The following is a 72,089-nucleotide window of genomic DNA, read 5'->3' as shown; positions in this document are numbered from 1 at the left end:
TTAGAGCCTCCTGGATATCTGGTTATCAGTTTTGGGATCAAGTAATAGAGTACAACTTGGTCTGGGTATCAAGGATTGTGCAATTGTTGGTTAGTGGATCGGGGGTAAGCCTGGGTCCCGTCTGTGGATAGTAGTGTAGAGGCTGTTAGAGCCGAGTAGGAGCCCGGACTAGTTTAGTATGTGATCACTGGGTTCCTGGCGTCAATATATTTGTGTACGGGATTAGCGACAACTTTTGGCCGAGAAGGTCTTGGGACCATCAATCTACGAAGTTTTTGGTCGGTTTAGTTGAGGCAAGGGTTGCGACAGGTTCCGAGTAGGGAAGAGGTTCTTTTCGTTATGATTTTAAGGAGTTAGTGTGGAGTCATTTATTTAGCCTGCATGGTGTCGCCATAATTTTGGGGGTAGCAGAATTGTCGGGGGATGATTGACTGCTAAAGATACTACATCGAAGATGAATCAGATCTTGGAGTCAGGTTCAAAAGACCCTCTAGGGGTTACATCAGGAAGTAGAAGCGAGAACTGATTTCTAGGAAAGAATCTATTTTAAGTTGGGGAGAACTGTAGCATCTTATTTCCTGCCATTTCTTATTTCAAGGTTGTGGGCCGAAGGGTATAAAGGGAAAAGTCATTGGTCGGGTTCTTGCATGAAATATGGAATCTTGTTCGAGAAGTTTTTTTAGTCCAATATATTTAGTAAATATTGTGGGGCTCTTAAATACCTTTCCATTGATATAAAGTTCATGGGAATCGGAGTTAGAACGAAGGCTGGGCTTAGCCTAGTACGTTGGGCGTACTAGGCATGGCTGATCGCAGGATGCAATCTGGTATGATAGCCGTACCAAGAGTACACTAGCGTTCATGATCAGGACCCAAACTCTAATTGAGGGTTTTGAGCCCTATTTAGGCTCCTTATCTTCCCCAAACCCTTTCCATTCTCATCCTCCATCCCTTCAACACCCTCACTTGAAACCATAACGCTAGTTTGAGCCTTGTGAGCTAAAGAAGGAGTTTTTGAGGGCTTTGGAGTGTTGTTGGTGCATATTGGAGAAGAAGGAGCTCATTGGAGAATTGTTAGTTGCATTAGATCTTATAAATCCAGACCTTGTTCACCTTGATCTTTCTTCTGGAGGTATAAAGCTTGAATGTTGATGATGAATTTGTTAGATCTAGCTAGTTTTGGATGTTGTGAACTTTTGGTCACTTTAGTCTTGAAAGTTTGTGACCTTGTTATGGTTAAAGTTGGAAAGTTTATCAATCTAAACATCATTTTGATTCAGATCTAAAGGTTGGAGACTCGGACTTAATGGATTAAGTTGAGAAAGATGCAATTTTGTTCCCCTAAGGACTTAAAGACTAGATCTTGGTTGTTTGGACCATTCTAATGGATAAAGTTGGAAACTTGATCCATTATGGAGCTATTAGGAACCATAAAAATGTGATGATGTCTTAATGGATAAATTAGTTAGGGTTTTAGCTTTTGAACCTTTTCTAGCCATGGAAAGTCATAAAGGTGGAAACTTTGTGATTGAAGTCGATGTTTTCAGTCTAGATCTGACCTCTGGACAAAAGACCTTAATGGAGGAGCAAGAACAAGCCGCTTACGCTGGGCATACGTTGAGTAGGCTGGGTATACTCAACAAACTTGGACTTTGACTTACATTGACTTCCGTTGACTGTTGACTTTTTGACAAAGTTTGACTTTGGGTCAAACTTTAGGATTTTAGGCTATTGATTAAGATTATATCTGGTTCTGGTGTTAGTGGATTTGCTAGTGCAAGCAGTGCTAAAAAGGGATCGTATCAATGTGTTTCAAAGTTCTTCGATTCCGGTGAGTTTTCCTCACTGTATATGTGGGTCGAAGGCACCAATGCGGGCCCACTAGGTTATGTTTCCTGGTATATAGGATGTTATTATGTTGTAGTGAACTGCTAGATCTATATCCTGGTATATAGGATGTGGCTATGTGGTAGTGATTTGTAGAACTTCCTACTTGCTTGCTGGCTGGTTATATGTTTATCCGATGCATATGTTGACATAGTGTTGTTGGGTTGAGACTGCACTGCTTTGTGCTGCCAGTCAACAAACCTAGGGCAATCCGACCTGGAGGGTGTGGGCCAGTGCAATCCAACCAGGAGGTTATGGGTCAAGGGTAATCCAACCGGGAGTTTGGAGACCCAGTATGTAGTATGTATGGCAATCCAATCGGGAGGTTATGGGTCAGGGCAGTCCAACCGAAAGGTTCTGGGCTAGGGTTAATCCAACCGGGAGGTTGTGGGCTCAAGGGTATCCCATTCTGATGAATGATTGGACCCAACATGCGTGATTGTATATGTTATATGTTTGTGTGGTGGTATTTTGAGGGAACTCACTAAGCTTCGTGCTTACAACTTGGTTTCATGTTTTCAGGTACTTCAGATGATCAGGGCAAGGCGACGGCTTAATCGCGTACACCCTTTAGTTTTTTTGAGATTTGATTTTGGGATGCTTTGATTTGTGACTATTGACACTTTGGAAACTATGTTTGTAAACATTTATGGTTTTGAGTTGTTTTAAAAAAATGAAAATTTTACCAGTGACTTTTTAGGATGTTTTAGCTTTGTACTTGTTCTCTTTATGAGAATGTTTTATTAGTGAAAACCATTTTGTTATTTTTTGTGTTATTTTTTATATTCTTATTTTTAATTAATATCGATCAAGGAACCTACAACTGGTACTAGAGCTGGTTGCTTGTATCAATTAACTATGTCTTCCTCTTCTTCTTCAAATCTCATAAAATCCACTTCCGGTAACAAAAATCCACAATTCTATGAAAAGAACTTTACCATGTGGAAGTGGAAGACAATGATGGTCCTTGAAAATATGGACTACAATGATTTATAAAGGGTCTTCACATTTCTATGTACCAGCCCATGAAAGATAATGTTCAAGAAGGTGAGTTAGTCTAAGAACTTGTTCATGAGTTCAATGATGAAGAGAAAAATCTTGCTGTTCTTGATGCAGAGTCCGTGTTGTTATAGGAAACTCTCTTCCAGATAACTTCTATCACTTCTTTCAGAACTATCGACCTGCGAAGGAGATGATTGATATGTTGAATGTTTCTTATGGATGTATTGATGAAGTAAATGTTGTTAACAAGAATAGTCTTAAACGTCGATGTTAGCATTTGTTTTAGCAAATGAATGAGACTCTTTCTCAGGTCTTCGATCCTTTTAATTTCTTGGTGAATGATATGTGTCGACTTAATATTAACAAGACTAGAAATTATTTGATTCTCAAGTTTCTTGATTCACTGAATGATAGCTACGAGGATCACGTAGATGTTTTGAAGAACGCTGAGAAAATTCCAACCATCGATTTAGCTTCTTTGTTTGGTAATCTTTGTAACCATGAATAAATGAATTTTTTTTAGAAAGTATATCATGCGTGACACTCACAAGGAAAGATGTGTGACACTCTATTCGAATAAGTCTCCTCATAATATTGACAATGACTTCTTTGATGAATCTGAAGGTTAAGCCCTGATAGTCAAGTGCTATATTATTTGGGATGATAAGAAACCTTCCAGACTTAAAAGATTCCAATCATAGACTGACTCAACAACATCTAAGGGTTATGACACTGGAAGAAAAACGTTTGCTGAAAAGAAAAAGGGCCCTAAGTGTTTCAATTGTGGAGGAGCTGATCATCTAGTACCTTTGAAGTTGATATGGCTAAAGCCGCTAAGGATTCAAAGACTCGGGACTGGGATTCCTTATCATGATTTGCTATTTGACTAGGCTTGAAAACCATCAGTGTAATCCTGGTAACTCATCATATATTTTTTGTGGGTTGCATGTAGACTGAATAAGATAACGTAAGAACTCTTGGTCTGACTTTATGGTATGTTTCTCTTCTGATTTATTGCTTTTTAGTAGGAACAAGTTTTCAACTATCTGTGTCATTTCATGATACGTAAAACCATATATTTGTCTAGTGTTGCGTCGGTAGTAGCTTAGAATGCGGAAGCTTTGCATTTGTGTCAAGAGTTGTGTTTAGCAGGTGTGGGATGGGATGTTGATTGGTTTCCTACAGGTCGATGAGATGATGGTCAATAATTTTGAAAACAACATGATTATACCGTGAGTTTATCATTCCAATGGTTGATGGTTTTATGACATATCGTGAACCAATATGTATACAACTTATGTGAGTTGGACCCGACAATTGTGGAGTCGAGATTCATATGTATTTTTCGTTATACTATTTGACACATTTAGGTGTTTTAGATTCTCTTGGTAAGGCTATTGACGACTTAGGGTTAGGTAGGTTTTAGGCTATATATTGGGTAGAATGTTGACTTGTTGGAAAGTCATGATTACACATCTATAGATGCTTGTTGTGCTTTTGTATTTGTGAAATCCTTGTTTTTTAGAGGTGGTTATTATGAGTTGGGTTACCAGTGATGGAGTATTGGTTTTGGAGATGCCGAGCCGTGGAATACGAAATAGTTCCCCGGGATAATCTACTAGGTGATTATGCACCTTATCTTGAATGAAAATTTGGATACAATAAAAGGTTATGTTTTGTTTTATTAATATGCTCGTAGGAGCGGCATGACACTGATGACTCATATACGGGATTAGTTACGTGATTAGGATCAATATGTTTAGGATACTCTTTTCTTCATGAATGACACTGTTCCGAGTCGAAGGGACTAGAGAATATATATCATAAAGATGATCATAATTCTTTGAGCATGATTTCTAAGGATGCAGATCGAAGGATTCCTAGTCTTGTACGATTAACATTGGCTCTAGTTCGCGACTGTGGTATTCGATTTTCCGGTTTCTGTGGTCTCGCTAAGAATTTTAATGGATCATTGGTGGTGAGAGAGGAAATTGTTCTTGTATGTGTTAGTATAATCGGTTTGGGATTATAAATGTGGCTTTGCCTCGATTCCATATAGTCTAAGAGAATCCTTATGTGAATACATAAGTTAGTGAGTAGTTTGGTGAAGACACAAATGATGTGCGTAAGGTTTGTTCTTACATTTCTAGACAGGACAAATTTCAAGGATGGAATTTATTTCAAGTGGGGGAGAATTGTAACATGCGAGTTGTAATTATGTTTTTCCATTCTTTATTTGAGGGTTTATAGTACATAAGAAAGTAGAAGTATGAGGCAAAGCAAGAAGCCATTAATTGCATTTGCTGAACAAATCTGAAAATATAAAAGTTATCCGAGAAGAGGCAGTGTACCCTTTAAAAGGCGTAGCGCACCCAGTCTATTGTGCTAAACTTTTTCATTAGGGTTTTGGTACTATTTAAAGGCCGTTAACCCCTAGGTTTTGTCATTCTCAGCATCCAACACTCTTAGAGCATTCCTTGAAAAATCCTAGCCTCCTCCCTCTTCTTCTTGAGCTTTTGGACCATTTGTGAAGCTTATTTCTTCATTTTTTTTTATTGATGCTTGAAAATAAAGAAGTTTCTCTTGTTACATAGAAGGAAGATTCAAGTTTAGATCCGACAGAGTTGCATCATTTCTGGAGTTGAGAGAATTCCAACACCTTTTGAGCACTTTGGAATGTCCCTTGGGCCTTTTCGACTAGGATGTGAGAACAAGGATTTGTGTGGACAAGGTTTGAAAACTCAAACCTTCGGTTAACTAAAGTCACTGGTTGCTAATAATAAACGATCCAGTCAAGTATGGATAAACCAGTCAAGCCTTAAAGAATATTAATCAACAAAGTGCTTAAATAAAGTAAAGTAAAGTATGGATAATGAATAGTATTAAGAACAATAAGAATGTTAGAGAGAAATGATTGACTGAGTAAATTCTTGATTTGATTAAAGTGAAGTTGTTACTGTTTACAAGGTTGATGCTCCTTTCATAGCCAAGGAGTTATAAAAGACAAATTCAAGTAAAGTGTGCATGGACTGAAGATCAACAGCCTGACACAACTGTTGTTGTTGATCTTGTCAATTGTACAAAACTAGATAAAAAAAGTAAATAACAAAAAGTATGTTTACTCCTGACATATCGCTTTTAACTAATTTTTGTAAACAACTTAACCTCTTAACTCTATTGTTATTGAAAACCTTCGTAGCTCGGATTGACTAAGGGTCACTTTTGATGCACTCAATATCTCCCTTAAGCGGCCTTAGCAATCCATAGGGTTTTACACTTTACCTCCAAACACAAATAGGTAGGCGGTTGGCAACATATTTCTTACTTCGATCCACCATTGGAGTTATTTGATCAAATGCTTCTTTAGTTACTCGCAACCTTCGGACTTGGCTATCTTGGCAATGACCTTATCAAGCACACTAGTATGAACCAAGTGCCTTTGCCCAGCTCTAAAGAATTCTTTCTTTTCTGAATTCTTCTTCCTGTAGATGTATCCAAGTTCTGATGCAGAGACTGGACCTTCATTTAAGAAGTTGATTTCTTCCAGCGAGGTGTCAACTGGAGCAAGGAGTTTGTTGGTTTTTAATAGAGGAACAAATTCGACGTTTGATCGTTCAAACTTAGTGGTTTAGTCATTCAAAAAATTCAATGATGCATTAAAGGCTCCAATGCTTGTTTCACTGTCTTGTTTGTCTTTAAGATGAGCTGCAACCACGAGTACATTGTTCATATTGATGGTTGGGAAATCAACATCCAAGATCGTAAGCTTTTTCTGAGAGTTCTAAAAGATGTAATAGTTGTGGAGGAGGCAATCTAGTCCGAATTTGCTTAAAACCTTCATTCTATGGCCACTGATTTGAGTGGTCCTTCATTTTGACCACACTTGTTTTTATGGAAGTGCATTGGTGGCTTAGAAAGTGTTCAACCTTTCTCTTTCTGTTCTGATGATTGTTTCAGCATCATCGTTCGGATGCAGTAGATAGAACTTGATGTAGATCCGTACATATGGCGATATCGGTAAATAAAGTTAATCAACATCCAATATTTGAAGATCATAGGTCATACAAGGCACCATATGATGCTTATGTAGGATCCAGTTAGGATAGAGTTTCTATGTCACAGTTTCTATGTCATGATTGTATGCTTAGATAGACTAGTAGGATCTTGCTTGTTAGTTGTATATTTACATGCTTTTTTGGGTCAATACGGACTCAGGGTAGATAACGACCCATTCGGTTGAATCATACCGGTTGGGTTGATACGAACTAGGGATTGATATGGACCCATTATGTTGAAACACATCGGTTGGGTTGATATGGACTCGGGGCTGATACAAAGTCATTGGGTTGAAATAGACCCATTGTTGCTATGTATAATTATTTATGTTGTATGTGATATTTTGGGGAAACTCACTAAGGTTTGTCTTACATTTTTGGAGTAAATATTATTTATGTACTTCATCAAATTATGGGAAGGTGAATGCAAGACTATACACACATGGTCACTTTTATGATTTGAGAACCCACAAAGTTTTTCTTTATAACTCCGATTTTGGATAACTGTTTATGAAAAATGGTATTTCCTTCAATATATCTTTAGGAAAATGGGTGCTTATTCTACTTTTTAAATGAAAATTTTATCGTGAAAATTGGACATGTAGGATTTGGAAAAAATGCCATAAAGGATCTTGGTTAACATCTAGTTAACATCTTGGTTAAGATCATAAAGGCTATTGAGTAATCTATTTTCTACATATTTTCCTTTTACTATGACTCAGGTGTTGAAAATGTCAATAGAAAGATTGTCAAATTGAAATTTTAAGGAGAAATTCAAAAGAAAAGACCTAGGGCATGTTTGATAACTTGTTGACTGGGTTCGGGCAACACTTTTTGGCTGACTCGGTCCGGTCAGCTTGTTTGATACAAGGAAATTTTGTCTGACCAGGTAAGAAGCTACTGACCCACCTCCTGACTCGGTCCACTATTAAAAAGAAGCTGACTCGGTACTTTTTCTTGATTTCCCTCATTTGCCCTTATCCCAAAACATGTCTAGTCTTCACACCTTTCTTCCTTGTTGGCAAATACGTGGATGAGCGCAAGCTAGAACTCCATTGATTCTTCCTAAACATCGCCCATCCCTTCTCATGCTCCAAAAATGACTTTTTTTTCCTACAACCCTCCCGCTGACCATATGTCTGCTTCAATCGATTGCTTGTTGTTTTCTTCTGATTCTATCAATTTTGAAATTGCGATTGGTATACTTTTTCACACAAAAAAGATTTCTTTTTAGTTGTGGGATTGCTGACTACAATTGATGCTTGTGTTGGATTGGAAGTGCTTGATTGTTGTCTTTTGGAAAAGTACCTCCACTTGGCCATAAAGCAATGGTTTAGTCGAAGAATCGGTTGGAGGTGTAATGTAAACTGGAGAATACTCATTGGCAGCTTCATCTTCAACCAACCATGTATTAGGAACAGGTGAGTTTCTTGATCTTTTTGTTTTCAGCAATTCATAAAGCTTGTCTACCTGTATATTGGCATTGGTTGAACCAAATAGGGCCAATTTTGATCTTTTTTATGTTTGAAATACATGCCTATTTTTATTTTTTTTTGTCCCAGATGTTTGTTCATCTCAACATCATCAGGTTCTATTTTAATGGGTCACAGCATGTTGGAATCCGATCTTTTATCTTTATGATCATTGTTGTTTATAGACTTTGTAAATTGTAATTAAACATAATAATTACAATTTACAAAGTCTATAAACATAATACAATCTAGTTCATCTCAACATGTTGGAATCCGATTTTTTTATGTTAGAACCTGATGAAGTTTAATTTAGATTTTATATGTTGTGACCCATTAAATTGTAATTATTATGTTTAATTTAGATTTTATATGTTGTGACCCTATAATTTTTAAATTGGATCAAAGTCTTCAAAGGTTGTCATCTAAGCATCTAATGGTTGTTTATAATCTTCCTATATCATGTAACTGGATCCTTGGTGGTTTTATTTTAAACTGGTCTTAAAATAGTTATTTTTAAAACTGTTTCCATTTTCTGTTTATAAGAGTTTTATTAAAAAAAATACATTGTTTTAAGGTTATCAAACTCTTCGTTGGAATTAGATCCTCTTTTACATGTTATAAAGATTTAGTATTATGTTTGACAACCTTTCATTTTCGAAAATATGCTTTGTATTTCTTGTTCCTAAGAAATAACCAAATATTTTTTCTGTGGCAACTTGTTTTTTTTTTATAAATTTTCATATTTTATACAACCAAAGTTTTCATACATTTTAGTAAAGTTTCCTTAGAAAACAAAATGTTGGTTTATTTATTTATTTCATTTAATGGTGTTGTGTACAAACAAGTCATTAGGATATATGCATTGTGTTGTTTGTTATTTATTTATTCATTAGATGTGATAGATAAATATTTATTTTTCATTTGTTTATTTGTTTATAGTAAATTAGTTTAGACTAGTTTTATTCTTTTTCCAAATGTAAGAAAATGAAGATCTTGCCGAGTTTGAAAGATTTTTCCTTATCTTACGCGCTTAAGACTATAATCCCAACCATGAGTTTGTACTCATGGTTTTGGGCATAATTATGGTCTTAATAGTTGAAGTGTCATTCCATCACATTAAATGGAGTATTGAATTGCTTTTGCAAGCTAAGAGTTTTTTTGGCAGTTGGAACAGAAGACCTTTTAAAGTTCCTCTTAACTCCTTTAGGAAAGACTTTATAATTATTGTGGTGGCTCATGAAAAATATTATTATGTTTTTGCTTGGTTTATACATTTTTTGATGTATGCTTGTGTTATTTATTTTATGTCAGTATTTATAATGTTGTGTGTATGAAAATGAGTTGTTCATGCCAAATAACATTTTACCATAAATTAACATCGAGTTTGAAAATTAAATATTTAAATTATAACGTAAGAGGTTTACAATGAGTTTTTATTAAAAGTACTTTAATATGTTTATGTTGATGCATTAAAGTGACCCTCGACCGCTATGAAGTAGTGAATCCATGTTTGTGGAGTTGCGAAGAGTTCATAAAGAGAAGTGATAGCGAAGAACTAATTATCTAAGACTTGACTACAGAGTTGCACACCGGAGTTAAGAAATATGCGATGGGTTCAAGCTTTTGTCTTTTGTGGATACCGCAGTGTCAGTAAAGTAATGATCATCTTTTTGACGGCTTAATGTACTAGCATTAAGAAATAACTGTTGTTTTCACCAAAGCACTTGATTCCTTAAAACTTTTAATGGATTTTTAGATATGTTAGGAATGATGAATCGTGGCCCTCATTTCTTCTTCGCATATAACAAATAGATATGCTTCACTCATCTTGTTACCGAAATATCTTTGAAGCACATTTATTTTTCTATGTTTTAAGTTTTATCCTTTTAGTTTAACTATTGATCACAGATTTCATAAATGATTGCTCATTGAATAGTGTTCACCGAATACTATTTATGATCTATGTACTCTCTGGGTTATTTTATTATTTTCATGTCTAACCTTGTGATCAAGTTACTCTACAGTGTCTAAATGTACCCCAATCTTAATCATCAACCATACCATAGTTATTCCTTCAAGAACACAAAGTCATTTTCTCTGTTGGCAATAAATAAAGTTTTAGGGGTATGTTTTTAATTAAATGAATCAATCAAAGTTTTTAAAGAATATTTTTATTCTCATTTATTAAATATGTTTTCGACCCTGCAGTAACTTTTTAAAAACTGTCATTTTTTTAAAACTTAAATAAATAAAGGATATTTTTATTATATTCAAATGCACTTTTAAATACAAATTGATATGACAATGCACATATAACATGTCATATGATTTTCACGCCATCACCAATAAAGTTGATAGTTTATCTTTCCCATTAACCCACGTTTTCCACTATATCATCACTTTCATTAAATGCCCCCATTATCCCACTTAATGAATGTCTTTTTCCCCAAAATATTTTTGTTTGAAGTAAAATCAAACAGAAAATCCAAGACTTCTAGCAGTTGTAAAAGTTATTTTTCCCGTTTGAATTTCGGTTTCAAATCCGGAGGTATAAAAACCACCTTTTATTCCTAAGAAAGTTTTATGCTTTCTGAAGCCTAATTGATGATATTATTCTTCTCTCATCTTGCTCAAACTCTTTCTGCAAGTTCTTCAAAATCTTTTTCTCAACAATGGTGAAATCTGGTGCTTCAAAGAAACAATCCATGCCCAAACACCCACTGTTGAATGCCTTCGACTTCGTTGCAGACGATGTTTATTTCTCTGTTCTTTACAAAGGTGTGTTTTATGCATTCAGACCAAAAGAAGATACAAAGCATGGTCATCTCAAGCTCATCGATGATTCGACTGTTATTGTCACAAAGACGAAATTTATTGAACCCGTCAATATTAGAATCCCTACCTCAACTGTGTTCAAAAACCCCTCTAATGAAGATGTATTCAAAGCTCTGTACAAAATGGGATATCAGGCCAAGTTAAAGAGTGTTGCAGATTTGAAGAACAACAAGCTCCCAACTGCGTGGCAATTTCTTTTCCATTATATCATTTGATGCCTTTTAGCTCAAACTGGTGGAACTGATGTCAAGGGAAAACAACTCATGGATATCTTATAGAGAATTTTCACCGACGAGCCAGTCGACTATGGTACCTCTCTCTGGGATGATTTCAGCACTTATGTTGGAAGAGACGCTCCAAGACAAGGTCTTACTAAAGTTACATCTGCAAGGTTCTGGTCTTTCTGCATCAAGGATCTTCACTCTCAAGCACAAATAAGTATGGGTGTAGACATCAATTACTTCTTCTGCAGATAACTCAAAAGGTATTCTCTTTCCAAAGATCAATCTCTTTTCGGTCCCATTAGACAGCTCCCATTGCACATTTTGAATGAGATTAGACTTATTAACTTTTCGGTCTCTGACCACATGGAGGCTACGAATGATATATGACCGTATCATTTTACCACGCCTAGCCCCATACAGCAACCCACTATCTCTGCTCCCAAACCGCAAACATCTAAAGGAAAGATTAAGTCCAAAAGAAAAACCCCTATTGAAATATTGACTATGGGTACCAAAGCCTCAAAGAAATCCAAAACCGGTACCACAGAGCCGATTTATAACGTGGAGCCCATCAACAAGAGCCTAGACCTACCGTAGAACAGATTCAAACTGCAAACCACTCACACACTGCAGACCCTTCACAAATTCAAATTTCAATCATCAGTAAAGAAGTTGTTAATGTTCATCACGAAGAACCCGAGCAGTCTAACTATGAAGACTTGTTCAAATAGAGAAAACCGAAACTTCCAAACACTCCTAGCCAAAAGTGAAACAAGGCTGATACCGAAGTCTCTCGAAAGTCTCCGGTTGTCATTCAATTCAACGTTGAATCACCCAAGAAAACCGCATCCATCTCCTTTGTTACTAGAAATGTAACAGTTTCAGATGACACTCTCGTCATTAGACAAATAGATGACACTCTCGTCACCAATCATAAAAAGTTTGACTGGAGATCATCCAAAATGGTTGAATACATCTGCCAAACTTCAGGATTTGATATTTGAATGGGTGAAATGTTAGTAAATTATTGGGTGAATCCTAATCGAAGACACTTAGACAAAGATTACGTCCCTCATTTGACGTATTCTGAACCTCCCATTGTGGCTTTAGGGACATTCCATTGTCTCCAAATACAATGTACTTTCTAGTCTTTTAGTCGTTTGATCTTCGCATCCCTGATGAATGTAGACTTCCCATGGAGTTTGAGAGACTAAATGCTTTTCATCACAAGCATGGAAAGATTGTTGAAGAAATCTTGTCAAATGATGCTCCTAAAGCAATCAATACATTTAAGTCTCGATCATTCAAGAATGCAACCTTTTATCAATACACTCTCTCTCATTTCAACAAAGAATATCACCGCACTCAAGCAAACTTTGTCTTCATGAACCCTAAAGAAATTCTCACAATTGCAAGGGTCATCAAGAACAAGATTGAAAAGCGTCACAACATCAAACCAACATATGCTAGAGCCTATGAGATTCTTAAAGCTCTAGTATGTGAATTCGCGAAGATTGATGCAAAAAATTATCCCCTCCTTGCAGAGAAAATGAATTTTACTCCATTTGAACATGCTCCATTCATTACCGAAGGAATTCAAAATCTGAGCCTCGATGCCACAAGTTTTCCTGACCTTGGCGTCATCTTCAAGCTCTCCAAAGATAACAATAACCACTTCCTTCCATCCACTGCATTTCATCGTTGCTCCAAGAGTCAACTTGAGGATACTATAACAAATGTAGACAAAATCCAAGTTCACCACCAAAGAAGTAAAATTTGAAATTACAAGGAGAATCAAGTGGATCCTTGAAGTCAGGAAGTTTTGGTGGATAATCATTAAGTTTATTAAACTTAATTGATGAAGGTGATAGCTGCGAGGTGACTTAAGGGGAAATTGTTGATGCACTAAAGTGACCCTCGACAACTATGATGATGTGAAGAAATGTTTGTGGCGTTGCGTAGAGTTCATAGAGAGAAGTGCTAGTGAAGAAGCAATTATCTAAGACTTGCTACAGAGTTGCATACCGGAGTTAAGAAAAATGTGATGAGTTCAAGCTTTTGTCTTTTGTAGATACCGTAGTTAGTAAAGTAATGATCACCTTTTTGACGTTGTGTGTTCAATTGGTGTTCCCAGTTCAAGCATGGGAGGCATGGACATCTTAATCAAAGATTACTTTTGCATTATCTTATTTAGGGACGTGTACCATTTCTTCCTATAAATAGACATTCTTGTAATCATTTAAATGTGTGTCTGATCTTCATCTCCAATGTAATCAGTTCAAGTAAAACAGAAATCTCCTTATCTTTATCATTATATGTAACACCCATAGATTCGGGCTAGTCAAATAAGATATAACAAGTGTTAAAAATGATTTTTTTATAGAATATTATCTAGGATAAATAATCTTAACCAGAGTAATAGTTAGGGTCAACAATTGTACGCTATTTGATTTAATAAAGAAGAATTATGTGAATATTATGTGTTTCATGATTATTATAATATAATAAAATAGGAAAAATCAGTTGAATCGCCCGTAAATCGTAAAAATAAGTGCGCCAAAACACACACACACACACACACACACATATATATATATATATATATATATATATATATATATATATATATATATATATATATATATATATATATATTAAAAGATCAAATGAGAACACCTAAAAGGTTGAGAACGCGAGAACAAGTATATTCATTTGTGATTTCATGTATTCATTTGTGGAGAAATGATAAATTTTTACGCACAATCAACATGAATATGCTTTTTCTCTTCAATTGAAATTAAAGGCGTAAAAATTTATCATTTCTCCACAAATGAATACATGGAATCACACATGAATATACTTTGTTCTCGCGTTCTCAACCTTTTTGATGTTCTCATTTGATCCTACTCCTATATATATATATATATATATATATATATATATATATATATATATATATATATATATGATTTTTATAAGATATAAAAATCAGTCACGCATAAGGAATGTGTAACGTGAAAAGCTACGAAGAAAATGATTGACTTTTCGCTAAAGCCACCAAAAACAAAATCGTAGTACTCTTTAAAATAAAAAATTTGAGAAAAAAAATGTCAAAAACGGAGTCTGTACGAGAGAGTTATAATTTTAGCAAAATCATTTAATTTTATAAAAATATGGACGAATATTAAATTCAAAATTAGTTGACGGGGTCTAAACGAAAGTTGTAGATCTCGTCGATAGCTACGCGTGGATATTAAGAACGTCAAAAACGGATTTCATATGAACAAGTTATAATTTATAATAGCATATTTGTGTATTAAGATAAAGTATAAATCATATATATGTATACATATTTATATATCATTAAAAAGGTATCGACGATGCGGTCATTATAAGACTAACTAGGCGAACATCCACGCGTTGCGCAGAATACAACAATATATTTGAAATCTTTGCGAATATATGTTTTTTTAAATATATCAATGACGTTGTTGTTTGCTCTTACATAATAACTCTTATCATAAGTTGGTATAAACATTGTTTGTTTTGAATTATATGATATACAGATATCTTTTTAAAATCTATAATCACAATTGTCTCAATGGTCTTTACCTGCAGTTTACTCATGAATAAAATTAAATGTAATATATTTTTTAATGATATTTATAGTTGTTCTTATCATGAATTAATTTTACAAAGTTCATTTGCTTAAGATTTTAAGTTTTATCATTGTAATTATTTAAAACATCAAACATTGCTTTTGTTTTTTAAATGTAACAATATAATTTTTTGTATATAATATTACTTTTAATTATTCTTGTTCTAAGTTATTTAAAATAACGTATTTGGAAACTCTTAATTATTTTAATTTAGTTTCAGAAATTTAACATTTTTAAAATTTATTTGATGAATATTGTTAGTTTCTTTAATTGTAATTATTTAAAACAAATTATTTTTAAAGATAACATTATAATTTTTTATACAATATTACTTTTAACTATTCTTATTGTAAGTTATTTTTAAGCTATTTATTTGAAAATTCTTAATGATTATAAAAAAAATAGTTTCATGGTTTTTTTTGTTAATTTAGGATTACAAATTAGGTTTAACACTATAAGTTATAACTTTTATCTATTTATAAAATAGTCTCTCGATTTTTTTTCAAGTTTAACTAAAATTTGATTTAAGTTAACCATTTAACATTATATAAAATTAATAATTTAACTATTTTGCATAAAATTATAAATTATATAAAAGTTGTGACTTTAAAATGACAATTACTCATATACGACACCATACTTAAACTAATAAGTTAACTATAATATATTAAAAAGTTAAAGTCATAAATTTATAAATAGAAGTAAATTATGATATTTTAATATTGTAGTTTAGTTAATATTTTAGTTTTTACATTAATTTAACATTATTAACCAATTTATAATAATTATTAGAAAATAATTGAAAAGTCATGGAGGTTTCAAATGCATGTGGTGCAAGTAAAAATGCCTCTTTTATAAGTTTACTAGGAGAATGTACGCGCGTTGCGCAGAAACACATATATAGTTGAAGTCTTTACAAATATATGTTTTTTTAAATATAACAATAACGTTGTTTTTAAATTTAATATAATAATTCATATACTAGATTGATATAATATATTAATTATTTTGAATTATATGATAATATATACATCTATTATAACTGCATAATCTCAATCGTTTGAATGACTTACATCCACGAGTTACACATGAATAAAATTAAATATAATATATGGTTTAATATTATTTATAGTTGTTGTTATTGTTAATTAATTTTTTAAAAAATATTTGCTTAATGTTTTAAACTGTATCATTATAATTATATAAAACATCAAACGTTTTTTTTAAAAGGTAACAATATAATCATTTATATAGAGTTATTTTTAACTATTGTTATTGTAAGTTATTTTAAGCTACTTATTTGAAAAATTTTAATGATTATAAAAATATCTTTAGAAAATATTTTAGTTAAATTGAGATAACAATTTAGTTTTTGCATTTATCACTACAATTTATCACTTTTATCTATTTACAAAATATTCTTTGGTTTTTTAAGTGGAACTGAAATTTATATTTAAGTTGACATTGTAATGTTATATTTAAATTAACAATTTAAGTATTTTGTCCAAACTGTTCAAAAGTTGTAGCTTTAAACTGATAATAGTTTACATACAATGACATATTAAATCTAGTAAATTAAGTATAATATCTTAAAAATTAAAGACATAACTTTATCAGTAGAAGTAAGATATTATTTTAAAATTGAAATTTTGTTTATTTATGGTTACACTTTAGGTTTGATATGTATTTAACTTTATTAACCAACTTATAATCATTATTATAAAGACACTACAATTAATCACGTTTAACTATTTACAAAATATTCTTTGAGTTGTTTAAGTTAAACTAAAATTTATATTTAAGTTGACCCTGTAATGTTATATTTAAGTTAATAATTAAAATATTTTATACAAATTGTTCCAAAATTGTATCTTTAAAATGATAATGCTTTACATCCAACAATATATTAAAACTAATAAATTAAGTATAATATGTTTAAAGTTAAAAAAGCATAACTTTATAAATAGAAGTAAAAATATTATTTTAATATTGAAATTTAGTTTATATATGATTACACTTTAGGTTTGATATTTATTTAACCTTATTAACCAACTTAAAATTACTATTAGAAAGAAATTGAAAAGTCATGGGAGTTTCAAATGAATGTGATGAAAGGAAAAATGTATGAGAGTTTCAAATGAATGTGGTGAAAGGAAAAAATGCTTCCTTTATAAGTATACTAGGCGAATGTCTAAGCGTTGCGCAGAAATACCTATATAGTTGATATTTTTACAAATATATGTTTTTTAAATATAACAATAATGTTGTTGTTAAATTTGATATAATAATTTGTATAACAAGTTGATATGATATATTTGTTATTTTGAATTATATGATAATATATACATCTATTAAAACTGCATAATCTCAATTGTTTGAATGACCTCAACCTGCGGGTTATTCATGAATATAATTAAATATAATATATGGTTTATTGTTATTTATAGTTGTTGTTATTGTTAATTAATTTTTTAAAATTTATTTTCTAAAAGTTTTAATTTCTATCATTGTAATTATTTAAAACATCAAACAATGTTTATTTTTATTTTAGAGGTAACAATATAATCATTTATATAGAGTTATTTTTAACTATTGTTATTGTAAGTTATTTTAAGCTATTTATTTGAAAACTTTTAACAATTATAAACATTATTAGAAAGATACTACAATTTTTCACTTTTAACTATTTACAATATATATTCTTTGGGTTATTTAAGATGAACTAAAATTTATATTTAAGTTGACCCTATAATGTTATATTGAAATTAACAATTTAAGTATTTTATACAAATTGTTCAAAAGTTGTAGCTTTAAAATGATAATGATTTACAAATAAACAACATACTAAAACTAATAAATTAAGTATAATATGTTAAAAGTTAAAAACATAAACATATAAGTAGAAGTAAAGATATTTTTTTTAATATTGAAATTTAGTTTATATATGATTTGTTTGATATTTATTTAACCTTATTAACAAAATTATAATTTATTATTAGAAAGAAATGGAAAAGTTAAAACTTTTGGTAATCTTATGTTATTGAAAATTTTATGTCATTTATATTAACTATAAAATAATTATTATTACATTTAGTTTATATAAAATTATAATTAATTTGAACAATAGATAAAATAACGCTTATTAAAATCAAATAATTTAATGGTCTTTACTTTTGTTTTATGTGTGCATAACATTAGTTATATTTGTCAGCTATTTTAATTTACTACTGTTATGATTTATTAATTTTAAAAAAAATTGACGGTGTTTTAATTTCATCACGATGATTATTTAAATTATCAACAACTGTTTGCAATCTAACATAATTTAATTTCTAAGTTTCTATTGTTTTTAACTATTATTATTATAAATTAATTTAAAAACTATTGAATTGAGTTTCAGTTATTATAAAATATAGTTTTCAGACACCTTTTAGTAAATTCGATTCATAGATTTAGGTTTTTTTATATTTTTTATATTTAATGTTTTCCTTTTAACTATTAAAAATATATATTGAATTTTTTTTAAAAAAAAAACATTATTTGATATTTTACTTTAGGTTTAAAATTTTACACTAAATTTTTAAGATTATTTGATATATTAATGTAGATTATTTATTTAACAATATATTGAAGTTAACAAATTAAGCATAACATATTGATAAGTCAAAAAGTCTTCAATTTATGATAATGGTTACAACTATAAACATACTTAAGTTAATAAATTAAGTATATTATATGGAAATATGAAGAGTTGAGAGTTTCAAATGAATCCGGTGAAAGAAAAAATGCTTTCTTTATAATATAGTATGATGATATAGATATTGAATACCTTCGACATTAGTTTAGTATAAATATCATTAAATCTATCTAAAATAGTATTATAAAGAGACGTTTGCTCGTTTAAATAATGATAGGGTCGTTTAAGTAACTATAAAAGTTAGTTTTTGAAAATTCAATTACTCTAAATATGAGGCTCTAGGCTCTCATATTTCTTGCACCATTCTCTTGATTTAAGAGTCTTTCTCTTCTTATCCCCCGAGCATTTCGTTCCCTCATGATTCGAATTCTCTTTCTATAGTTTTAGTATACTAAGGTGAGCGCTGAAGCGCTACAAGAATCTTTTTAGAAAAAATATTCAGCGACGAAGATCTGACCATGGAGTTCTAAGTTTTCGCTAGAAACTTTGTAAGTTGAGCTACACCTAGTACGCTTTAACTGTAACTTCTGTTTAAATTGATTATCGTTATTGTGAACCTATAAACAAGATTTATCAGTTACTCCAAGTCGTTATACTGATTGATCTACTTACAGGGATGATGTCTAGGTTGGATTTAGTGTGGTGTTTAAAGAGGGATTTTCAAACAGTATACTTTGTATACCAAACAGACCCTACCTCCGATATGATCCCACGTGGTTGCCCCTTATCATCTATAGATCAGTAGACTTTGAATTAAAATCTAGACTAATAATTAGTGGCAATAAATATTAGACTAAGACTTAGTGATAATGATACTCAGTTACGTAAAAGGTAAAGACAGTTGCTAGAAGCGAAACGATGTCCGAACTTTGAGTCGTCACTTTAACAAGTGAGTTCATAGTTACTTTCATCTTACACACGGATATGAAGTATTTAATATAAATACATGATACATGTGCCTATTATCTGTGTTCCTGATATCTATGCTAGATGAACGATATTTACATGTTTTACTCGATTTAAACGGTATATGTATTTTTATACCTATTAATATATTGGGTAAAGATGGGTAGATGAAAGATCGTATAGATGATAAGAGAGGAAAGATGCTATGGTATGATGAAAGATAGGATGACAAAAGTAGTAGGCAATGATAGAATGCCACAACTTTGGAATTGTTATATTACCAACGATATAGTCACTTAGCAAAGTATAGGTGACAACTATCAGACTAATTGATGATAGTCCCGTAGAACACTGGAAACTATGGAATTAGTGCCTATTAGATATATACTGGCATCTATGGACTTAGTGCCCGATAGATGAACATTGCCAGCTATGGACTTAGTGTCCGATAGATGAACATTGGCAGCTATGGACTTAGTCCCCTATAAATGAACATTGGCAGCTATGGACTTAGTGCCTAATAGATAAACACTAGAAGCTATGAACTGAGTGTATATTAGATAAACCCTAGCAGCGATGGACTTCGTGGTTATTCCTTAAGACAAATCGTAGGAATAAATTTAAAAGAGTACCTACTGACAAGTATTATGGAGGAATCCCTGAACTAGTACTATCAGCATAGATGATCCTTATGGTAGATCCTTAAGAATAAAGAATATAATGGGGATGGGAAATAGGTTAATTGTTTGATAAATAAACATATTAATTATATTATTGTGGGTAGAAAACCCTATGTAATCACCAGGTTTCCCAACCTGACCCACTCGGTTTATTATATCATAGGTAGCAACATTAAAGATACATTATGCTGAGAGATTCAAGGAGATGTAGATCATTAGTGTAAATTAATGTAAGGTTTTTTTATGCTTATGTTTTTGTATTGAAGACTACATCCCAATGTTTAATTATAAATAAAATACATTTCTTCGGAAATAATTTCATAATATCATTATCATGTTTTCTGCGAACAAATTCCGTAATATTTTTCTTCAAAAGGATACTCTGATTTTAAATAAAGCATAAACAAATCGGTCTTTTCTGGCCATGAAATTGGGGATGTCACAGTTGGTATCAGAGCATTAGTTTAAGCGAACTAGGAATTTTATGAAATTTCTAGACTTAAACTTAGAATGATAAGTAATGATTGTGAGATGAGTATCTGTTATATTTAGGAAGTATGCCTGAATAGACACGAGCACTAGCTTATTTAGGGAAGATGCCTAACTTGCTTTTATATGCTAAATGATTTATGCTATAAGATGGCATATATGTTTTATGATGCTATCGTTTGATTGGATCTATGTCCTATTGTTGACCAAATCTGGAAATTTTATGTGCTCAGGTTTCTAAATGTTTAATTATTGTATTAGAACTGGCATGTAACTTTTCAGAGTAATAAGAAGGCTTACACATCTAAACCTACTCTATCTATATTCTCGCCCCGATACACTGAACGCATGCTTCCGTGAACATGATGTCATGGTGAAGACTCGTAGCGAATTGAGTAAATGGAGGAAATGAGAAGGCTTACGATAGTGAATGACACCTATCGGAAGATATCGTAAGAATGCTATCTTGCCTTTAGAATGGATCTGATAAAATAACAGTATATCTAGAGGAGTATCGTACATCTAAATGTACACATTTGATTGGTGGGATGATAGAACGATTGGTGAAATTCCTGAAGTTGTACTATCGTCTGGCGTTTCCACCACCAACCGAGTTGAATCAGAATTGTTGTTGAAGATACGCATGGAAGAAGTTCTAGTAGAGTCTAGGGAAAATTTTAAGATTATTTGGACACATTCGTATGTGTTAAATTGTTTTGTGATTTTATGAAATAACAACTTGGAAACTACGAGGCAATTCTTGGGACGCGTATGAGTAGGTGTGAAAGGTAGTAGAGGCCTATACTACCGGAAGCATAACACTCGCACTTGGATCAGGAAAGTAACAAGGTTACCAAGGCACTAGTAATTGATATCGTTTTGTTCATGTCCGTCGTTACCATCGTTTCGGTAATAACTAAGAATATGATTGTTATTCCCACGCTAGTAGTCATATCAAATTGAGTATGACTAAGACAATTATTGTACGTGGTTCAGAGAACCTAGTTCGATGTAGCATCCAACTTAAGCCAGAAGATTGAAGTAAAAGATAATCGAAGCGATCAATAAAAGTATCGCGATCGTCGTTTAAGGAAGAAGCTTGTAGGTAGAAATTCTACATGATAGAATGTGATTATATCACATTTGAACATGAAGGAAAGTATCTTCCATTCTGGAATCTGACTCAAAAAGACTTGTGTCTAAGCGTTACATCATACGATGAGAGGTCATTAGAACATGACTCATCGGTCTGTTATGGTAATCGAAGTAAAAACATTACCTTAAGTTAAGTATGTTTAAGAAGAAGCAGGAGTCTCCAATAACGACCGATGATTATAACACCCACAAATTTGGGCTAGTCAATTAAGATATATAATAAACGTTAAAATAATTTTTTGCATAGAAGATTATCAACGATAAATAATCTAAACGAAAGTAATAGTTAGGGTCAACAATTGTAACCTATTTGACTTAATAAAGAAGCATTATGTAAATATTATGTGTTTTATGATTATTATAATATAATAAAATAAGAACAAATCACCCGAATCGCCCGTAAATCATAAAAATAAGTGCGCCAAAACATATATATATATATATATATATATATATATATATATATATATATATATATATATATATATATATATATATATATATATATATATATATATATATATATATATATATTATAGAAAGTAAACGTCTTCCCGATTCCAAAAATATAAATTCCGTAGAAATCCGACTCCCTATGAATTAGATATGATTTTTATAAGATATAAAAGTCAGTTACGAAGAGAATGGTTGACTTTTAGCTAAAACCACCAAAAAGAAAATCATAGTACTCTTTAAAATAAGAATTTTGAGAAAAAGAATTCCAAAAACGGATTTCGTATGAGAGAGTGATGATTTTAGCAAAATCATTTAATTTTATAAAAATATAGAAAAAAATAAAGTCAATATTAGCTGACGGAGTCCAAACGAAAGTTGTAGATCTCGTCGCTAGCTACGCGTGGATATAAAGAACGTCAAAAACGGAGTTAGTATGAACAAGTTATAATTTATAATATCATATTTATGTATTAAAATAAAGTATAAATCATATATATGTATACATATATATACATATTTATATATCATTAGAAAGGTATCGACAATGCGGTCATTATAAGAATAATATTGAATACTTTCGACATTATCTTAGTACAAATATTATTAAATCTATTTAACATAGTATTATATAGGGGCATGTGGTCGTTTAAATAACTATAAGGTCATTTACATAACTATAAAGGGTAGTTATTGAAAATTCATTACTATAAATATGACGCTCTAGGCTCTCATATTTCTCGCATCATTCTCTTGATTCAATAGTGTTTCTCTTCTTATCCCCCGAGCATTTCGGTCCCTCGTGATTCGACTTCTCTTTCTGTAGTTTTAGTATAGTAAATTAAGCGCTGAAGCGCTACAAGATTCTTTTTAGAAAAAAGATTCAGCGACGAAGTTCTGACCACGAAGTTCTAAGTTTTCGATAGAAACCCTGTAAGTTGCGCTACACCTATTACTTTTTAAGTGTAACTTATGTTTAAATTCATTACGTTATTTTGAACCTAGAAAACAGATTTATCAGTGATTCCAAGTTGTTATACTTATTGATCTACTTACGGGGATGATGTCTAGGCTGGATTTAGTGAGGTGTTTAAAGTGGGATTTCCAAACAGTATACTTTGTATACCAAGCGGACACTACCTCCGATATGATCCTACCTGATTGTCCCGTATCAGCTATAGATCAGTAGACTTTGAATTAATGATGATCTAGACTAATAATAAGTCGCAATAAATATTAGACTACCACTTAGTGATAATGGTACTAGGTTACGTCAAAGGAAAACACAGTTGATAGAAGCGAAGCGCCGTCCGAATTTCGAGTCGTCACTTTAACAAGTGAGTGCATAGTCACTTTCATCTTACACATAGATATGAATTATTTAATATAAATACATGCTTTATGTGCCTATTATATGTGCTCTTGATATTTATGCTAGATGAACGATTTTTACAGGTTTTACTCGATTTAAACTGTATACGTATTTTTATACCTTTAAATATATTGGGTAAAGATGGGTAGATGAAAGATGATATAGATAATAAGAGATGAAAGATGATATGGTATAATGAAACATAGGATGAAAAAAGAAGTAGGCAGTGATAGAATCCCACGACTTTGGAATTGTTATTTTACCAACGATGTAGTCACTTAGCAAAGTATAGGTGGCAACTACCAGACTAATTGATGATAGTCTCGTAGAACACAGGCAACTATGGAGTTAGTGCCTAGTAGATATATACTAGCACCTATGGACTTAGTGCCCGATAGATTAACATTGGCAGTTATGGACTTAGTGCCCGATAGATGAACATTGGCAGCTATGGACTTAGTGCCCTATAGATGAACATTGGAAGCTATGGACTTACTGCCTAATAGATAAACACTGGAAGCTATGGACTTAGTGCCTATTAGATAAACCCTGACAACGATGGACTTCATGATTATTCCTTAGGACAAATCCTTAGGAATAAATATACAAGAGTACCTACTGACAAGTATCATGGAGGAATCCCTGAACTAGTAATGTCAGCATAGATGATCCTTATGGTAGATCCTTAAGAATAAAGAAGATAATCGGGATGGGAAATTTGGTTAATTTTTTAATGATTAAACATATTAATTATATTATTATGTGTTGAAAACCCTATGTACTCACCAGGTTTACCAACCAGACCAACTCAGTTTATTGTATCATAGGTAGCAATATTACTGATACATTCTGCTGAGAGATTGAAGGAGGTGTAGATCATTAGTGTAAATTAATGTAGGATTTGTTTATGCTTATGTTTCTATATTGACGATGAGTTCTCAATTTTTTAATATAAATAAAATACATTTTTTCGGAAATGATTTCATAATATCATTATCATGTTTTGTGGGAACAAATTCCGCAATATTATTCTTCAAAAAGATACTCTGATTTTAAATAAAACATAAACAAGTCGGTCTTTTTTGGCCGTGAAATTGCGGATATCACTGTTGGTATCAGAGCATTAGTTTAAGCGAACTAGGAATTTTAGGAAATTGCTACACTTATACTTAGAATGCTAAGCATTGATTGCGAGATGAGTGTCTATTATATTGAGGAAGTATGCCTGAATAGACACAAGCACTAGCTTATTTAGGGAAGATGCCTAAATTGTTTTAATGTGTAAATGATTGGTGCTATAAGATTCCTTATATGCTTTATGATGTCATCATTTGATCGGATCTATGGCCTATTGCCGACCAAATTTGGAAATTTTGTGTGCTCAGGTTTTAAACTTTTAATTACAGTATTAGAATTGGCATTAACTTTTCGGAGTAATAAGCAGGATTACACGTCTAAACCTTCTATATCTATATTCTCGTCCCGATACACTGATCGCATGCTTTCGTGAACATAATTTCATGGTGAAGGCTCATAGCGAATTGAGTAAATGGAGGAAATGAGAAGGCTTGCGATAGTGAATGACACCTATTGAAAGATATCGTAAGAGTGGTACATCTAGAGGAGTACAGTACATCCAAATGTATACATCTAACTGGCGAGATGCTAAAACGATTGGTGAAATTCCTGAAGTTGTCCTATCATCTGGCATTTCCACCACCAACCAAGTTGAATCAGAATTGGTGTAGAAGATAGGCATGGAAGAAGTCCTAGTAGAGTCTAGGGAAAATTTTAAGATTATTTAGACACATTCGTATCTGTTAAATCCTTTTGTGATTTTAGGAAATAAGAACTTGGGGACAGCGAGGAAATTCTTGGGACAAGTATGAGTAGGTGTGAAAGGTAGTAGAGGCCTATACTACAGGAAGCACAGGACTCGCACTTGGATCATGGAAAGTCACAAGGTTACCAAGGCGCTAGTAATTGATTTCATTTTGTTCATGTCCGTCGTTACCATCGTTTCGGTAATGACTAAGAAGGTGATTGTTATTCCGACCCTAGTAGTAATATCAAAGCGAGTCCAGCTAAGATAATTATTGTACGTGGTTCAGAGAACCAAGTTTGATGTAGCATTCGACTTAAGCAAGAAGATCAAAGTAAAAGATAATCGAAGCGATCAGTAGAAGTATCGCGATCACCATTAAAGTAAGAAGCTTGTGGCTAGAGGTGCTACGTGCTAGAATGTGATTATATCACATTTGAACATGAAGGAAGTTATCTTCCATTCTGGAATCGGACTCAAAAAGACCTGAGTCTAAGCGTTACATCATACGATGAGAGGTCATTAGAACATGACCCATCGGTTTGTTATGGTAATCGAAGACCTTATCTTAGTTTAAATATGTTTAAGAAGAAGCACGAGTCTCTAATAAGGACCGAGTTTGTAACTTGAAGGTTATGATTGAAATTCCAGCATAGGCTAAACAGTGGGTGCAAGATTACGCACCGCCAGCAGTCAAGGACGCCTAGAGTTAGATACTTTTTTGAAAGGACACAAGAGTTATGATTACCACCTAGAATGGTAAGGTAATGTACGGAGTCATTATATAGTCCCTATTTTGTTGATGATTCTGGGACGTAATCATCCTAAGCAGGAGATAAATGTAACACCCGCAGATTCGGGCTAGTCAATTAAGATATAATAAGCGTTAAAAATGATATTTTTGATAAAAGATTATCTACTCTTTTTTCATAACTCCATACATTACCTTACCAAAGTAATAGTTAGGGTCAACAACTGTAAATTATTTGATTTTATAAAGAAGAATTATGAGAATATTATGTGTTTCATGATTGTTCTAATATTATAAAATAGGAAATCAATCGAATCGCCCGTAAATCGTAAAAATAAGTGTGCCAAAACATATACATACCTATATATATATATATATATATATATATATATATATATATATATATATATATATATATATATAATATTATTGTATATTTAGAAAGTACACGTCTTCTTGATCCCAAAAATATAAATTTCATAGAAATCTGACTCCGTATGAATTAGATATGATTTTTATAAGATATAAAAGTCAGTCACGCACAAGGAATGTGTGACGTAAAAAGCTAGAAAGAGAATGGTTGACTTTTTGCTAAAGCCACCAAAAAGAAAATCATAGCACTATTTAAAATAATAATTTTAAGAAAAAGAATGTAAAAAACGGAGTTCGTACGAGAGAGTTATGATTTTTGAAAAATCATTTAATTTTATAAAAATATGGACAAAAAATAAATTCAAAATTAGCCGATGGAGTCTAAACGAAAGTTGTAGATCTCGTCGATAGCTACGAGTGGATTTAAAGAACATCAAAAACAGAGTTCGTATAAATAAGTTATAATTTTTAATAGCATATTTACGTATTAAAATAAAGTATAAATCATATATATATTATTTATATATCATTAGAAAGGTATCGACGATTCGGTCATTATAAGAATAATATTGAATACTTTCGACATTGGTTTAGTACAACAATCAGTAAATCTATAAAGGGTAGTTTTTGAAAATTCAATTACTACAAATATGAGGCTCTAGGCTCTCATATTTCTTTCACCATTCTCTTGATTCAAGAGTTTTTTTTTTCTTATCCCCTGAGCATTTCGGTCCCTCGTGATTTGACTTCTCCTTCTGTAGTTTTAGTATAGTAAGGTAAGAGCTGAATCGCTACAAGAATCCTTTTAGAAAAAAGAATCAGCGATGAAGTTCTGAGCACGAAGTTCTAAGTTTTCGCTAGAAACCATGTAAGTTGAGCTACACCTATTACGCTTTAACTGTAGCTTATGTTTAATATTCATTAATGTTATTATGAACCTATATAAAAGATTTATAAGTAATTCCAAGTCGTTATATTGATTGATCTACATACGTGGATGATGTCTAGGTTGGATTTAGAGAGGTGTTTAAAGTGGGATTTCCAAACAGTATACTTTGTATACCAAACGGACACTACCTCCAATATGATCCGACCTGGTTGTCCCTTATCAGCTATGGATCAGTAGACTTTGAATTAATGATGAATCTAGACTACTACTTAGTCGCAATAAATATTAGACTAAGACTTAGTGATAATGATACTAGGTTACGTCAAAGGAAAAGAAAGTTGCTAGAGGCGAAGCGTCGTCCGAATTTCGATTCGTCAATTTAACAAGTGAGTTCATAATTACTTTCATCTTACACATAGATATGAAGTATTTAATATAAATTCATGCTATGTGTGTCTATTATTTGTGTTCCTTATATCTATTTTAGATGAAAGAGTTTTACAGGTTTTAATCGATTTAAACTGTATATGTATTTTTTTACCTATAAATATATTGGGTAAAGATGGGTAGATGAAAGATGATATAGATGATAAGAGAATAAGGATGTTATGGTATGATGAAAGATAGGTTGACAAATGAATTAGGTAATGATAGAATGCTACGACTTTGGAATTGTTATTTTACCAACGATGTCGTCACTTAGCAAAGTATAGGTGACAACTACCAGACTAATTGATGATAGTCACGTAGAACACTGGCAGTTATGGACTTACTACCTATTAGATATATAATCACAACTATGGACTTAGTGCCCGATAGATGAACATTGGCAGCTATGAACTTAGTGCCCTATAGATGAACATTGGCAGTTATAGACTTAGTGCCTAATAGATAAATACTGGAAGTTATAGACTTAGTGCCTATTAGATAAACCTGACAGCGATGGACTTCGTGCTTATTCCTTAGGAAAAATCCTTAGGAATAAATATAGAAGAGTACCTACTGATAAGTATCAGGGAGGAATCCCTGCGCTAGTACTGTCAGCATAGATGATCCTTATGGTAGATCCTTAAAAATAAAGAAGATAATGGGGATGAGTAATTGGGTTAATTGTTTGTTGATTAAACATATTAATTATATTATTGTGGGTTGAAAACCCTATGTACTCACCAGGTTTCCCAACCTAACCCACTCATTTTATTGTATCACAGGTAGCAATATTAAAGATACATTATGCTGAGAGATTCAAGGAGATGTAGATCATTTATGTAATTAATGTAAGGTTTGTTTATGCTTATGTTTTGTATTAACGATAACATCCCAATGTTTTAATATAAATAAATAAATTTCTTCGGAAATGATTTCATAATATCATTATCATGTTTTTTGGCAACAAATTGTGCAATATTATTCTTCAAAAGAATACTCTGATTTTAAATAAAGCATAAACAAATCGATCTTTTCTGGCCGTGAAATTGAGGATGTCACATTATGTTCTTCATTGTTCTTACTTCTTTGTTCACTTTTTAATATCTTGTGTCTGAATGCAAACCAAGATATGATTCAAAAACTATCATTTTTATTTGCGTATATTAGTGAAGTATATTGTGACTATGTTTTCTTTTTAATTTCAGTTACTTATTATTGTTGAGCTTCATAAGATTCTAGAGATTAACTTACATTCAACATCATAATCTCATTTTCACTTAAAAAATATTCTCTCAACAGTTTAAAATTGAGTTTTTGTTAAAAATTTGTTTTTATTAAAAAAACTCTTAGTATCCAAATTTGAAATCTTTAAAATGGTTTAGAATATGTTTGCAACGTCCCCAAAATTTCAAGTAAAAATTTCATTTTTTTGACAACCCAGAAAACCGTGTATTCATTTGTCCATTAGAGTATGAAAAGTGTTCTCAAACTTTAGTAGAAAATCAATAATAGATAGTGCGGAAAATTCTATAGTGGATGCAATGCAATAAAGTCAGCCCCTTCCCTTTGGAGCAATACTTACCTGAAACATTTAAGTGTAAGTACAAAGCTTATTGAGTTACCTAAAATACCACATATCATACATAACATACAAAATGTGTGAATGTTGGTATGCTCCTACCACAGTCTTCCATACGGCTGTCATGATCCTCCCATGGTCTTTCATACAACTGTCATGGTCCTCCCATGCTCTTTCATGTTAAATTCATAAAGAGAATCTACAAACCTACATAATCTAGTGAGATGACTCATCTCACACTCAGGTCGGGTATACCACCACGTTGTGACCAATCCAAACTCTCAAATTGACAAAATAAAATTAGTACGTGGAAATCGGATGTTACAAATCTCCTCCACTTGGATCAGATTTCGTCCTCAAATTTTTTTGTCTCAAACAACTCAAACAACCCTTCTGGTGCTTCCATTGCACCTCTAACAAACCCACTACCTTGTTACTAGGGTCTTTGTCTTCCTGTCTAAAACATAAACAGGTCTCTCCACATAGTTCAAGCGCTCATCAACTTGAATGTCATCCAAGGAAACTACTACGAAATCAACAACGACATACTTATGCAGATGAGATACTGGAAATGTGTTGTGAATCTGAATAAGTTCTGCATGTAGATCCATTCGATATGCAACCTTGCCTACATGGGCGATAACTTTGAACGAGCCAATGAATATGGGGCCCAACATGCCTCGCTTCCGAAACCGGATGACACACATCCAATGTGAAACCTTCAAAAGCACGGAATCTCCCACCTAAAACGCGAGGTCAGAATGAATACGGTCGGCATAACTCTTTTGTATGATATACGTGATCCGAAGCCTACCACACACCTGCTAAATCAATTTGGTGGTCTTGAGCACTACTTCAGTGCTACTCGTCACCCGCAGACCGGCCTCTCCCCAACAAATTAGGGTCTGACATTTTATCCCATACACCAAATCATAAGGAGGCATCCCAATGTTGGCGTGATAGATGTTGTTGTAAGAGAATTTAGCCAAGAGAAGATAAGTATCCCAGCTCCCACCAAAATCCAATACACAAGCACATAACATATCCTCAAGCGTCTAAATGGTTCGCTCACTATGACCATCGGTCTGCGGATGGTAAGCGGCACTGAAAAGAAACCGCATACCCAGCACCTCGTGAAAATTCCTCCAAAACCTGGAAGTAAAACGAATATTACAATCTAAAACAATAGAAACCAGAACCCCATGACATGCGACCACCTCCTTTATGTTTATTTTGTGTTAACTTCTCAACAGACGATCTCTCCTGTCGGGATGAAGTGGGCTCTCTTACTCAATCTGTTAATAATAAACCAAATAGAATCAAACTTGTGTGTCGACCTAAGAAACTTTGTGATGAAATCCATGGTGATCTCCTTCTATTTCCATATGTAACGGTTGCATCTTGCCATGAGGTCTCTAATGTTTGACCTTGATTTTTTGGCAAGTCAAGCACCGCTCCACGTACTAAGCTAGATCCCTCTTCATGCAGGGCCACCAATAGATATCTTTTAGGTCTTTATTCATCTTTGTAGCCCATGGATGGATCAAAAACTTCGACTAGTGGGCTTCTTCCAACAGTGTCTGCCTAACGCCACTAGAAAGAGGAACCAGCATTGTGTTAACACGCCCGAACTATCTCTAACAAATGAAGGAATATGAACCTTGATCTTTCACTTCCATTAACCCCTCAACATGTGCCTCTTTTACCAAATCCAAAAATGCTGAAGTGATAATCATCCTCAAGTATAAGGTATCTGATAGGAGTATTAGTTGCTTTGCGGCTCAAAGCATCGCCCACCACGTTGGCCTTCCCAGGATGATAAAGATTCTCACAATCATAATCCTTCACCACATACAACCATCTGCGTTGTCTCATATTCAGGTTCGGATGATCCATAAAATACCTTAAACTCTTGTGATTCGTGTAGAACGTACAACGAACCCTGTAAAAGTAGTGCCGCCAGATCTTGAGGGCGAAAACCACAACCCCCAGCTCTAGATCATGAGTAGGATAGTTCTCTTCATGAGGCTCCAACTGCCTCGAAGCGTAAACAATAACATGTCCCCTTTGAATAAGTATCGTACCCAGTCCCATAATTAAAGCATCACAAAAGACCATAAAATTAAGCACATCCTCGGGAATGGTCAATATCAGAGCCTCACATAACTTATGCCTCAAAGTCCAATGTCGCCTGGTGCCCAGGCCCTCACTGAAAAGTGGCGTTCTTCTTTGTCAAATGAGTTAAAGGAATTACAATCTTGAAAAATTCCTAGATAAATCTCCGATAATACCACGCTAAACCAAGGAAGCTCCGAATGTTAGATGGGGATTTTGGGACCTCCCACTGCATCAATGCCTTGATCTTGGCCAAGTTGACCAAAATGTCACCCTAGTTAATGAGGTGACCCAAAAACTTCACCTCGCGTAACCAAAAATACCATTTGGAGAACTTCAAAAAAAGTCTCTCCCCTCTCAAGGTCTCGAGGACCTTCCTCAGATGCTCCTCATGTTGGTCCTTGGTCTTAGAATAGACCAAGATATCATCGATAAATACAATCCCCAATCTGTCCAACATCGGCCTGCACACCTAGTTCATGAGATCCATGAACGTTGTCGGTGTGTTGGTGAGCTCAAAAGGCATCACCACAAATTTGTAATGACCATAGTGAGTCCTGGAGGCCATTTTTTTTACATCCTTATTCCTGACCCTCACCTGATGATAACACGACCTCAAATCAATCTTGGAGAACCAGGATGCACCCTGCAGCTGATAAAACAAATCGTTGAGTCTCAAAAGTAGATAATGGTTCTTCACTGTTAACTTGTTCAGCTCCCCAAAATCGATACACATATGGTAGGATCCACCCTTCTTCTTGACAAACAAAATCGGTTCTACCCATGCTGAACTGGTCGGCTTGATAAATCCCTTTTCCAATAGCTCCAACAGATGTGTGGATAACTTCTGCATCTCCGAGGGTACTAAGCGGTATGGCGCCTTGGCTATTAGGGACGCACCCAGAACCAAATAAATCTAAAACTCTACCTGCCTCTCTGGAGGTACCCCCGAAAAATCATCAAGAAACACATCGAAGAAACCTCCAATGATAGGTATACCATCCATAATATTATTCTCCACAACCCGAGTATCCATAACATACGTAAAAAATCTAGAGCATCCATATTGAAGATACCTCCTAGCCCCTGCAGTTGGGAAGATAGTTGGTCCATGTTGAGTGCCCTCACCTAGAATAACCAGTTCTCGCCCACTTGGGGTTCGAACTATCACCAAATGATGCTCGCAATCAACTATAGCCCCATTATGGCTCCACCAATCCATGGCCACAATGATCTTTGCCCCTCGTAGAGGAATAGGGACCAGATATATCAACACTTATCGCGGGACAACTCAAGAACGCAACCCCGGTGAACTCTTGGGGATCTTATAGTACAATAATCAACAATCTCAACCTCTAATGTGTAGTACAACACTTTTGGAGGATCATCGAACTTTTTGCTAAGAACAAGCGATACGAAAGATAGGGTAGCACCAAAATCGAAAAGAACATGAGCAGACACACCATTAACTAAAAAAATCCCTAATCATAAGCAGATAAAACATAAGCATGAATAACGAAAGCACAAGAAGATATGAGAGAGATACATACCAGTGACAACATTTTGGTGCAGCCCAGGTTTCCTCGGCCGTCTGCTGAAAAGCTTGGCACTTCACGACAAGAGTTGTTGTCTTGCCTTGGCGGCCGTCTGTGATCCTCAAGGTAGTCGGGGGGTGTCTTCATTGTACCAGTAGAAAGATTCGAACATTCGTCCCTCCTATGCGCTACCTGGTTGAAGTGAAAACAAACCAAATGCTTGTTGGTGGAATATATACTAATGTGCCCCGTTTGACCGCATGTAAGGCAACCAAGACTACCTGAGCGACAAACCCCATCATGTGTCCAGCCGTACTTGCCTTAACAGCTCCAATCATGCTGGCCTCTACAACGGGGATCAAAATTGGTTGACTTCTTTAATGGGTACTCAACTATCTGAACTGGAGTTAGCTTCCGCTTCTACCGAAACTCTAACTCAATATCCTACTCCCATGCTTTTTCAATCATATCCTCCAAGGTCTTGCATCCCATAAAGATAACAAACTCTCTGATATCAACCATCAACATATCATGGTATCTAGTATTCTTCATCTCCTTATCTGTAACATACTACAGAACCATCAACGCCTTCTCCCTGAACATGGTTGTGATCGCCACCATAGCCTCTGTCGTCTGGCGAGGTCCTGAAACTCCCTCGCCAACTATTGCACCTTAATACATGGTGCAAACTCTGATCTGAATCTGTTAACAAAATCATAACTTATACTATTCTCAAAAGATTATCCATATTAATTGTTCGGGTGAAGTGCAACCCAAATGGACCATGACGGGTCGGGTCAAGTATATACCAAATTAAGTTATGGACTTAGACACCTTATCCAACAGTCTCCCACTTGGATAAGTCTAATAACTATATTTACCTATATGACTTCAGGAACCAACCGACAATCATAACTCTTAAAACTCTGTTGAACTATGAAGCGCCATTTTAGATAAGTGATCATAAAATCCTCTGTTCTAGATATCAGCTGGACAAATACATGGAACAATGTCTTACTTATTGTCCAACAGTTTGTTTCTCGATTTCCGATTTGTTTGACATAGAACTTAATTGAACACATCAATTTAGTTCTGACCGGGCCCGGTACATAGGTCACAACAAAATCATCGAGGGGCCCAGATATCGCTTCTAGTCCAAGAAGGAACAGATAAACTTCGACTCATATGTTTGTTCTACTACATGTTGAATCATACACAAAGGCACGTTTTATAACATCGAGTTACCAATGCGTTTTCGTACAATCAATGCATAACCAACTCATAGGCAACAACTCATATCTCTAGGTTTGAAGATTTATATGATATTACCGTCTCACGATCACTCGAGATAAATTCCATGAAGTGATACAAGTGAGCGTGGGTTGAATCCAATACTCAGAACGTATGAGCACTCATGAGTGTTGTAGCAACTCTTTGCTATGTCCAACATCTTAGACATCTACAACCAACTTCATGACAGTCTTGATTCATATCTACTTCCAACATATGACCGAAGGTGGAGATTAGAATAATATGAAATACCATAACATAATTATTCTGGAAGTCAAAACATGCAAAATGAAATGATAGTAAACGATTGACAAAAGATAGCAACACTTTACTCATAAATCAACAACAACTTTTATTCATCATCAAATGTCAATTACACTTTACAAATTTCAAAGTTATCTAACTACTAAAACTAAAATCATCTTTTAGCCCTATGCGCCTCGCATGCTGGAGATGCTTAACCCTACTCAGTCCCTTCGTGAGGGGATCTGTTGGGTTCTCATCCGATGATACCCTCTTTGCCACGAGGAGTCCTTCTTCTATTCGGTGTCTGATGAAATGATATTTTATGTCAATGTGTCTGGATCTGCCATGATCTCTCGGTTCCTTGGCTAAGGCAACCGCACTATTGCTGCCACAGAAAATCTCCATAGGCTCCTTTATAGCTGGTACAACTCTAAGGTCTCCAATGAAGTTCTTTAGCCATATAGCCTCCTTTGCTGCCTCCCTTGCCGCTATATACTCTGATTCGCAAGTTGAATCAGCCACTGTCTCCTGCTTGGAACTTTTCCGAGAAATTGCTCCTCCGTTTAAGGTAAAGACCCAGCCTGACTGAGAGCAGAAATTATCCCTATCAGTCTGAAAGCTAGCATCAATATACCCTACTACTCTCAAGTCATCACTCCCACCGAGGGTAAGGACCCAGTCCTTCGTCCTCCGCAGGTACTTGAGAATGTTCTTTACCGCAGTCCAAATATCCTTGGCTGGGTTCCCCTGATATCTGCTGACCATGCTTAATGCAAAGGCCAAATCAGGACGAGTACAAGTCATAACATACATGATCGAGCCTACAGCGGAAGCATATGGAATTCGACTCATCTCTGCTATCTCAGCCTCTGTACTCGGGCTCTGAGTCTTACTCAGTCTGGCGTTACTCTGGATCGGTAACTCGCATTTCTTGGAGTTCTGCATGTTGAACCTTTTCAACACTTTATCCACATAGGTGCTCTGACTAAGTCCAATTAGTATTTTACTCCTGTCTCTCAAAATCCTTATCCCTAGGATATAGCCAGCTTCTCCAAGGTCCTTCATAGCGAAACACTTCCGAAGCCAGGACTTCACTTCCTGTAGAGTTGGGATGTCATTTCCTATGAGTAGTATGTCATCCACATACAATACCAAAAAGCTAACTATACTCCCATTAGCCTTCACATATACACAGGACTCATCTTCGCTCCTCGAAAAGCCAAACTCTTTGACTTTCTCATCGAAACAAAGATTCCATCTGCGAGGTGGTTGTTTCAATCCATAGATGGATTTCTCAAGCTTACACACTCTATTAGGGTACTCTGCGCTGACAAAACCCTCTAGCTGACTCATGTAGACATCCTCAGCCAACTTTCCATTAAGGAAAGCGGTTTTGACATCCATTTGCCATATTTCATAGTCATGAAATGCAGCAATGGCTAGAATAACCCTAATAGACTTAATCTTAGCTACTAGTGAAAATGTCTCATCATAATCAACTCCCGGAGTTTGAGAAAAGCCCTTTGCAACCAGTCGCGCCTTATAAGTGTGTACATTACCATCCATGTCGGTCTTCTACTTGAAGATCCATTTACACCCGACTGTCTTACGACCTGGTACATTGTCAACCATGTTCCAAACTTGATTGAAATATATGGACTGTATCTCGCTATCCATAGCCTCTTTCCATTTAGCATCATCAGGGCCTGTCATGGCTTCCGTGTAGCTGTTAGGTTCATCCAGACTTACCAGTGTGCTATCGTTGATAAGTGTATCACCTTCCGCAGTAATATGGAAACCATAGTAATGCTCAGGTGCATTCCTAACTCTCGTGGAACGCCTCAAAGGTACAGATTCATCTGTCGGATCAACAGGAGTTTCCTCCTCAGGTTGATTGCTAGGGTTTGAGGTTCCTTCACCACTTGACTCTTGAATTTCTTCAAGGTCAATTTGCCTCCCACTGTTTCCTTGGCTTATGAACTCTCTCTCTCTCTCTCTCTCTCTCTCTCTCGAAAGACTTCTCTCCTTGCTACAAAGACCACATTATCACTAGGTATGTAGAAGAGGTAACCAAAGAATTTTTGTGGGTAGCCGATGAAAATACAGGTCTCACTTCGAGGTTTAAGCTTATCGTGAGTCTCGTGCCTCACGAAAGCCTCGCAACCCCAAATCTTGATGTGGTCTACATTGGGAAATTTTCCAGTTCACATCTCATGAGGTGTTTTGACAACCTTTTTGTTAGGGACTAGATTAAGGATATGGGCGGCAGTCTCTAAGGCATACCCCCAAAATGAAATTGGTAGCGAAGCTCGACTCATCATGGAACGAACCATATCCAACAAGGTTAGATTGCGCCTCTCAGCCACACCATTCAACTGTGGTGTCCTAGGAGGTGTCAATTGTGAGACAATCCGACATTCCTTAAGATAGTCAAGGAAATCTGTACTAAGATACTCACTACCTCGATCGGATCGAAGCATCTTAATGTTCATGCCCAACTGATTCTCCACTTCTTGTTTAAACTCTTTGAACTTTTCAAAGGTTTTCTGACTTATGTTTGATTAACTAGACATATCCATATCTACTAAAATCATCAGTAAAAGTCACGTAGAAGCGGTTAGCATCTCCTGTGGCGGTTCTGAAGGGTCCACACACATCAGTGTGTACAAGATCCAACAGACCCTCACCCCTAGCACAAGTAGCAGTGAAGGGTGACTTTGTCATTTTCCCAAGCAAACAAGATTCACAACTATGATCTGACTTTAGGTCAAATGACTCCAAGACTCCATCCTTTTGGAGTTGGCATATGCGTTTCTTGCTTACATGTCCAAGACGAAAATTCCATAATGATGCTTTATCCAAGCTAGAGGAAGAATCGATACACAACACATTCTTTCCTAGGTTATCTACAACCGACACAGTTTCATACACACCATCACAAGGTAATGCTTTAAAATAAAGAACATTATTAAAGAAAGCATTAATACCACCACATTCATTATCAAACGAAAAGGTAAAACCTTGTTTGTACAAACCATGAATGGAAATAATATTTCTTGCCATTTCAGGTGAGTAACAACATTTATTCAAATCTAATGTTAATCCACTACTTAGCAACAAAGAATAAACTTCAATCTTGGTGACAGGTGTAACTTTCCTATTTCCCATGATCAAGTTTATCTTCCCATGCTCCACATTCTCACTTCTTCTTAGTCCCTGCAAATCAGAACATATGTGAATACCACAACCTGTATCAAGGACCCAAGAATTAGAATAGGGTGAGTTATTAGACAATATAGTGTAAATACCTACATGGTTGGGTTTCACTTTCCCATCCTTAACATCTTGCAAGTACTTTGGGCAGTTTCGCTTCCAGTGCGACTTTTCATGGTAATAGAAGCATTCAGCCTCTTTAGGGTTAGCATAAGGAGTGACAAAACCTTTCTTGGTTCCACTTGAAGAGGAGCCATCAAGGGACTTTCCCTTGGTACCCTTCGAAGGGCTCTTCCTCTTCTTTCCTTTGCCTTGCCCGATTGCCAAGACAAGGGCCGCGGTAGGAGTAGGAGTAGTAACAACCGACTTACCTTTAAGACCACTTTCTACGGTCTTTAGAAGTCCTTGAAGTTTGCTGAGTGTAACTTCCTCCTTGTTCATGTGGTATGTCATTCGGAATTGATCATAACACGAAGGTAAGGAGTGCAAAATGATATCAATTGCCAACTCCTCTGGGAAGTTCACATTTAGTTTCAGCAAACGGTCCATATACCTTTGCATTTTCTGCATGTGGCCTGTGATGGGTTCACCATCCTTCATCCTGGTTTTTATCATGGAGGAGATGATTTCATACCGCTCTTGACGAGCACTCTGATGGTAGCGGTCCATCAAGTCTTGGTGCATCTGAAAAGGGTAAAAGTCCGCATAGGACTTTTTGGAGCTCAGCTGTCATTGTGGCCAACATGGTACATTCCACTTTGGTGGCATCTCTCTAATGTGCTTGGTATTCAGCGATCTCCTCAGGAGTAGCAGACGACTCATCAAGTTCCTTAAGCTCCTTGTCGAGGAAAAATTCTTTGTCCTCATACCGAGTGACCATCCTGATGTTCCTGATCTGATCCATAAAGTTGGATCCATTGAAGATGACTCTCCCACAAAGGTTCATGAGAGAGAAGGAGCCGGTAGGGTTTGAGCCAGAAGCAGCATTGTTGGAAGATATCTGAAAAGAAGAAAGACAAGTTTAGATTAGATATAAAGATAATGTTTAATAAGACACCCAAATGTAATATTAAGGCTAGGACCCAACACAATATTTTATAACTGAGAAGAGGGATGCCGTAATCCAAGCTATAAAATATTTGAAGGTAGGTGAATGACGATTCACCAATTTCCACCACGAAAAACGAAATAAATTATTAGGTTTTAATTGGTTTTCAAACTCCTAGATTCTTTGAGATTCATTGAACTTTTCAATGGCATGTTTCAATCTCGAGTGTGCCCTTCAGTTTTTGTGACTGGGATGCCGAGGATCACAAAACAAGGTGTGAAGTAACCATGAAAATTACTTGGTACTCTTAATGTTTATCACTCAATCGATGTGCCGGTTAACCACACGCGCTCCACCAACCTATGATAAACCTTAAGCCACCTTTTGCCTACCTTGTTAAGTCCAGGTTAGTGTGCCAGTTAACCACACACGCTCCACTAACGACTTAAACAAAGTGCAAAGTGTAATTTCATGGGTTAGCACCTTATTCACATTTTCCTAAAGTAACTAAGATTGGGAAGTTATAAAAACATTTAGTTACTTTATAATAATCATTATACTTTTAATGAGGATTAAAGTCATTGTCCTACCCATTCGACTAACGACCCTCCACCAGTCAAGGAAGCGGTGGGTGAGAGTGGACACCCATTAAGCTGCCATTTTATAGGCAACAACCTTATACCCCCCTTATAGACCGGCTTCGTGAATGAGGCCTACTAACGGTAAAACGACTTGTTCTTATACATATATAATTATTATTAAACTTATAATATTATAAAGTATAAGGGTTGATATTTAACTTTTAAAATTCTAGGGGTTGGAACTAAAGTTTACTAAAATGTGTGAGACTTTACATGTTCCAAAACTTGAGGGCAAGTTTTGTAACTTTCAAAACTTTTCATCTTTCACAACTTATTAGTTAATGGTTTATTAAAATGAGAGACTTTTCATTTTATGTAACCTATGTGTTTATTAATGGACTTTAAAAGAATGACTTTTGGTAATCCATAACTTGAGGACAAATTATGGATTTCATTAAAACACATAATGATTAAGAATTAAACTACCAAGCAAGTTGCAAATAATTCCTATGATCTTCTAAACTCATAAGTGTATGAATATTCATATCAACAATTTCAAGAATCATAAAAAACACATATAAGACTTGAAATTTTGATTATTGCTATTGAAAATGGATTAGGATAACCATTACTCCATCTAAAACAAGTTTTATAAAACCAAAACAGTTTAGGGTAATGTTTCTAGTCCATTTCCAGCAGCAAAACTCGAACAAACTACATCTGGGCATTCTACTCGTCGAGTGCAAGAACCTATTCGACGAGTAGGATGATTTTACACATGGACTCGTCGAGTCCCCCCATGGACTCGGCGAGTTACTTCAGTAGAATGCAAATTTTTCGACTTTTTTCAACAATTTGCATCAAGTATCAAGAAAACAAGCCTAGGCTCTGATACCACTGATGGGTTTTGAGCATTCTAACACTCCTAAGGTGTACATGCAACCCTAGAAACCTTGGATCTATGTTTTACTAAGATACATGCAAATTTGTTTTTCCAAGGTTCTTAACCTAACTAGCATGGCATGGGGTACTTTGAAACATAATAAGCTAGTAGAGTTACATACATTTTAGTAGTGGTTGATTGCTTAGAGTTTGAGAGCCTAGCACCAATAATGTGGATGCCTCAAATGGAAGTCACAAATCACCACAAACCTTGGAAACTTGAGAGAATAGTAGAACACTTAGTGAAATCGGCCACCCTTAGTTCTCACACACAACTAGTGCAATTTCAAGTGCCAAGGACTCCTTTATATAGTGTGGTGGATTAGGGTTACATCCATGTAAACCCTAATACCCATGTCTTTTCATTTCCATGAGATCCATGGGTTAAACCTCCATGGACTATCCATGGACTTACCATGCAAGCCTAGCCTAAATAAGCATTAGCCCATACTATATAAATACAAGAGTCCATATTTAATTAGTTACACTTTTGATCACCAAATTAACTCTAAATTAATTTTAGAAATAATACAAATTAAATAATATGATTTCATATTAATATATTAGAACTTATAATATATTGATAAATCATAACTTATACTATTCTCAAAAGATTATCCATATTAATTGTTCGGGTGAAGTGCAACCCAAATGGACCATGCCGGGTCGGGTCAAGTATATACCAAATTAAGTTATGGACTTAGACAATATATCCAACATGAGCATGGTCAGCAGATATCAGGGGAACCCTGACAAGGCTCATTGGATTGCGGTAAAGAACATTCTTAAGTACCTACGGAGGACTAAGGATTGGGTCCTTACCCTCGGTGGGAGTGATGACTTGAGAGTAGTAGGGTATAGTGATGCTAGCTTTCAGACTGATATGGATAATTTCCGCTCTCAGTCAGGCTGGGTCTTTACCTTAAACGGAGGAGCAATTTCTTGGAAAAGTTCCAAGCAGGAGACAGTGGCTGATTCAACTTGTGAATCAAAGTATATAGCAGCAAGCGAGGCAGCAAAGTAGGCTATATGGCTAAAGAACTTCATTGGAGACCTTGGAGTTGTACCAGCTATAAAGGAGCCTATGGAGATTTTCTGTGACAGCAATAGTACGGTTGCCTTAGCCAAGGAACCGAGAGATCATGGCAGATCCAGACACATTGACAGAAAATATCATTTCATCAGACACAGAATAGAAGAAGGACTCCTCATGGCAAAGAGGGTATCATCGGATGAGAACCCAGCAGATCCCCTCACGAAGGGACTAAGTAGGGTTAAGCATCTCCAGCATGCAAGGCGCATAGGGCTAAAGGATGATATTAGTTTTAGTAGTTAGATAGCTTTGAAATTTGTAAAGTGTAATTGACATTTGATGATGAATAAAAGTTGTTGTTTATTTATGAGTAAAGTGTTGCTATCTTTTTTCAATCGTTTACTATCATTTCATTTTGCATGTTTTGACTTCCAGCATAATTATGTTATGGTATTTGATATTATTCAAATCTCCGCAGTCGGTCATATGTTGGAAGTAGATATGAATCAAGACTGTCATGAAGTTGGTTGTAGATGTCTAAGATGTTGGACATAGCAAAGAGTTGCTACAACACTCATGAGTGCTCATAAGTTCTGAGAATTGGATTCAACCCACGCTCACTTGTATCACTTCATGGAATTTATCTCGAGTGATCGTGAGACGGTAATATCATATAAATCTTCAAACCTAGACATATTAGTTGTTGCCTATGAGTTGGTTATGCATTAATTGTACGAAAACCCATTGGTAACTCGATGTTATAAAACGTGCCTTTGTGTATGATTCAACAAGTAGTAGAACAAGAATATGAGTCGAAGTTTATCTGTTCCTTGTTGGACTAGAAGCGATATCTGGGCCCCTCGATGATTTTGTTGTGACCTATGTACCGGGCCTGGTCAGAACTAAATTGATGTGTTCAATTAAGTTCTATGTCAAAGAAATCGGAAATCGGGAAACAAACAGTTGGACAATAAGTAAGACATTATTCCATGTATTTGTCCGGATGATATCTAGAACAGAGGATTTTATGATCACCTATCTAAAATGGCGCTTCATAGTTCAACAGAGTTTTAAGAGCTACGATTGCCAGTTGGTTCCTGAAGTCATTTAGGCAAATATAGTTATTAGACTTATCCAAGTGGGAAACTGTTGGATAAGGTGTCTAACTCCATAACTTAATTTGGTATATACTTGACCCGACCCGACATGGTCCATTTGGGTTGCACTTCACCCGAACAATTAATATGGATAATCTTTTGAGAATAGTATAAGTTATGATTTATTAATATATTATAAGTTCTAATATATTAATATGAAATCATATTATTCAATTAGTATTGATCTAAAATTAATTTAGAATTAATTTGGTGATCAAAAGTGTAACTAATTCAATATGGACTCTTGTATTTATATAGTATGGGCTAATGCTTATTTAGAATGGGCTAGGCTTGCATGGTAAGTCCATGGATAGTCCATGGAGGTTTAACCCATGGATCTCAAGGAAATGAAAATACATGGGTATTAGGGTTTACATGGATGTAACCCTAATCCACCACACTATATAAAGGAGTCATTGGCACTTGAAATTGCACTAGTTGTGTGTGAGAACTAAGGGTGGCCGATTTCACTAAGTGTTCTACTATTCTCTCAAGTTTCCAAGGTTTGTGGTGATTTGTGACTTCCATATGAGGCATCCACATTATTGGTGCTAGGCTCTCAAACTCAAAGCAATCAACCACTACTAAAATGTATGTAACTCTACTAGCTTATTATGTTTCAAAGTACCCCATGCCATGCTAGTTAGGTTAAGAACCTTGGAAAAATAAATTTGCATGTATCTTAGTAAAACATAGATCCAAGGTTTCTAGGGTTGCATGTACACCTTAGGAGTGTTAGAATGCTCAAAAACCCATCAAATCAAGCCAGGTCATGGCCTCAACGACCTCTGCTCCTAAAGCATGATCAACCTCCTACCACCAATCGCAAGCCCTATCCCCTAGAAGGAAAGATGCAAATCTCACCTTCGATCCCTTAGGAAAAATCTCATCCATTGAGTACTCTCCACAATTTCAATCCATTGTCTGCTGGAAATAGAGTCCTTCTTCCTGAAGAACTCTGGGGCCTCACACGCGTTAAACTCTCTAAAGGTGTGGACATATGCCATAAAATGACTAGTTGCCATCTCTGCATGAAAGGCCCCTATACACTCATCTAGTAACTCCATAATCCCATCCTTGATCATATAAAACATCACACATGTCGCATTCAAGATACCTTGCCTGATCTCTGACGTGATTGACTCGTGTATCTTCTCATGAATTAGTTCAGCGCCAGAGCCTGCACCGGAATCAGAACTTGAACCAGAACCTCCTCGTGTAATTACCACCACACTTGTAAGGCAACAATGCAAAATACTAGCGCATATACGAAGGATCTATCACTCTATAAGCTTCTTACAATTTCCATGACTTTCCTTGATTCTAGTACGGATCGTGTGCTTTTAGTAGTACGGACCCAATGCCACCTTTTACACCTATCTATACTTACATCAAGAATCATCATGAATCTTTTAAGTGTTGGGTTTTGAGCATTCTAACACTCCTATGGTGTACATGCAACCCTATAAACCTTGGATCTATGTTTTCTCTATTATACATGCAAATATTAACTATTCCAAGGTTTCATCTTAACTAGCATATTATGAAGCACCTATACTACAAAGTTCTAGTTAGATGACATACCTTTTGATGTAGCTTGATGTCTTCAAGCTTTAAGAGCTTAGCCCCAATAGTGTGGAAGCCTCAAATGGAATCACAAATCACCAAAACACCTTGGAAGAACTTTAGATAATATGTATGCACACTAAAATCGGCCCACTCTTATTTTCACACACTTGTGCCAATTTTGTGAGCCAAGGACCCCTTTATATATTATGGAGGATTAGGGTTACATCCATGTAAACCCTAATACCCATGACCTTTCATTTACATAGGATCCATGGGTTGGGTCAAGTACATACCAAATATAGTTATGATTCCATATGATTCCATATTAATATATTAGAACTTATAATATATTAATATAAATCATAAATATACTATTCTCAAAAGACTATCCATATAAATTGTGCCGGTGAAGTGCAACCCAAATGGACCATGCCGGGTCGGGTCAAGTACATACCAAATATAGTTATGGACTTAGACATTAATCCAACAGTCTCTCACTTGGATAAGTCTAAAACTATTATTGAGTTTGACTTCAAAACCTAACTGGCAATCGTAGCTCTTAAAGCCGCTGTCGAACTCTGACCTTGTCAATGACTTGTCCATTAGATAAGGGATCATATATTCCTCTATTCTAGATATCATATGGACTGAGACATGGATTATAATCATTCTCTCTGTCCATTTGTTGTTTCCCGATTTTCGATTTATGATGACTGACTGATTGAACAAATCAAATCAGTCCTGGCTTGGCCAAGCACTCACATGTGTCATCGCTAAATCATCGAGGGGCCCACAAATATCGCTTTTATCCCGAAGGTAAAAGGAATGGATAAACTTCGACTTATATGGCTTGTTCTACTACTTGTTGAATCATACACAAAGGCACGTTTTATAACATCGAGTTACCAAATGTGTTTTTGTGCAATCAATGTATAACCAACTCATAGTAACAACTCATATCTCTAGGTTTGAAGAATATAAGATATTATCGTCTCATGATCACTCGTGATAAAATCCATGAAGTGATTCAAATGAGCGCGGGTTGAATCCAATACTCAGAACTTATGACCACTCATGAGTGTTGTAGCACCACTTTGTCCACCAACTTGGACCTCTACAAACCAACCCATGACAGTCTTGATTCATATCTACTTCCAACATATGACCGACTGTGGATGGTTTGAATAACTTAATCATTCAGGAAGAGCGACTTAGTTATTCTGGAAGTCAAAACACGCAAAGTGAAACACAAGAATAAATGAATCAAATATGGTATCAAACCCTATGAATATAAATAAACACTTTTATTTATCACCATACTGATTACTCATTATTCATTGTTTCGGTTTTATCAACTTTATACTTGAATTAAAAACACTATTTATCCCATGCTCCAAGCATGTACACTATGTTTTTCTTAAACAATAGCTTTGCCATACACCAAGTATGCACTCTATGTTTGTCCATGATCCTTACTTTGTGAAATAAACCAATTGAACATAATTTCAATGATTTTAATTTCACACTCCCAAATCCTTATCGAAAAATGTGAGAATTTCAAGTTCCTATCATTTATCGAAATCTATTTAGATTTTAAACTTATATGCACTGACCCTCCTGTAATGAATATGTACAAAGTCACAAAGACTTGTCAACAGTCATTATAAGGTATTCCAATGGAGATCAACTCCATGGAAACTAAGTCTCATATTCAAAGTACATTGCTTTGGACATGCTTCTTGCATTAAGTTTTCTAATCTTACATAGATAACTTCCACTTATGGAGACAACTCCATATTCTCATTTTGACTATCACTTCTGAATACGAGATGCCTCTTTTCATAATATGTCAATATGGTCCTTCCAAAATTAGCACTATACTTCCAACTGTCCCTGAGCAACCAATCTTTGGTAAACCTTAGATTGTCCTCGACAATTGCTTAATCATTTTAGTCATATTCAATTCTACACCTTTTCCCTTCTTAATGCCTCTGGGCATTTGGAAAAATTTAGAAATGACAAATATTATAGCACATGCAATCGATCCTGTACCCAAAGCAAATGGTACACGATTCATGATGTCTCACATAAAGACATGATTATAGACCAGTCTTTTGCTACAATATTTTTATTTGCCATGTTTTCAAAATTTGACTATGAAGAGGGATGCCGTAATCATAATCGAATTTTGAGAATGCAATATATAGAATTTCCTTAAGTTGAACCAATCCAACATGAAATTCATATATATATTCTTGACTAAAGATGATTAAGGTCTCAATCTAAGCCTTTAGAACTAAAATGAAGTATATCATCTCCCTTAATTATAGCAAAACAACTTTTTCAATCCCTGCAGCCTCACGAATTGAAACTTTTGTTTTCTATAATTAACATTGCTAACTTGCAACACTTACAATAATTATCATGCTCGCACTAACATGATGATTATTAGCATAACACTTATGCTCCCACTAGCTTTGACATGTACTCAGAAATCAGCTGGACTTCTAGAAATCAATACTTTATTGACTTTCTTACCAAAGTTCAGATTTCTGATACGAGATGCTTTGATAAAACTTTATCAAAATCATACACCTTTCCTTAGATAGCATGCATGTGTGTCTAAACAATTTCAGAACTATGAAAAGGGATGTCGTAATCATAGTCTCAATTGTTTAGATCTTTTGCCATCTGCTTCAAATCTACTTGGTGGAAGTGTTTCCTCACCATAATTTTCATGAATCGGAGAGAAACCTTATGACCCTTAGATTTTATGGTGTATGTGTTCTTATCCATGTGAATCGTCAAAACCATAGTCACAAGACAAGGATAATGACAAATCCAAACTCATATGGACTGAACTTATGCAATCTTAACTTCTTGCCACCTGGCAGTACAGGGCCTGCCATTGCTTCCAAGTTGTTATGCAACCAATTGAGAACTTTCAGAACTCCTATGCAAAGCCAACTTTAACTGGAATGGGCACAGAATATGTCAACACGATAGGTTATAAACCTCAAGTCGTGTGCTAGTGAACAACCTCAGGTTTTATTCTTGATTAGTTCTTGAAATTCTTTTTAGGATCTTTAAGACTCCCACTATCCTCTTGACATATAAGACTATCTTGCCAAATATTCAAGAGATAGTGCGGATTCTTTATCAAGACAAACACTTCACACAATTGGCCTTAGTTGGTCTTTGTTTTATCCAAAACATCACAACTTACCAATTTCAAATGTACAAGAGTAGGACACTTTTACTCTTACATTTGACAAGTGTTTTAAACCTTTCTTTAAGATATGTCACTCAAGTTACAATCTTGGAGTATGACTCTAAGAATTGTTTTGGAACGAAGTATGACTCATCTTCCTGATCTAACCATTTCAACAATTCATGACTCATCTTCTTAGTCATAAGAATGCACTAAGATGACCTTTAGAGGACTAATTGTGATATGATTTCTAAATCATTAAGATGATCACAAACATGATACTAAAGTACTCTCCCATCTTTTCAGATTTGAGAAACTTTTATCTTTCTGCCTAATTTGATTCTTCCCATTCGTTTTGCCATACATTGAGACTTTTCAATGTTTCAGAATTATACTTAAACTTGTAAGTATAACCATATTTACTAAACTTTAGTAAATCAAATAGTCTTAACGAGCTTTGTGGTGGACATGACCAGTGCACAAGAATGTGTACTCGATCCCTTTAGTCCTTCACTTGACTCACACATCCATGTGAACAAGTAATTAGTCTTGATTTTCCAATGCTTGAAAGTTCTCATTCATCATACTATTCAACTTGCATGATTCCAAGTTTCGGTCCAATTGAAACTTGGGCGATGAGGAACTTTCCTGATTTGGTAAATTTAGACACTACCACAAATGAAAGAATCAAATCGATTTTCCAATATTGCTGTCAGTGGAATCATATAAGCAACAATTTTTCACAAATGCCATTGTAAGGATACTTCAAATAAATAAAATTAAACAATTTTCTTTTATTTTAAAGCTTTGCGGAAAAACTTATCCTTACAATCCACATGGAAAATTGTTGTTATCTATTCATTAGCAATATATCATAACTTCTTAAGCAACTGCTCAAAATTCTGATGCGATCGAAATCCACCTTCGCGATCAGAATCAGCATATACTTCCTTTAAGATTTCTCTCTATTCTTTTATTCTTAAAACATCAACATGTGACCCAGTCACATCATGTAATGAGGATCTCAGAATAGAACTTAACAGAGTTAGATAATGGGCTCTACCTGATGTAGAGTCAAACTTATTGAATTTAACATCCTTAGGTAAATTTGGCAGCTTTGCAATCAACGCCCCTTCCTTTGGCAAAATAAACATATGGACCCTTTGGTAATGGGACTATCTCAGACTTAGCCTTTCTCTTTACCATTTGGTCAACCGGGTTGACTATGGTCAATTCCTTTCCATTGGGAAGAGAATGTTTTTTCTGGATTTCCAGTGTCACCATTGTCACTGTCCATAAAGTTTTTGGGAAGTTGATCTTCTAATCAAATTTGCTTTACTATCGTTCCAAATCATTGATGATTCAGCAGCACCAAGCAAATAGATATGATTGAACATCCAACTTTCTCAAGACTTTGACACCCAACTCTCCCGGCTTGTCAATATGTGACTTCATCTCTAAGATGTGATCACACATAGACCTTGCTTGCCATTAGGGCTTGAGTGACCTTGAACTTGTGGGTTAGGGAGAATAATTGGAGGAGGTGGAGGAAGAGAAGTATGACTTCCATGAGCCAAACTCGGGAAGTCATATTCATTAGGAAAGTTTGGTTTGGGAAGATCATTGTTGTCTAAACCAGACATCAACAATGGGAGAAATTCACGTAAAGTTGATTTAAGTCCTTAATATAACAACCAATATGATATATTAAGGCTAGGACCCAACAAACTATTTTATAACTTGGAAGAGGGATGCCGTAATCCAAGCTATAAAATATTTGAAGGTAGGTGAATAACGATTCACCAATTTCCACAAAGATAAACGAAATGTATTATTAGGTTTTAATTGGTTTTGAAACTCCTAGATTTTTTTGAGATTCATTGAACTTTTCAATGGCATGTTTCAATCTCGAGTGTACCCTTCAGGTTTTGTGACTGGGATGCCGAGGATCACAAAACAAGGTGTGAAGTAACCATGCAAATATACTTGGTACCCTTAATATTTACCCCTCAATCGATGTGCCGGTTAACCACACACGCTCCAACGATACTATGATAAACATTAAGTTACCCTTTGCCTACCTTGTTAAGTCCAGGTTAGTGTGCCGGTTAACCACACACGCTCCACTAACAGCTTAAACAAAGTGCAAAGTGTAATTTCATGGATTAGCACCTTATCCATATTTTCCTAAGTAACTAAGATTGGGAATTTATAAAAAGTTTAGTTACTTAGTATTTATCATTAATACTTTTAATGAAGGGAGAATTATAGTCCTTGTCCTACCTGTTCGGCTAACGACCCTCCACCAGTCAAGGAAGCGGTGGGTGAGAGTGGACACCCATTAAACTGCCATTTTATAGGCAGTAACCTTATACCCCCCTTATAGACCGGCTTCGTGAATGAGGCCTACTAATGGTAAGACGACTTGCTCTTATACATATAATATATTAAACTTTTAATATTATAATAGTATAAGGGTGTATTTTAGACATTTAAAATACTTGGTGGTTTGATCTATTAATTAAACTATACTCTTAATTTAATTAAATTTAAACCATGTCATTGTGGAATTATTAATTCTCTTTTAATTAAACGCTTTAATTATCTATTAATAAAGTCCATCAGAGTTAATTGAATTATTCAATAAAAACATCATAATTCCAATTATTAAATTCAAAATTAAAACCATTTAATTAATTGTTTAAGTTATGAACCCAAGAGTTTTAGAATTCAATTCTTTTTTTTATCATAAAAAAACATTTTCCAAATTCCAAAACTTGAGGGCAAGTTTTGTAACTCTTGAAAACTTTTGGATTCCATAACTTATGGAGTTAAATACTTGTTTTATGATGAAACTTTTTATGTTCCATAACTTAAGAACAAGTTATGGAATTCTTTAAAACATGAAGACCAAGTTTTGTAACTCCATAAAAAACTTTGAATCAATTTTTTTTAAAAACCTTTTCATATCCATAACTTATGGAGGTTTCAAAAAACTCTTTAGATCAAACTTTTAAAACTAATAAAATAATCATATCATTTTATCTTTTACTAAATTTTACCTAATTCAACTCATATAGCAAATGATTCAAATTTTACAAATAATTAGTTTTTCACAAAAACAAGTAATTATCTTAAAATTTGACAAACATCATGTTTTTTTTCTTTTTTTTTCCAACTTTGAAAATAAAACATTTGCATCAATATAATAGAAAACAACCCATGGCTCTGATACCACTGTTGGGTTTTGAGCATTCTAACACTCCTATGGTGTACATGCAACCCTATAAACCTTGGATCTATGTTTTCTCTATTATACATGCAAATATTAACTATTCCAAAGTTTCATCCTAACTAGCATATTATGAAGCACCTATACTACAAAGTTCTAGTTAGATGACATACCTTTTGATATAGCTTGATGTCTTCAAGCTTTAAGAGCTTAGCCCCAATAGTGTGGAAGCCTCAAATGGAATCACAAATCACCAAAACACCTTGGAAGAACTTGAGATAATATGTATGCACACTAAAATCGGCCCACTCTTATTTTCACACACTTGTGCCAATTTTGTGAGCCAAGGACCCCTTTATATATTATGGAGGATTAGGGTTACATCCATGTAAACCCTAATACCCATGACCTTTCATTTACATAGGATCCATGGGTTAAAAGCTCCATGGACCATCCATGAAAGCTTAGCCCAACCTAAATGAACTTGGCCCATTCCATATATATAAGAGTCCATATTTAATTAGTTCTTTTTGATCACTTAATTAATTCTAAATTAATTCTTGATCAATACTAATTAAATAATATGATTCCATATTAATATATTAGAACTTATAATATATTAATATAAATCATAAATATACTATTCTCAAAAGACTATCCATATAAATTGTGCCGGTGGAGTGCAACCCAAATGGACCATGCCGGGTCGGGTCAAGTACATACCAAATATAGTTATGGACTTAGACATTAATCCAACATTAAGTTACTTCCCTTTATCTACACTCCTATTTCCTACTGCTAAACAGCATAAACAACACATTACATTACTTCCTATGCTCTCCCCAGAATTCTCTTCTTACACGTGCCGGAAGGGTCGGTTACAATACCAAAAACCACTCCATGAATGTAGGTCACACAAAATCACAATAAAATAGATGTTCGAATATATGTATTTATGCAAAACCTTCATCAGACAAGAACAGTAAATAAGATTGAATCAAAGATTTTCAAGCTATTCGCTAAATCAACAAAACCCTAAAGCACCTAAGCAGTCCACACATAACAGGCATATAAAGCCATATCTCCTAACAAGCATATATATCATGAAATCCTGAGAATATCCTTAGTCATATTCTAGCATGCAACTCATATAATAGCATACTAAAGCATAACATTTATGTATAGATAGTCTGGGAATCACTTACTAAAGCTCCGCTGATTGCCTGCATCATACTCCTTTCCTTTATAAAAACTTTTTAGAAAATCGTGTTCTTTTAAAATATTTTATTAATTCATCAGTTTGAGTTCAAACACACGCGAGAGTGTGCCTGAATCCCTCAAACAAAGGATTTGATACCAACTTGTAACGTCCCATAAATTTCAAGTAAGTTTTCATTTTTTTGACAACCCATAAAACCATTCATTCATCCATCAGAGTATAAAAGGTGTTCTCAAATGTCATTATAAAAATCAATAACAGATAGTGCGGAAAAATCTCCATTGGATGCAACGTGATCAGGCCGGGCCCTTCCTATTGGAATCAGAAGTACCTGAAACATTTAAACATCAAACCATGAGCACAAATATGAGCGGCTTCCCCAAAATACCACATATCATACATAACATACAGAATGTGTGAAATTCGTGGTCCTCCTACAATCTTACAGTCATTCGCTGATGTAGTCCTCTTGCAGTCGTCGTTGATATGGTCCTCCCATAGTCTTTTGTACGGATGTCATGGTCTTTCATACAAGTGGCATGGTCTTCCTATGGTCTTTCATACAAGTGTAATGGTCTCCCATGGTCTTTCATGCTAAGAGCAGAAAAGACAATCTAGCAACCTACATAGTGTAGTGAGAAGACTCACCTCACACTCGGTTTAGGTATACCTCAACTTTTACAATCATGAAACTAATGCTACAATCCACCTATCGACACACGCAAGGTCAAACCTCAGTATACACTCTAAATCTATCATTTTGACCAAAATTCAACCAAGTCAAAAAGTTAACAGTCAAAGTTCTCCTCCACATGGTGGCCAACCTATGGCGTCGTGGTTATTCAACTCATTCGCAACCAGCTCTGTCTCCATGTTGTGGAAAACATGCCACCACGCCGTGGTAGAAAACCAACAAAACAGTCGTGATTTTATCCCTCTCCACGTCGTGGCAAGCATCATTCCATGTCGTGGTTTCTATCTAGAAATAACTTAATTGATTAGTCTCTAAACACTCAAAGTACTTTGCTCAAACCTTCGAGAAGGCAAACTCGCCTCACAAGGGAACATAAAAATCATTACTTTATGGAGATGCATGTCGAATGCATCATATCCATTTATCTAGGTCAAAATGGAAGAAATGGTGTCATAACCCCATGCGTGAATTCCAAATCCCATAACAATCAAGATCGGAAGCACTCAACCAATTTGAGACCTCAAAGATTAATAAAGTTGCAAACTTTATTGAATCCATTCACTTAAATCATCAAACCACGATGATTAAGCATCAGAACCTAGATTTAGAAGGAAGGAACGAAAAAGATGAAAACTTGGGGAATTACAAAGACTCTAGAAGGTGCACAAAAGAAAGGAGATGAATTGCTTGTTGGATTCCTTCACTAGAACTCCTTTATCTTCATTCCAAGATTACAAAAACTCCAAAAATGAGAAGAAATTCATACAAGGAGGCTAGGGTTTAATCAAGAGCACTTTGGAGGTAATGGATGTTGAGGGTGGAGGAAACCCCAGCTGTCACTTCCTTTTAATAAAGCTCAAGGCCCGAAAACCTAGGGTTTGTCTTTCTGGCGTCACCACGTCATGGACATTGCATGTCCGCATCATGATGACCACAATGATGCCTTACACTTTAATGACTTCCAAGGTATGGTTATCCTCACCACGTTGTGGCCAAGCTAAACTCTCAAATTGACAAAACAAAACTTGTACCTGGAAACCGGGTGTTACAATATTTTAAACTAAATCCAAAGTCTATGTCCTTTATAATAAATGAGAGTTATATTAAAAAGTCTAAAATTTGATTTGATACGTTAAAACGTTAAACTATAATATTATGTATTATTTTTATGTCAAAACTATATATATGATATTTTGTTTTTAATTTCAACACATTATAACGAATATGTTTTATGCACGCTAGATGATATTCAGAACATAATTATCATCACTTGGTTTTGATTTTTAAAAATATAATTTTTAAACATAAGATGTATAAAATAAGTTTATAAAAAATGAGTTTTTTTCTACAAATTTATAACATCAAAAGATTTTGATTACAAAGAGTAGATTTAAAATAATGATTTTAGAACACATCCAAAACTCCAAATCTTAACTATAAAATGAAGTTTTATTAAAAGACTATAATTTTTTCTTAAAGCGTTCAACGTTAAACTTTAATATTAGATATTAGTTTGTAATTGATCGCAACTATAAGGTTAATAAATAATTTTTTATTTGGAACCAAAAGAACTTTTTATAATAATTATGTTTTTGAAAAAGGTAACATGAACTATTGGATGCATACAATATTCATGAGACGATGTTTTTTAAACTAGATTTGTAAAACATATAAAACCATTATTTAAAATTCCAATCGTATGCATTCCCTTTTGAAGAACACTCACTCGTCTTTTTTACAGTTCTTGTGGGCGATAGGCCACCTAACCACTTCGATTTTGTCTTATGCTGGTCGAGGTGGTTTTCGTATTTTCTAGTGGGATAAAGATCACCTAACCACTGGTTAGATTCCGATGCTAATAATTTTTCAAGAAGGATATTAATTTTTAAAGGCTTAAATATTGAAAATATTAAATTAAATTTTGTTAAATTATCTAGATGACTGCTAATGTTCTTACGCCCATGCACAATCTCCCTTGATGATTTTTAAGAGATATAACATTTGATGGATATAATTTTTTCAACTTTTATGATGCCTTACGAATTATTCTCAAAAATCGAAAGGAATTATATATACGGAAAGGTCCCATTCCCAAAACAAGCTCTACCAACTAGTCTATCTAATCATGATGCATGGTGGAAGTATTATTGTGATGCTATTGATGTATCTCATATCATACTAGGAACAATGTCCCCTGATCATTGAATGTTCTTGGAAAATTACAAATCATATTAGATGTTTCATCATGTAGATAAGATATTCCGACAAAAAAACGATGTTTGGTACAGATATGTTGAAACATTGGAAGCTACCAAGGTCAAAGAGAGTCGCAATATATTCTCTAAGATACCTATCTTTTAGAAAAGGGAAAGACATCATAAACCCAAGAAATTAAGAAAGATACAAAATTATAAGTGATGTTTCTATTATATACAAACAATACATTGGAAGAGAAACTGCTCCTCTTATCTCACTAAGTTGAGGAAGTCTAGTATGACCATCACATCAGGTATCTATATGATAGAACTATTTACTTTTTTCACAATACACTTGAGTATGTGATACTTCATATAACACTAATATTTAATATATTGTGTAGATATTTTGAAGAAGTAAGCAACAGATTATAGACGGATTAGTATTCCATGATGAAGAAATAACTCAAACTATTTCATAGTGAAGATTAAATACAACTTAATGAGAGCATTAAACACTTCGTTCTGCTATAGAAAATAATTTCTTTCACTGAAGTCTTCTTGGACCATCCTAAGAGTTAAGGTATTTGTTCACAACTCTAACCAACCAAGTAGATTAAATGACTTCATAAGACTAATGGTGATATGTTCTATCATTATTAAAAGGTATAGAGTTATGGAGCTCATGTAGGACAAGAAGCTTAACTCAACCTAACATCTACTAATAGCATTTATGTAGAATATCCTAAAACATGTTTTATGATAAAGTTTTTATTATCCCACTAGTTGTCATTATAGAATACATATGCTTAGAAAGTTATTTTAATAAGCCGGAGCAATATGGAACTTTAAATGTTAAAGAACAATAAACTAAATGTATCATAGTTTGGAAATAGCAAGTCAATACTAGTTTGTTCAACCATTGCAACTAGGTAACCAGAAACAAATAGAGTACACATAGATGCATTCATTGTTGGTTTTTATTCAAATTATTTTTCCAAGAACGATAATAACGGTAACGGAATCTTTAAAAACATCATAAATTTAGACTCTTTTTAGCCCACCAATGATCATTTTGCAATCATGAAAAGAATATATTAACCGTAGAAAGGAAAGAAATACAACCTTTGAAGACTTTAATTCTCATAGTGGATTGGAAGTTGATGAAGATGTCATGAAGCTCCAAAGGAGAAGCTTTCTAGAAGTATACGCAAAGAAAGAATCAACAACTAAAATATGCTAGTATTCACGTTTATTAAGTTGTTCTTAAGCGTTAAAATTTCATAAAAAATGTACCTTAAAAGGAGAAGCAACTTAGAGGCTACAATCTTCACTACAACATGTAAAAAGGAGGAGAGGCGAGAGGCTCTCTAGCCTACAATTTTGGCAGCCAAGAGAATAGAAGAATGGTAAGAAAAAAACTAGTTAGTTTTTTCTTATTACTCTTCTTTATATTGCTTCACGTGTAAAAAAGGATGATCCTTCATTAAGTTAAATTAAGCTCTTTTTAAGAAGGAATTGAGTGTAAGAGAAAGTCAAACACACAATCTCATCCTACTAAGGGGATCTTCGGCCTTCACAAGAAAAAGGAAATTATACGTAATCTTTACTCAAACAGTTAACTAGTAGTTACATATGCTAACTAAATGGTTACTTAAAATGACCATTTATTTGTACATGAAATTTATATTCATACCTTTTGAATATAACTAGTTTTTATTCTCTTTTGTTAGTATTTTCATAATATATTGTTTTTCCAATTTGACAAATATTATAAAAGCCCTAAGTTGTTAACGCATAGTTGGAAAAAGCCCTAATATATTTTTTTATTGCTATAACCACAACTTTCTCACAGAATTATTACTCTAGCCTACTTAACGAGTTGCATGGTTAACTTTGTTAACTTTTTTGCAAAATCAATCATAAAAAGTTCAAATTTGGGCCCTCAGGTTTGTAAAAAGTTACATCGCATGGTTTTTTAACTTTATTTTTCGTTTTTGTATACTTTATTTATTTTCGTTTTTTTATAAATATATATATAAATTTTTTATTTTCTTTTTTTACATATATACTATATTTATTTGCATTTTTTAACTTTATTTTTAAACAATTTGATTTTTTTTACCTTTTTACCTTTTGTTTTCTATTTTTTTTTTCTACTTTAGTTATTTATGGTTTTTCTAATTTTTTATTTATTTTGATTCAAGTAAACGAAACTTGAATTAAATATAAATTACTATAACAAATTTTTTTTATAGAGACCAACTATTATTTTTTTTTTTGTTCTTTCTTTAGTCTATTATCAAATTGAAATATTATCTTGAATTTAAACTATTGATATCACATATAGAAATATGATTTGATTTGCATGTTATATCACACATTGAAACACTAATTCTCAAAAAACAAGCTAATTTTTTTTTTAATTTTCATTTTTTTCGTAACATAAATATGATAGCACTAAAGAACAAAAAATAAAAATAAAAAGAAAATAAGTTTGACCGAAATTACAAATATAAACATAACTATTTTATTTACTTGAATAAAAATAAAAATATTACAAAAAATTATAACTTATCAAAATTGTAATATACTCTAATATATTAATATAAGTTATATTTTTTGAAAAATATCAATAAAAAGATAAAAAAAACAAAAAAAAATTAAAAACAAATAATTGGAAAACAAATAACAAAAAAATAAAAAATAAAAAAAAAGATGAAAAAAATTAAAATAGAATACGACAAAAATTATGAAAAAAACTTAAAAACAAAATACTCTATAATACTCTATATATATACTAAAAAAATAGAAAACAAAAGGTAAAAATGTAAACAAAAATCAAATTGTTGAAAAATAAAATTAAAAAAATGAAAATAAATAAAGTATATATAAAAAACGAAAATAAAAATGTGTGTGTGTCTATATATATATATATATATATATATATATATATATATATATATATATATATATATATATATATATATATATATATATATATATATATATATCATGGTTGTAAAAATCAGGATTAATCGTTTAGCGTTCACCAACCGACTACGATTACTGTGTTTGACGGAAATTATGGATTAATCGGTCTTGGCGGGATTAACCGGTCAACAAAAGTCAACGAAAGTAAAAAAAATCAAAAAAAGTTTTAAAAAAATTCAAAATGTTAAAAAAAAATTTACTCCAAAATTTTGAAATTTTCAGAATTTCAAATATTATACAAAAATGTTCATATTTTCGTATTTTCAAAATTTCAAATTAAAAATTCTCTTATTTCTAATTTTGAGGTACTTACTTTTCTTAAAATATATTAACTTTTGATTAATTTTAATAGTTTATTAATAATCTATGCTCCCCGATTAATCACCGCCAAGACCGATTAATCCATTAACACCAGTCGACCGTCGAGCTACCGTCGAGCGATTTTTACAACCTTGAGGGACCAAATTTGAACTTTTTAACGAAAATAAATAAAGTATATAAAAAAACGAAAAGTAAAGTTAAAAAACTATGTGGTGTAATTTTTTGCAAACCTCAGGGACCAAATTTGAACTTTTTAGGACTGATTTTGCAAAAACGTTAACCAAGTTAACCATGAAACTCGTTAAGTGGGCTAGAGTGATAATTCTGCGAGAAAGTTGTGGCCATAGCAAATATAATAAAAATATTAGGGTTTTTCCAATTACGCGTTAAAAATTTAGGGCTTTTATTAGTCATTTCCAGTTAAATACAACTGTTGATGATATTCATTAATAATCAAATTACTTTAATAAATAATCAATTATTAGTAACTTGATATAATCTGTAACCTAATAGGATTATATTTTATAAGAAATATTATTTTATAGACAAAACTGCACAAATGGTCCATGTGGTTAACTCAAAATTGCCACTTTGGTCCAAACAAGTTTGGACTAGCACCAGAGGTCCAATCTTTTCGTTTTGTTACCAGTTTAGTCCAATTTGTTTCGAACCTTTTTATAATGACGATTTTGCCCTTTTTTTTCTTTTCCATTTTTTTCTATCTTTTTCCTCTAACTCAAACCACAAACACTTTTCACATATAGATACACACCGAAATTAAAAAAAAATACATAACTGTGGATCGATACATATAAATCAAACACATACTCTCTAAAATTAAAAAAACAAAGAATCGATTAGAAGTTCAAAAATTTAGAACCACAGACTTTGTTAACCCCTTTCTTCTCTTATATCATCTATGTGTTTGCTTTCCCTCCTTCCATCTCGTGAATCGCAGTTAACCCTTTACCTATCTAAGATCGATCATAACTCTCAAGGATCCTCGTATTTCCTTTAATTAAGGTGCATATGTGTAAATTATAGCCAGAATGTGTTGGTGGTTCCAATTCACGTCAAAAATCAGAAATCAAACAAGCACTCGTTCATGATGAAATCAGAGACATATCCATACCTGATTAAATCAATGGAGGAAATCGCCTAGCCTTGTTCTCGACCACGACACCACCAGAAAACCACAAATGGGAGCACTCGATTAAATTCCCCCCAAAAAAACCGGAAGCATCATTATGTATGAGAATTAGGTTTCTAGTGACGACTTAGGTAGAGAGAGAGAGAGAGAGAGAGATACAACACCATCGGAGTTCATCGGATCTAGGTCCATCGGAGTTCACCGAATCTAGGGTTTGTTGGGGTTTGTTCGTCACCAGAGCTAGGGTTTTCTAGAGTTCGTTTAAGCGGCGGCGGCTCGAATATCTCCGACGAGGACATCCAACACCATCGGGGTTCGTATCATCCTAATGGAGACGACGATGAAGTTGGTGGCCCGATCTCCGTTTGTGAAGGGGACCAATATCGGAGGAGAGGGATAGTCGATTTTGCAAGATCTAACCGTCTCCACAGATCCGATAGTCGATTTCTTCTTGAAGCAGTATGTGCAAATGATGGTTGAAAGTAGATGTTTCTTGAATAAATGGTGGCCGAACGAGGAAGCAAATTGTGGGAGGAGGCGACTATTTGTTAGAGGAAAAGGGATGTTTCTTGAAACCGTACGTAGAGAGAGAGAGAGAGACAGAGAGAGAGAGAGAGGGCGGGCGGTTAGGATATTTTATTTTTGTATTATTTTTAATTGTTTTTAATTAATGTAATAAAAGAAAATTAAAAAACAAAATAATAAGGGGGCAAATCCGTCATTATAAAAAGTTTCAAAATTTTTGGACCAAACTTGCAACAAAATGAAAAGTTTGGACCTCTGGTGCTAGTTCAAACTTTTTTGGACCAAAGTGGCAATTTTGAGCTAACCACAGGGACCATTTGTGTAGTTTAGTCTATTTTATAATGACTCTTGGGCTTAAAGATCTTTCAACCTCCCACTTGCACAAGACTCGTCATATATTGATATAGATAGTGGTGAACTTCTAGCAACATTTCACTGCCCCCAATAACACACAAAGAAGAATGTTATTCATCAACATCCAATTTCCAATTTCCAAAAGCTTCAAGCTACAATAGATATATAAGGTAAGTTTATCTGCTATCCGTTTGTTACAGACATCCTGTTAGACATGAAACTTGGATGTCTATCAATCTCATTTGGAGTTTAACTTTGGGTAATGTGCATTAGATGTCTATCACTCAACACAAAAGATTAACAAATCCCATATCGACTATATAAGCCTCATGCATAAATCATACCACACCTAATAATAACATTTATAACTGTCCGTTTAAGGATCAACATTTGACTACTTCAAAGTATATCATTCCCCACACTTAAGTCCTTATATGAATCTCAGGTATTAAAGATGTAAAGATAGTACCTTTTATCAAGTATCACTCATGATAACGATCCATGACGTGATCTTGATGTGTGCCATTTTTAATACTAGTTCTCAGACAAGTACCTATGAATCTTGGTTACAACCCGTTGCCTACTTTCATCTTATGAGTATCAACCAATCTAATTCATATTAGTCTTAATTCATAATTTCTCCCATAATTATGACCGACTATCAACTTTTAGAATAACTAGATTATTCATGGATTAAACATGTTGGTATAAAACACAACAAATATTAATGTAAAGATCATAGCATAATATACCTAAACAATGTCATAGTTATTATAATTATGTACCAATATCCAAATACTAAATCCAAATCAAAACTTACTTAGAATAACAAAGTCTTATAGTTGAAATGTGACCACTCATACTTAGTTTGAAGGAAAGACTATATTAATGGGTCTTTACTAAATTAATTTATGTGAATTTTGTGAATACTATCATCTCCATATTTAACTTTATTCTAAGTAAAGTTAGATATTTTGATAATATGATTGTTATCCCGATGTGATTTAGAGTCCCTCAGCTTGATTAAGTATACTCTCGAACTCACAAAAGATTTATGTGTGATCCTTGAATGGAAGCACTCAACATAGGTTTTCAATGAACTCATGCATCCAATCATATTTGACTGCATCTTTTAAAGTAATGTATTTACATTTTGTAGTAGACTGTGCAATTATGATTTTCTTGGACCTCATTCCATAATGAATTCATAATACAATTATAATTCATAATTATATATATATATATATATAATTATAATTCATAATTATATTTATATATATATATATATATATATATATATATATATATATATATATATATATATATATATCTGTTTCGAAGTTAGCATCTAGTGTAGCTCTTCACAGAAAGATCTTCTTCTAAACTAATCAACTCATATACATTCTCTTAGTCCTTCTTAAGTACTCTTAAAATGTCCTTATAGTCATCTAAATGACCTTCACATGTATCTAATTAGTATCTTATAATATTTTAGTAGCATGATAATATACCCAGTATAGTGCATAATATGGAATAAATGATGAATTCATTTGTCAAAGAATATAAAATATAAATCATTTTTGATAGATCAAACCTATGTGTTATGTCCTTTTGATGCACACTCGAAATGATGTCATTTCGCAATGCCAAGAGTCCTCCAAAGGAATCTTGTATCTTGATCTCTTTCAAGATATTTTTAGCTTATGCATAAATATTTAAAACTTTAACATTCATCTTTATCTATCTTTATCGATTTTACATTCCAAGAATGTATCTTGTCTTTCCTAAGTATTTCATCTTAGAAATACTTTCCGAGTCAACGAGAAACACCCTTGCATAGTTAGAATGTAATTTTTCATGATTAAGTTGTTGGGTTATGAGCATAACATCAATCTTATGGTGTTCATGCAACCCTAATTGCTTTTATCTAGGTTTTCTACTATGAACACAACAACATTGAATACCAAAGCAATAACCCTAAAGCCTAACATACAAATCTAAAAATCACATATGATTTAGCGTTTGGATCTTACCTTTGATTGTTATGTAGCAATAACAATCACAAACCTCCTTGATCTTCACTTCTGAAAGTTTAGTGCCTCAAATGTTGCACCTCTAATGGAGTCACAAACACCACTAGCAACAAGATGACTTAGGAGAGGAAGGAGGAGGCACCAAAAACGTCTAGGGTTTCTCTTAGAAGGTTAGCCATGTTTTTGGGAGCCCTGGGGGTCTTTATATACTTGTGTGGGCTGCTAGGGTTTCAGGTGAAACCCTAATTCTCTGCCTAGGCCTTAAGCAACCCATGGAGTCCCTCTGGAAAGCTCTTGGACGAAAAACATATGGGCTTCCCATAGATTTCGTCCAATGCCCTTTCCATTAGGAATCCATAGCCCAATTTGCAACTATCATATGATTGCAATATCAGTCTCCTTTATTTAATTAATCTCTTTTAGCCACAAAATTAATTCTTAATTAATTCTTGACTAATATTAATTAAACAATATGATTTCTCTTTTAATATATTATTCACATAATATATTAATAAATCATAATTAATCCTCTTTCTCCGTAGTTCATCCTATCAGTTGCTATGGTGAAGGCAACCCAAAAGGACCATGCTCATAATCAGGTCAAGTACATACCAAAATAGTTATGGGCTTAGACACCTAATCCAACAGTCTCCCACTTGGATAAGTCTAATAACTATTTTGCATGTATGACCTAATCAACAATCGCAGCTTTCAAAAGCCGTTGTCAACTCTGATCTTATCAGAAGCGCGTCCTCTAGATAAGGGATCATATATTCCTCCATTCTAGATATCGTATGAGCTGAGACATGGATTTTAATCATACTCTCTGTTCATGTGTTGTTTCCTAATTTCCGATTTATGACGACTGATAACAGACTACAACTGAACACATCAACTTAGTCCAGACTTGGCCAAGCGCTTAGGGTGTCATCACAAAATCATAGAGGGGCCCACAGATATCGCTTTTATCCCACCTTGGGTAAAAGAAATGGATAAACTTCGACTCAAATGCTTTCTTGTACTTACTCATCGAATCACACACAACAATATGTTTTATAACACCAAGTTACTGGTGCGTTTACATATTATCAATGTGCAACCGACTTGTAAATTACAACTCACATGTCTCGGTTTCAAGAATATAAGATATTATCGTCTCACAATCACACACAACAATATGTTTTATAACACCAAGTTACTGGTGCGTTTACATATTATCAATGTGCAACCGACTTGTAAATTACAACTCACATGTCTCGGTTTCAAGAATATAAGATATTATCGTCTCACTAATCACTTGTGATAAACTCCATGAAGTGATTCAAGTGAGCGTGGGTTTAATCCAATGCTCAAATCTTAATTCATAAGCACTCATGAACGTTGTAGCAAACTTTTTCTATGTCTAATACACTTTAGACAGTCTACAAACCAATTCACGACAGTCTAGCTTCAATACCTACTTCCAAAGTATTGATCGATTGTGGATGGTTTGAATAATCTTATTATTCGGGAAGTCAAAACATGCAAAGTGAAACACAAGAATAATCAAATCCATTATGGCCTCAAACTTGTGAGTATAAATAAAACCCCTTTTATTTAGTCACCATATTGATTACACATTATTCATTGTATAATGTTTCGGATAATCAACTTACTACTCGAATTATAACAATAGTTGTCCCATGCTCCAAGCATGCACACTATGTTTTCCTATGGTTCATACTTTGTGAAATAGATCAATTGAACACATTTCCAATAATACTCATTTCACAATTCCCAATCCTTATCATTAGTGTAAGAATACCAAAATTTTGCCACTTTTAGAATATGTTAGATTCTAACATTTTGTGCAATGATCCTTTCATAAAGACACAACACAGCCACCAAGACATTGCCAATGATATTAGAAAGTGCTCTATTGGAGATTGTTACAAGGCAATTCCATAGATACGAAGTCTCACATTCAAGGTACATTCCTTTGAACATCCTTCTTGCATAAAAGTTTCTAATCTAGACATAGATTCTTGATATCCAACTCCCATTCATGGAAACATTTCCATATTTGCCATATGACAACACATTCTAAATAGAATCATATATATTCATAATAATGTCGATATGTTCCATCCAATACTCTACTTTCAATTGTCCACAAGCGACCAATCCTTAGCGAACCTTAGATTGTCCTTGACAGTTGTTTAATCATTTTTATTCATATCCGGTTCTGGTCCTTTTTCCCTCTTAATTCCCTAGGCATTTGGAAAATCAGAACGGTCGAATATTACAGCATATGCAATCGATCCTATACCAGAAGCGTATGGGATACGATTCACGAAAAATGTGATACTTTACCAGATTCTTGCTATAATATTGCCATATATAGGATTCCCATATGTTGAATCTTTTCAACATAACATCCATATATATCTTTTGACTAAATTTGATTAAAATTTCTCGATCTAAACTTTTAGATTTAAAATGAAGTATAATATTCTCTCCCTTAATTATAGCAAAACAACTTTTCAACACCTGCAACTTTGCAAAGTAAAACTTTTGTTTTCTGTAATTAATATTGGTGACTTGCAATACTTCAAATAAAAATCATGCTCCTACTAACATGATGATTATATCCATACCATTATAACATTTATGCTCCCACTAGCTTTGACACGTATTTAGAAAACAGTTGGACTTCTAGAAATCATTACTTATTGACTTCCAAAGTTCATATTTCTAATACTAGATGCTTCGATAAGACTTTATCTAAGCTTCTCAAACCCACACACCTTTCCTTAGATAGCTCATATGTGTGTCTAAACAATTGCAAAACTTACAAACATAAGTCTTAATTTTTCAAACTAATCGCCAAATCTCACAATTCGAACTATGAAGAGGGATGTCGTAGTCATAATCGAATTTGAGAATGCAATTTACATAATCTCTATGTCCTTAAAATCTTCCTAGTGAAAGCGTTTCCACACAATCATTTTCATTAAGGAGAGAAACCTTATTACACTTAGATTTTATGGTGTATGTATTCCTATCCATGTGAATTTGTCGTAACCATAATCATAAGACAATGTTTGTGACAAATCCAAACTCATATGGACTGAACTTGTTCATTCTTAATTTCTTGCCATCAAGGATCCCACCATTGCTTCCAAGTTGTTCAGCAGCTCACCTATACTAGTCAATGTACTTTCATTGAACAAGGTGCTTTGCCTTTATGCATTCAATTGAGAACTTATAGAATTCACATGCATATTTGACTTAAACTGGAATGGCACAGAAACAAAATTATGTCAACACGATAGGTTGCAAACCTCAAGTCATGTGCTAGTGTTGAATAACTAGGTTTATTCTTGATTTGTTCTTGAAACTTTCCAAGATCATTAAGTCTCCCACTGCCCACTTGACATATAAGATTCCCTTGTTAAGAAATATTTTTTGTCAAACAAATATTCAAGAGTTAGTGCGGTTTCTTATCAAGATAAAACACTACACACAATTGGTCTTAGTTGGTCTTTGTCTTATCTAAGACACCACAACTTACCAATTTCAAACGTGCAATAGTAAGAAAAACATTTTCCTATTCCACATTTGATGAGTGTGCTATAAACCTTCTTAAGATGATGTCACTCAAATCACAATATTGGAGTACGACTCTAAGACTTGATTTTGGAACGAAGTATGATTCACCTTTTGATTTAACCATTTTAACAATTGCCGATTCCTCTTCTTAGCCATACTAGTGTACTAAGGTGTTCTTAGAGGATCAATTGTGATATGGGTTCATAATCACTAAGTTAATCATAAAATACGATATTTAAGTACTCTCCCATCCTTTCAGATTGGAGAAACTTTTATCTTTCTACCGAATTGATTCTTCTTATTCGTTCTGTTATTCATTGAAACTCTTCCAATGATTCAGAATCATACTTAATCTATTAAGTATAACCACATTCACTAATATTTTAGCAAATCATGACGAGTATTTTATCGTTCTTTGTGGTGGACCTGGCTTAGTGCACAACAGTGCGTACTAGATCTCCTAGTCCTTCACTTGACTCACATACTTATCTGAATAAGGAATTAGTCTTAATTTCCCAAATACGAAGGTTCTCATTCATCATACAATACCAGTTGCATGATTCCAAGTTTCTGTCCAATTGAAACTTGGGCGATGAGAATCTTTCCTTATTTGGTAAATTTCTTACACTACCACAATTAATATAACTAAGAATCATATCCATTTCAATATTGCTAATAATAGAAATAAACAAACATCAATTTTTCAATAATAACATTGCAAGGATAAATAAATAAGATAAAACTCAAAATTTCAATTATTTATAAAACGCGGAAAAAACTTGTCCTTACAAAGCAATTCAAATGAAAACTATGCTTATTACATATTCCTCAGCAATATATCCTAACTCTTAAACAACAGCTCAAAAATCCGATCTTCGAATTATGCGATCGAAATTCATTTCTTCGTGATCAGACTCAGCTCACTCTTCTTTTAAGCTTCCTTTCTTTTCTTCGATCCTACAAAACATCAAAATGTAATCATATCACATCATGTATTAAGAATCTACAAATAGGAACTTAATAGAGTTAGATAGTGGATTTTACCTGAAGTAGAGTCATACATCTTGACTCTCCCATCGCTTAGATCTCTCAGGTAGTTAGGGCAGCTTTGTGACCAATGCCCCTTCTCTTGCCAGTAGAAACACACAGACTCTTTGGGAATGACACAAGGGACTATCTCAGACTTAGCCTTTCTCTTGCGTAGATAAAACTTTTATGTACTTCCAAGGTTGCCATTGTCTATAGAAGGTTCGGACATTGATTTACCAGACAAATTTGCTTGACCAGTACGCCAAATCATTTCTGATTCAGTAGCAATAAGCAAATAAGTCAAATCAATGAGGGTCACATCGTGGTCCATCATATAGTACTCTCTAACGAAGTCACTATATGAGTCAGGAAGTCATTGAAGAACCAATTCAACAGCCAACTTCCTAAAGACTTCGACACCCAACATTCCCAATCTGTCAATATGCAACTTCATAGCCAAGACATGAGCACATACAGACTTTCCATCTTCATGTTTGTTTGCCAATAGGGCTTGAGTGACCTTGAACTTTTCAAGTTTTCGAACACGTGGATCAGGGAGAATTATTGGAGGAGGTGGAGGAAGTGAAGCATGATTTCCATTTCCACAATCCAATCGTGGAACATCATCTACACGTGGAAAGCTTTTTCCAAAGGATTCGGAAAGACCATAGTAGTTAGATTTCGACATCTACAAAACAGGAGAAATTCAAGTTAGTTGATAAAATCCTCAATATAGCACCCAAATGAAATATTTAGGCTAGGATCCAACACAATATCCTACAATATGGAAGAGGGATGCCGTAATCCAAATTGTAGAATATTTGAAGGTAGGTAAATGACGATTTACCAATTTCCACCATGAAAAACGAAAAAGAAATTTAAGTTTTAAATGAATTGAAACTCTTAGATCTTTTGAGATTCATTGAACTTTTCAATGGCATGTTTAATCTCGATTATGCCCTTCATGTTTGTGACTGGGATGCCGAGTATCACAAACAAGGTGTGGATAACCATGCAAATATACTTGGTCCCCCCAATGTTACAGTCACCTAATCAATGTGCCGGTTAGCCACACACGCTCCATTGATCTATGACAAACATCGAGTCACCCTTTGCCCCCTTCGCTAGACTCAAATTAGTGTGTCGGTTAACCACACACGCTCCACTAATGTCTTGGCAAGGGTACAAAGTGTAATTTCATGGAACAGCATCAATTCCACATTTTTCTTAAAGTAACTAAGATTTGGGAATTTATAAAAGGTTTAGTTACTTGCATTACATTATACTTATAATGGAAGGTTGTGTCATATCCTACCCGTTCGGCTAACGACCCTCCACTAGTCAAGAGTACGGTGGGTAACAGTGGATACTCCATGGCGGTCATTTTACAGGTCGCTTCCTTAAACACCCCTTAAAGATCAGCTTCGTGAATGAGGCCTACTAACGGTAAGACTGACTCTTTACTTATACATATATAATATGTTAAACCTTTAAATGTTATATAGTATATGGTGTATTTTATATTTTTTAAATACTAAGTGGTTTAAACTTCTTAATAAATTAGACCTTTAATTTGATTAGTCTTAACCCATATAATTATGATTTATTAATTATCTCTTTTAATTAAACTCTTAATTAAATTAATAAACCATAAGGGTGTAAATTGAACTTTTCAAAACTGTAGGGTTTTAGAATTTAATAATTCAAAACTAATACCTTTTAATTAAAATTAAATTCCAAAACTTGAGGGCAAGTTTTGAAACCTTTCAAAACATTAGGGTTCAACTATTTAAATTTCAAAAACTAAAACTTTTAAGTTCAAATTTAAACTATAAAACCTAAGGGTGCAATTTGAAACTTTTACAAATTACTAGGTAAAATATTTGACTAATAATAATCCTATATTATATATATTTAACCAAATCCATCAATTTTGATGAGGATAACCATTCCAAACTTAAAAAATCGGATTTTGGCAAGAAAAATGAGTTTTGGCAATTATCCTCAACAAAATCTGGCAGGAAAATCGAAAAATCCGGCAACAGACCCTTGGACTTGTCGAGTCCACTATGGAACTCGTCGAGTAGGACCTACTCGTCGAGTCCATACATAGACTCGGCGAATCTAACAGACAGAAACCAAAATTTTCAATTTTCTTGATCTTTGGTGGCTCACTTTTGCATTTATTCACTAGAAAACGACCTAGGCTCTGATACCACTGTTGGGTTATGAACATAACATCAATCTCTTGGTGTTCATGCAACCCTGATTGCTTTGATCTAGGTTTTCTACTATGAACACAACAACATTGAATACCAAAGCAATAAACCTAAAGTCTAACATACAAATCTGAAAATCACATATGATTTAGGGTTTAGATCTTACCTTTGATTGTTATGTAGCAATAACAATCACAGACCTCCTTGATCTTGACTTCTGAAAGCTTAGTGCCTTAAATGTTGCACCTCTAATGTTGTCACAAACACCATTAGCAACAAGATGACTTAGGAGAGGAAGGAGGAGGCGCCAAAAGCGTCTAGGGTTTCTCTAAGAAGGGTAGCCATGTTTTTGGGAGCCCTAGGGGTCTTTATATACTTGTGTGGGCTGCTAGGGTTTTAGGTGAAACCCTAATTCTCTGCTTAGGCCTTAAGCAACCCATGGAGTCCCTATAGAAAGCCCTTGGACGAAAATCATATGGTCTTTGCATATATTTCGTCCAATGCCCTTTCCATTAGGAATCCATAGCCTAATTAGCAACTATCGTATCATTGCAATATCAGTCCCCTTTATTTAATTAATCTCTTTTATCCACAAAATTAATTCTTAATTAATTCTTGACTAATATTAATTAAACAATATGATTTCTCTTTTAATATATTATTCACATAATATATTAATAAATCATAATCAATCTTGTTTCTCCTTAGTTCATCCTATCAGTTGCTATGGTGAAGGCAACCCAAAAGGACCATGCTCATAATCGGGTCAAGTACATACCAAAATAGTTATGGGCTTAGACACCTAATCCAACATAAGTATCTCTTATTCATACAATATTCGGAATATCACTATTTTTCCAACTTGCTCTAAGTAAATACAGATGTTATCTTCATTTTGATATAAAAGCATACCATGTATTATACATATTAAAATGACGATTCCAACCTTGAGCTGTTTGTTAATTCCCAAAAATGGACCTTTATGCTTACAAATGTTTTTAGGAGAACATGGATTAATAAAACCTCCAGGCTACTATATTGACATATATTTAAGTAGATATCTGACTAGAAAGGCGGTTTTTCTTGAAATCTATTTGCCATATCTCATAATCAGAATATGTAGTTATGGTAAATAATATCTTTGTTGATCTAATCATAGCTGCCTGGGATAGGGTTTGTTCTTAGTTATTGAAATGAGTGTGATTAAAGCCTTTAACAACAACTCTTGCTAAATGTGTATAGATCTCCATGTACGTATTCTTTCTAAAAGAATAAATTACTCCTTGTAGCCTTTCTATAGGGAGGAAGATCAATCAAGCCCATACTTGATTATTAAGCAAGGATTACATCTCACCATGCATGACTGTAGGTCATTAATTTTGTTCAAGATCTGATATAGCATTTCGGTAGTAGATGGATTTCCCAGAAACCATTAAGAAAAAATCATAAATGAGAGATTCCACATTTCTCAAGTTATAGATGATTCTTATAATTATACGAACATTTTGTGTTTATGAATAGCTATTATTCATGTTCAACAATTCCTTGTTGAAACTAGTGCTAACTGTTACTACATCATGCTATGATTCTTAAGCTACTTCTAGATCCATGTGCCTCCCACTTACTTTTTCATTAGAAACATACTTTCTGATAACTAAACTTTAGAGGAATAAGCAAACTTATTCTTGGTGGGGTTGTATAAAATAATCTAAGCAACCTTTTAGAATATTCTACATGTATGTATTTAGTAGATTTTTAAGTTTAGAAGCTTTAATCTAACATAGGCTTCAAATCCTTAAAATATTAAGTAAGATAAGGAAGGATAATTTCCATATTAAATCTTATAAAGTGTTTTACCTACCCATTAGTTGGTGTTTGTATTCAAAGTATAAGTGATAGTGATTTAGGCATAATCCCAAAAGGATAAAGGAAGATAATTTCCACTGATTAGAAAGTAAACCATATACAGTATGGTTTAATTCATGGTTTATTATAACTAAGGATTTAGATGGTTTCTACTGACATGTAAGGTTTAATTCATCCTTTATTATCTCAACTTTATATTTGAAAACTTCAACAAATGTTTGAAAATTATCTCTTAACATGTAAAATATAGTTACAATGACTATAGTTGTTAATAAAGTTGATTAGGTATCTTGAACTAAATATTATACATTCATTAGAAAGGAAGTCATACATCATAATGTATAGTTCCTTAATATTTATTTTCTCTACGGTATATTAAAAATATCATTAGGAACCTTTGTATATAAATAATATTCACATATTTCAAATAACTACATTGTTTGCCCTCAAAAATCCATTTCTTGAAGTTGGAATATATGTATATCATTTATATAATAAGGATACCAATGTCATAGGTAACTTTGATTCAAAATAAGTTTAAGTCAAAAGTGTTTGCATATAGAACTTGTTATTTAGAAAATATTGACATGTACTTTATAATTCTATTAAGACATATCGTTCTCCAAAAGAGAATTTTAATCATTACAGGATCTGAAGGTGATGGTTATGAAAAACGATGTAAGTAAATAATCAATCATTAATAAATTCACAAAGACACACACACACACACACACACACATATATATATATATATATATATATATATATATATATATATATATATATATATATATATATATATATAGACATGCTAAATAAAAACATACATTGTTCCAAAACAAATACTGTTTTACAATACAAGTATTTTATATTCTAAGCATAAATAATAAACTGAACTCTGAGAGTGTAGTTCCAACTTGCTTGTGCTCGGCTAGTTACTCTTCTTGAAATATCTATAAGCTATTGACAAATATTAGATTACCATTAAGTACAAAGTAC

The sequence above is a fragment of the Lactuca virosa genome, chromosome 3 (genome assembly GCF_052849685.1).
Source record: "Lactuca virosa cultivar CGN04683 chromosome 3, Lactuca_virosa_CGN04683_v6, whole genome shotgun sequence".
Lineage (NCBI taxonomy): Eukaryota > Viridiplantae > Streptophyta > Magnoliopsida > Asterales > Asteraceae > Lactuca > Lactuca virosa.
Note: the sequence above shows the minus strand (reverse complement) of the source record.